The sequence below is a fragment of the Camelina sativa genome, chromosome 20, assembly GCF_030686135.1.
Source record: "Camelina sativa cultivar CO46 ecotype springtype chromosome 20, ASM3068613v1".
In the NCBI taxonomy this organism is placed as follows: domain Eukaryota; kingdom Viridiplantae; phylum Streptophyta; class Magnoliopsida; order Brassicales; family Brassicaceae; genus Camelina; species Camelina sativa.
The window spans coordinates 13,661,381-13,715,673 of record NC_141899.1 but is presented as its reverse complement, the minus strand read 5'-3'; the positions used below and the strand labels follow the sequence as shown (position 1 = coordinate 13,715,673).

At 35.9% G+C, this 54,293-nt stretch overlaps 5 protein-coding genes and 3 pseudogenes across 8 annotated transcripts; 7 read left to right on the top strand and 1 right to left on the bottom strand.

Annotated features, from left to right (window-relative positions):
* Window positions 1-5,395: 5,395 nt before the first annotated feature.
* Window positions 5,396-6,350, bottom strand: LOC109131189 (F-box protein At1g47810 pseudogene; annotated as a pseudogene).
* A 5,405-nt stretch (window positions 6,351-11,755) lies between these two features.
* Window positions 11,756-13,245, top strand: LOC104770781 (acidic endochitinase-like). Its single transcript, XM_010495238.2, has 3 exons — window positions 11,756-12,135; window positions 12,261-12,457; window positions 12,682-13,245. The coding sequence occupies exons 1-3, from the start codon at window positions 11,830-11,832 to the stop codon at window positions 13,085-13,087; spliced, it is 909 nt and encodes a 302-aa protein (XP_010493540.1). The 5' UTR covers window positions 11,756-11,829; the 3' UTR covers window positions 13,088-13,245.
* A 4,242-nt stretch (window positions 13,246-17,487) lies between these two features.
* On the top strand, window positions 17,488-20,759 carry LOC104770780 (G-type lectin S-receptor-like serine/threonine-protein kinase At5g24080). Of its 2 annotated transcripts, none has more exons than XM_019242365.2 (5): window positions 17,488-17,805; window positions 17,964-19,316; window positions 19,403-19,583; window positions 19,682-20,132; window positions 20,224-20,759. In XM_019242365.2, exons 2-5 carry the CDS (start codon window positions 18,077-18,079, stop codon window positions 20,593-20,595), a joined length of 2,244 nt encoding a protein of 747 aa, XP_019097910.1. In that variant the 5' UTR covers window positions 17,488-17,805; window positions 17,964-18,076; the 3' UTR covers window positions 20,596-20,759. The 2 variants fall into 2 exon arrangements, with proteins under 2 accessions (XP_019097910.1, XP_010493539.1); XM_010495237.2 differs by having other exon boundaries at window positions 17,953-19,316.
* Window positions 20,760-23,987: 3,228 nt separating this feature from the next.
* Window positions 23,988-26,909, top strand: LOC147918827 (uncharacterized; annotated as a pseudogene).
* Window positions 26,910-36,859: 9,950 nt separating this feature from the next.
* Window positions 36,860-39,045, top strand: LOC104770779 (putative peroxidase 61). Its single transcript, XM_010495236.2, has 4 exons — window positions 36,860-37,274; window positions 37,373-37,552; window positions 37,664-37,823; window positions 38,423-39,045. Exons 1-4 carry the CDS (start codon window positions 37,029-37,031, stop codon window positions 38,857-38,859), a joined length of 1,023 nt encoding a protein of 340 aa, XP_010493538.1. The 5' UTR covers window positions 36,860-37,028; the 3' UTR covers window positions 38,860-39,045.
* Window positions 39,046-39,700: 655 nt separating this feature from the next.
* Window positions 39,701-43,547, top strand: LOC104770777 (uncharacterized protein At3g49140). 2 transcript variants are annotated; one of them, XM_010495235.3, is made up of 10 exons: window positions 39,701-39,865; window positions 40,098-40,197; window positions 40,795-41,014; window positions 41,281-41,383; window positions 41,477-41,547; window positions 41,744-41,905; window positions 42,022-42,462; window positions 42,601-42,753; window positions 42,866-42,961; window positions 43,103-43,547. In XM_010495235.3, exons 1-10 carry the CDS (start codon window positions 39,823-39,825, stop codon window positions 43,205-43,207), a joined length of 1,494 nt encoding a protein of 497 aa, XP_010493537.1. In that variant the 5' UTR covers window positions 39,701-39,822; the 3' UTR covers window positions 43,208-43,547. The 2 variants fall into 2 exon arrangements, with proteins under 2 accessions (XP_010493537.1, XP_087361504.1); XM_087505378.1 differs by lacking the exons at window positions 39,701-39,865; window positions 40,098-40,197 and having other exon boundaries at window positions 40,875-41,014; window positions 41,267-41,383.
* A 4,215-nt stretch (window positions 43,548-47,762) lies between these two features.
* LOC104770776 (putative F-box/kelch-repeat protein At5g24040) lies at window positions 47,763-49,383 on the top strand. Its single transcript, XM_010495234.2, has 3 exons — window positions 47,763-48,217; window positions 48,295-48,769; window positions 48,874-49,383. Exons 1-3 carry the CDS (start codon window positions 47,964-47,966, stop codon window positions 49,264-49,266), a joined length of 1,122 nt encoding a protein of 373 aa, XP_010493536.1. The 5' UTR covers window positions 47,763-47,963; the 3' UTR covers window positions 49,267-49,383.
* A 639-nt stretch (window positions 49,384-50,022) lies between these two features.
* On the top strand, window positions 50,023-51,565 carry LOC104770775 (putative F-box/kelch-repeat protein At5g24040; annotated as a pseudogene). Its single transcript, XR_015592570.1, has 3 exons — window positions 50,023-50,275; window positions 50,475-50,955; window positions 51,149-51,565. The product of XR_015592570.1 is annotated as a putative F-box/kelch-repeat protein At5g24040 (transcript).
* The last annotated feature ends 2,728 nt before the right edge of the window (window positions 51,566-54,293 follow it).

Sequence of the window (54,293 nt, the reverse complement as noted above, 5' to 3'; positions counted from 1 at the left end):
CCTTCCCACCATACAGATAGGATCTCCAAATCTTAAGAGCAAAGATCACAGCTGCCATCTCCAAATCATGGGTAGGATAATTAGCTTCATGCTTCCGCAACTGCCGCGAAGCATAGGCTATAACCTTCCCCTGCTGCATAAGTACACATCCCAACCCCACTCTAGAAGCGTCTGTATACACAACATAAGGCTCGTCCTGCTCAGGCAATGCTAACACCGGCGTGGTAGTCAACATCTGCTTGAGACTTGCAAAACTTGCCTCACACTCTGGTGACCACACAAACGGGACATCCTTCCCTGTAAGCTTAGTCATCGGCTGAGCCATACTCGCAAAACCCCAAACAAACCTCCTGTAGTAACCTGCTAACCCCAGGAAACTCCGAATCTCAGTGGCACTCTGCGGCCTCGGCCACTCCCTGATGGACTGAATCTTCTCTGGATCCACTGAAACTCCCTCAGCTGAAACAATATGACCCAAGAACCCCATCTCACGCTGCCAGAAACTGCACTTACTCAGCTTAGCAAACAACTTCTGCTCCCGCAGCTTCTCCAACACTGCTCTCAAATGTACTGCATGCTCCTCAGGACTCTTAGAATATACTAGGATGTCGTCGATGAAAATGATGACTGACACGTCTAGAAACTCCTGGAACACGCTGTTCATCAATCTCATAAACGCAGCTGGCGCGGTTGTCAACCCAAACGGCATCACTACAAACTCATAGTGCCCATATCTCGTCCTGAAGGCTGTCTTCCTCACATCTGCCTCATGAATAGGAATCTGATGATAACCTGAAGCCAAGTCGATCTTGGAGAACCAAGTAGCACCCCTCAACTGATCCAACAACTCATCAATCCTCGGGAGAGGGTACTTGTTCTTCACAGTAACTCGGTTCAAACCCCGGTAGTCAATACAAAACCGAAAACTCCCATCCTTCTTCTTAACAAACAACACCGGAGCTCCCCACGGTGAACAACTAGGACGGATAAAACCCTTGCCCAACAAATCCTCCAGCTGCTTCTTCAGCTCTGCCATCTCTGCTGGAGCCATCCTGTAAGGAGCCTTGGATAACGGCATCGTCCCCGGTTCCAGCTCAATGGTAAAAGGATCCGACCGAGATGGTGGTAATCCCTGCAATGACTGGAACACATCCTCAAAGTCCTCCACAACCGGAATACCGCTAACCGTAGACTTCCCCACTGACTCTGGCATAGATATAGTAACCAGATAGGCCTCACGGCCCTTCTCGATCATCTTCCCTGCCTGAACGGCTGAGATCACGAGACTCCCCGAAGTCGGTCTAATACCCTGAAAAACCAACTTCCCTCCTGGACGCTCAAACTCCACTCTACCCCGATAGCAATCCAAATGCACCTTATACCGATGCAACCAATCCATACCAAGAATGACGTCATACAACTCCACTGGACTGATAAGCAAATCCGCTGGCCACGACTCTCCTGCGATCTGAATATCAACTCCTTCAGCTCGTCCAATAACCCTCAGGAACTTGCCTCCAGCAACTCTGACGACTCCTGAACGCTCTCCAGAATCCCCTCTGATCCCCGCACTCACGGGACACTCCGGAGTAATGAAGCTATGAGAAGCTCCAGAATCAAACATAACATGGGACTTAAACCCACCCACCAACAAGGTCCCTACACAAACCTCATGTGTTGAGAACCTAACACTTGACCACACACAAAAACAAAAATAATCTGAACTATTGAATTGACTAAGTTCGAATCTCAGAAGTTATACCTGCGATCGCTCCTGCACTAGTGCCACCGGGCTCCTGAGTCAAGTACACCTGAGTCGTCGGCTCAATCCAACCCACCGGCTGCACACCGTGCTGCACCCCTGGCTGAGCTCCAGCCTGCAACACTGCTACTGCCCTCTGCTGCAACTTGGGACAACGAGGCTTGATATGCCCCGTCTCTCTGCAGTAGTAACACACCCGAGTATCTGTCCGCGGCTCCGTCACCGCCCGCTGCTCTGTCACTGCCCGCTGCTCACCTCTCTGTGGACAGCTAGACACCTTGTGGTCCCTACTACCACACCCAAAGCGTTTCGCACCCCCGTGCCTCGATCTCTGCATAACATCAAACTTCCTCTTCTGCCCCTGCGCAGGCTTGCCGCCCTTGCTAGGTACAGAAAACGGCTGAGACTGCTGTGGCTGCACCGACGAACTGACCACAACCACCTGTGACCTCAAGTCATCCTCTATCCCAGCTGCAACCTCAACCAGCTCTGCTCTCGTAGCATAGCTCCTCACTCTGCACCGAGTCCTCAAATCATCCCGCAGAGCCAACAAAAACCTCCGCACCTGAGCCGCCTCTGGCTCCCATGTCCTGCCTGCATACCCCACAAGCCGACTGAACTCTGCATCCAGCTCCCGCACTGTACGGTCCCCCTGAGTCAAACCCAAGAACCGTGCCTCCATACGATCAAGAGCCTCCTGAGGAAAATACTTGGAGTTAAACTCCCCCACAAAATCTCCCCAAGACATACCCCTCTGCACCCTCCGTGCTGTCACCGACCTCCACCACACACGAGCATCTCCTGACAAGTAAAACACTGCCAGATCCACCCTGTACCGGTCGGGACACCTCAGCGAAAGGAAAATATCCTCCATCCGCTCTCTCCACTCATCCGCTACACTCGGATCGGTACCTCCCGAGAAATACCCTGCTCCCACATGCCGCAGCTGCTCCATCATCCGCACATACTGAGCATCCACTACCTCGGCCCCCGGCTGCACACCTGCCTGCAAACCCGCCACAGGCTGCACCGCTGGACCCTGCCCACCACCCACGGGCGGCACTGCCGGATCCTGCCCACCAACCACTGGCGGCACTACTGGATCCTGCCCACCAACCACTGGCGGCACAACTGCTGGAAGTCGCTGCAAAACCTGAGCTAGCAAGTCCATCAAGACATCCTCCCTGCCTGGAGCACCTCCCGCTGCAACCCCCACACCCGGGGTAACACCGTGACCGACACCGGGCCCATCCGCCCTGCCGTCACCCAAACCAGCCTGGTCTCCAGACACACTAGGATGAACTTGTGACTCCGCCACCTCCTCACTGGCCATGCTCTGGGTCACACTCACACTGGCCTCAGGAACCTGACCTCGTCCCCGACCCCGACCACGACCACGCCCACGACCACGCCCACGACCACGACCGCGACCAACAGCATCCTCACCCCTAACCATCTGTATCATCCAGGAACAGAAGGCTAAGCAAACAATAATTCTAATACACAAGAAACACAACTTACCGTGGAATCACAACACAGGCTCGAAGAGGATGTTCTAGGACTTCATGCCACACACAATTGACCAACCACACAATCAATCATAGCATGCAATCCTAAACATCAACAGCAAAAGCACAATGAACCCTAGTCCTAGAACCGTAAGGGCTCTGATACCAAAATGAAACAACCCTTCCCGTTTTTTTTTTTTTTTTTATACCTCATTTACTAGTGGTCCCATACCCACTAACATCCTAACAACAATCAATAACAGCGGATAACCAAATAAAACAATTCCAATAATATTCCAACATAAATAATCCAATAACATCATAATCCAAACAAAGAAATAACCAAAAGCTAACATCCTACAATGTTCCAATGACTTAATCTAGCAACCTAACATCAGCTAGACCACAATCAATCAAGCCTCTAGAACATCCTCCTCCTCATCGCCTTTGATTCCACGATCACACTTTTCCTTTACCTGCACACCACAAACAACAATTGAGATGCGTAAGTATTATCATAAATACTTAGTGAGGCCGTCCTCCCATCTACTGGGTTATACACACAAGCATATGAGACCCTCAAGTCAAGCAAGCAAACAAACACAAGCAATACAGCAAACCAGGAAAACAAGTCTCGGTTGAGACTAGTGTCGACCGATGCCACAAGAAAGTGTCGACCGATGCTGAACCAAAGGTGTCGACCGATGCTAAACAGTGTCGACCGATGCCACTCCAAATGGTGTCGACCGATGCTTCCAAGTGTCGATCGATGCCTCCTCTGCAGACACGATCTGCGCGAAACCGAACATCGAACTCTCCTTCCCAAACATCTCGAATCCGTCCCAATCTCACCCAATTGCCTCAGAAAACACTGGGAATCACAAAAGCAACGAACCTAAGCAACAAAACAACACAAACAGCAAAGAAAACACACAAACAAGAGAGATCTCATGCTTAGATCAACCATGGTCAAGCACTCACCTCAAGAACAGGAAGATTGGATTGAGAAACGTGGAAAACAACACCTCCAGAAGCTCCCCCTTCGTTTCCAGCAACAGACAACCCTCCTACAGCCTCAGATCTCTCCAAAATCTCCAAGAACAAGCCCAGAAAACTCAGAAACGTTTTCTCTCTTTTCTCTCTTTCTCTTTCTCTCAAAAGCGGCGACTACCAACAAAATAACACGACCTAGGGTCGTTTTCCCCCTTTTACACACGATTTTAGGGATTTTAATTGAACCAAACCGAACCAATCGACAATTAAAACGAACCCGACCAAACCGGAACACATGGTGTCGATCGATGCCACCAAGGGTGTCGATCGACACCCACACCAAAATTACAAAAATTGGTTCGCGGATGTTACAATGTTGGGGGTGCTAATTCCCGCACCAACAAAAAGATTAATAGAACGTACCTCCTGCATATAATAAATCCATGGACTTTAGCAATTCGAGCCTGTTCAAAGTGGTCGAGTCTCTCAGCTGAGAACGACTCCCACCAGGGTTACCCAAATTAAATTAATGGACTTTTTTTTGTTGTAGAAGGACCATCAACAAAATTATGTAATCTCGCATTATCAAAAGTTTATAATCTTTAAAATCTATTAACAAATGTAGTAAGTTGAAAACCATTTTGCGTCCAGTTGAATTAACAAAAACAAAAGAGAAACGAAATGGATAAATTAAAAAACAACTGAGAATTAAAAACGAAAACAAATTAAACCACTGTGCTTTGCGTTACGTAGATGAAATATTATGATACCATACAATAAATATAAATTTTTTAGATTCAATGATCTGAGAATTACATAGGCATGTTAAAAACGTATTTCATTAAGCTTTTTATAAATTCATATTTCTCCTCTGCTTCTTCTTAACTTGTGTTTCTTAAAGGCTGACATTAGAGTTTTCTTTTCCATGACTTTAAGGCTGACACCGCTTAGTATATTTACTTGTTGTTGTCGATCTAAGATCGTAAAGCCGTAGCTTCTCAAGCGAATATTAGCAAAGTAAACCCTGAAAACAGATGATAGAGAAAAATTGAGAGGGTTGCAGCAAGTCTTTATTAAGAGTCACCATCTGCCACTGAGAAAAATTCATATATGTATACACTTACTAAAACCTTTAAACTAAAATTACTATTCTACAAAGTTGGAAGATTACTTGCATAGGAAGTAACATGACCATGGCTACATATAGCTTAGCGATTAATTGATCATGCTTGCCGTTGATCGTCTCAACTAAATCTTGCACCCAAGCAACTTCCAAACTTTCAGACCTCAAATCAAACCCCACCAAGAATGGCTTCTTCATGGTAAAACTAGAGGAAGCACTGTAATATAAGATGCCGTCTATGCACACAGAATCATATCCAGGATAGTGAGGAGGAATGCAACACTGGACCATTCTCCAGCTTTGAGCTCCTCCCAATGTGAGGACTTGATGTTCACAAAACCGAGTAACATTGGTCAAGCACAACACTTTGTATTGGGCATCGGTTGGATCATATCCTAAAAAAGACCTGACGATCATTTCAGTGGATTTGACAGTGGGTAAGGTTATGGACTTGCCTGTGATGGGGTTAGTTACGAGTTGTTCTTCACCATATAAAAAACAGATCAACCCATGGACATAACTAGGCTTGTTGTACCGTAGTTTCTTCAAGTGACACACCGTACTTGATAGAAACTCAGGTGGTTCCTCCTCCACAACAACAACTTTATTTATTAGGTCAGCACCACCAGGCGCTTGTCTAAATCGGCCATTCCGGGCAGCCCTACGCAAAACCGGGCTCACGCTCACACGAGCAAAGTGGAGTAGAAACATGAGTTGATTTGGAGAAGAAGTACCAGTTTTCTTGATAACCCTTTATTTCGTTATTGAAAGCGAAGAGGAGGCGAGGCTGTTGGGAAGTCTGAAGCGAGTAGGATCTGATGAATTCCCGACCGCCGATGATTGTTGCCCAAAACTTCGATACGCAAAGGAACCTGGCTACATCTTTCGCAGGCAACCTCAAGAGGATCTCGAACAACACGTCCACCGGAATTGGATCCCCAGATTGCTTATTCTTTTTCGACATGCCAGCCAACTCCGTTTGGATTTTTTTTTCCATTAATGAATTTTGAAGTAAAAAGACTATTTAATATATTATTAAATAAAATTGGGTTTTGAAAGTTAGCCATTAACAAGATTTTCACATTTGTCAAATTTATACCAATTTGAGATTTTGACATGTATAAAAATTAATATTTAATAGGAGGGATTTGAGATTACAATAAAATAAAATATTTTGTTGTAAATAATATTAGTAATGTAAAAAGATAATTATCAAAAAATTTACAAAAAGTAAAAAAATTTTAAAATAATTATAAGGAGATTATATATATATATATATATATATATTTTCATAAAATTTGAAATTATAACATTATTTACTTATTTTTAATTTAAGTTATTAATTCAACAAAAAAAAATAGAAATTAGATTAAGAAAAATATACAGTTAATTATTAATTCTAAATTTTGCAAATACTCACTTCTATATAAACATAGATTGTCTCATACTTTTCATCTAACAAAATAATTTATTCAAAAATATTGCTTTCAACTTTGTTTTATTGGTAAAACTTTTTTAATAGGAAGGAGAATTTTTCTTATTTTTTAAACCAAAATTTTCTCTTACTTTCTCCTTTTTCAGATTGTAATAGGTAAGATTAATATATTGACAAAAAAATTAATATATGCTTCTTATTTTTTGAACACTGTATTTTAACATTTAATGTAGTATTTTTAGATTGTTTTATTTAATTTATTTTTTCACCTTTGAATTATTTGGAATTCATATATTATCGTGTTTATAATTTTATATTATTTCTTTATTTATGTCAAATTAATTTTCTTCTATTTTTTCAACATTGATTGGTTGGTCATAAATTCTTTTTGTGCAACCATAATTGTTACCATTCATTCAATCCAAAAATGAGATAAATAATAGAACATTATCAATCTAATAGTTAGATAAAATAGGCTAATCAAATACAAGCTTACAACACACATAGATAGATAGATTGGAAAAACATAAATTGTTGTTGATAGATCCCAAGGAGTTCAGAGACTTTGACACCCTGATTTGCGGATAGGTTTTAAAGAATTATTGGCCACCTATGTCACCAAAGTGCACCATCCGTGCTTTTTGGTTAAGAACTGGTTAGTGCCCATGTCATTTCTTTTTGATCAAAGATCCATAGAGTGAAGCTACCAGCGGATGTTGTGAAACCAGCTGAGATGTTGCCTTTGAAGTTGGTGAGTTTAGACAACTCCCAGACAACATTGAGAGGGTCTTGTACTGGGATAGGGTCCATGAAACAAAAATTTTCTGTTAACAAAGTCAAAACTTGCAAGACATGTACCTACATCAAATCTAAATTATTTTCTCGTTTTGTTTGTGCGTCATCTAAATTATAAGTAGTGTGTTTATGGGAAGACACTTAAATGTTTAATCATGATAGGACAATCTAAATTCTTATTTGAATTAATTTATTTTCTTTTCAAACTTAAGAACTTAACTTTGTTGATTTTTTAAAGAAAATAATTGATGTCTATAGTTACATACCATTCTTTCTTATAAATTATAAATCATACGAAAAACATATTCATAATTAATCTTTCATAAATAATACAAAACAATTAATACACAATGCGTACGTCAGATCACATTGACAATCATCTACAGTAGAACCTCTATAAATTAATATTCGGTAAATTAATAATCTCTATAAATTAATAAATTTCTCCGGTCCCAAGTGGAGACTAGTGTTATTTTGGACACTATTCGATAATAAAATAAAATAAAAAAAAATTTGAAACTCCTTTGTAAAAATATGGTCCCATCAATAATTTAAATTAATAATTATATAAAATTATCTAAATATATATATATATATATATCTACAAATTAATTTCTATTAGAGTTCATTTTTAATATTTTTACTATATAAAAATCTTTGAGTGCTATCTTTAAAACATGATAATTGTTATTTTCATTGTAATTGATTTTATAAAAATATTAGTTATAAAGATTAAATCTTATTTTTAATATTTTTTTACCAAATTAGGAAAGTCTCTCTATAAATTAATAATTATTAATTTATCGATAAATTAATAAAATTTCATGGTCTGAACTTTATTAATTTGTATCCTAAGAATAATCATATAATACATATATTGGGAAGAAAAATCGATAGCTGAATAGTAGTGATTAAGAATAAAAATGTCAACTATTACCTTTTTCAATTTAATTAATTTTTAAAAACGAAAATATATTATTGATTGCAAAAAAAGAAATATTCAATCAAAATAAAACATATAACATTTGATATCTAACTTATCGCTAATTATTATACTTCACCTCTTATTTTATCATAGTTCTATTTTTGTGAAATACATAAATCATCATATCATCCATATAATAATAAACAAAATTGCTATGATTTGAATTTTTTTAAAAAATATAAATTATTCTTATGAAGAAAAAGTTGTAACGAGTCAAAAATTTCAAATGAGTAGTGCTTTTTTCAAATATTAATATTTAATTTCATATATTATTTTGTTGCTTGTTTTTGTATATATTATTATTAGATACATGTGCGGCCAAGGAACGATGACGAACCATATTAAACGGAGAATTATTTATGAAATTTATTATTGTTGCATCCATTAGGACATCTCCAATGATCCTCTATTTTTGCCTCTATACTCTATTATAGAGTAATTTTTGCTCCAATGGTACTCTATTTTCACATCTATAATAGAGATTGCTATTTTTTTCTACCATCTCCAATGGTTTTTCCTATTTTTACCTCTAAAATAGACGAACTCTATAATAGAGATGACTTTTGCTCCAGTGGATACCTCTATTTTTTTCTCTAAAGAAGAATTTTGCGTAGAGATTCCTTTTTTATTTTACTATTAATACCTTTTACTTATAAAAGTTGCAAACTAACCCATTTATTTTAGTATTTGTGAAACTTTCATAAAATTATGATATTATTTAAATTTTTAACATTCATAAATATTATTTAAATATCACATTTATTAAAAGAAATACATTGCATCATATAAAATAATAAAACATAGTAGATATCTTCAGGCTCAACAAGCGCAAATTTTACAAAAACGGAACGATCAACAACAAAACCAGCAAGCTCCTCCTCCATCTACGTTGTTTGGTTCGATTAGACAAATTTTTAGGGATATTGGTGGATCCGGAAGTAATTTACCAGAATATTAAATAATTAGTCTTTGTTGTATTAAAAATAATATTATGATATGAATAAAAACTAAAATATTTAAGTTATTTATATTTAATAAGATTTTATATAAATTTTTTTATGTTGTATAACCAAATCTTAGCTTTTGCGGATTGGATTGCGAATTGAACGCTTATAGTTGTGAAACATAAGAGTAGTGCTTCTGTACCAAACCAAATCTTGAATGTTATTTTTGTTTATCTGATATGAGAATTGAATCTTACGACAAACTTTCAGTATTGTGTTGTTCAATACAAAACCTCCACTTCATTAAATTATTATTAAACTATTTAAATATATATTTTATTTATTTTGATCATAAATATAAAAGTGTTAAAAGTTCAAGGACCATTTTATAAATAAATAAGTTCAACTCTATTATAGAGGAAAAAATAGAGTTTCTCTATATATAGAAGAAAATATAGAGATCTCTATTATAGAGGTAGAAATAGAGATGGGTTGGAGTATATTTTACTCTAAAATAGAGTTAAAAAGCAAAAATAGAGGACCATTGGAGTAAAACTCACCTCTATTTATAAAAGAAAAAATAGAGTTTCTAATAGAGAAAAAATAGCAATTTCTATTATAGAGGTGAAAATAGAATACCATTGGAGCAAAAATTACTCTATAATAGAGTATAAAAGTAAAATTAGAGAACCATTGGAGATGTCTTTATAGAGATCCTCTGTTATGGAGGAAAAAATAGGGAAAACCATTAGAGATGGTCTTACGAACTTTATAATTATAATTTTTTATCCCCAATTGCTTAATACATTCGTCGCACTATTTCCATAGGCGAAAACCTATCGCCCAATACAACATTAAAAATTCAAACGTCTACGAGAAAGTGACAAGAGTTGCTACTGTCATATGTTGCCTCCAAATTTCTATTTTTGATTTTGACAAAAATGGCCCAAATATTTAGAGAGTAGAGACCAACAATCTCCCACCAAAATGTTTAGGTCAATATTTTGGTTTCGTGAACCAAAATATACATTCCACCAAAACACTGTGATGATCAACAGTTTCCCAACGTCTTAAATATATCTTAGATGAAAAGATATCTAAGTTTACAAAGGTTATTTACAGATTATAGTTTGGATTTTGATATGAGACCAGTAATTCCTAGTGTTTGTGATTTACATATATACGTTCCGCTAACATAAAATATTTCGATGTAATTAGACCACCAGTTCGTATTGTTTGTGATTTTTGTTACATTGCACATACAGTAGTATATTAATATTGTATTGAAAGTTATGCCATGTTTGTATAATATGTTAACAAAAATAAATTGACTGGTGTTTGTTTTACCAGGATGGTTATTATTTAAGCATAATTTCTATTTTAACGGAAAATCTTATATTTTTCATCCAATATTTGAATTATCCTGTTTATTTGATTACATGACTTCTTTTTTTCACCTATAACATGTATACTTCAAAATTAAAATTTTTGAATTACCTGATATATATATATATATATATATATATATTTTTGATATTATATACTGAGAATTTGTCATTCTACTTTGAAACTTATCCAGTCAAATCAATAATTGTAATGAAGACTTTTTCCGATACATTTTAATTCAAATATTAATAAATACGGTTACTCACTCATTGGAAGAGACATGATGAGAGCACCAGACTTTTTCAAAGCTGGTTGATAAAAATTGGGCCATGAAAACACTTCTTGGTCCTATCTCTAATCTTATAAGTACTAATTTATAATAGATTGTATATACGGGAAAAATGAGGATACTGTGATTCAGTAAATTATTATGGTTAAAATACTTCCGAAATAGATAAACTGAATTGTTGTGCCAAATGGCACGTAAACCAGGAGACGTGCGACAAAGTCAACACGTCAAGAGACGACAACGAGCTCAACGTGAGTTTCATGATCCACCTTCTCTTTTTTTTTTTTTTTTTTTTTTTTTTTTTTTTCTGATCCACCTTCTCTTATTACCAATTTGATCGCTGATTGTCCTTCTTATTCTTTATGACTTTATTAAACAGTTACAGTTAGTGGTCAGAGATTCAAGATGGGTGCTTAATAATTTGAGATCTGTATCTATACTAAAGTCCTAAGCAATATAATTTGACGATAAACAGACAACCAATTAAAGTCATTATAATATAAATAGATAAGATATATAAAAGAGAAAGTAAAAGCAAACAAAAGTCAGAAGCAATACCTAACAAACACATAACCACAAAGAAGACAAAACATCGTTAACGAAAAAAACATGACTAACATAAATTTTGTCAAGCATGTTATATACTTTCTCTTATTGATAAGCTGCTTTTTCACCAAACCTTCCGATGCATCCAGAGGTGGCATAGCCATCTATTGGGGCCAAAACGGCAACGAAGGTAATCTCTCAGCCACGTGTGCCACCGGCCGGTATGCTTACGTCAACGTCGCATTTCTTGTGAAATTCGGCAATGGCCAAACACCGGAGCTCAACCTCGCCGGCCACTGTAACCCTGCGGCCAACACTTGTACTCGTATTGGCTCTCAGGTCAAAGACTGTCAGTCTCGTGGCATCAAGGTTGGTTTACATATTATTTTTTTTTCCGAGATATGAAAAGAAATGGCTTTTATTTACTACTCCAAAATTTGATCCTATTCTTAAATTAGTGAAATCACATTTATTTTTATCAATTATTTTGTAAGGTTATGTTGTCACTCGGGGGCGGAATCGGAAACTACTCGATTGGCTCCAAGAAGGATGCAAAAATGGTTGCGGACTACCTTTGGAACAACTTCTTGGGAGGGAAATCATCGTCACGTCCCTTAGGTGATGCTGTTCTTGATGGTATTGATTTCAATATAGAGCTTGGCTCACCTCAACACTGGGATGATCTCGCCAGGTAAAATAATAATTAAGAAAACATTTTGAACAAATCCTTTATGACCATTATTATCGTGATTGAGAAAAAAACTATTCATTAGAAAAAAATTTCACAACAAGGGGACTAGTTTAACTATTTTAGTTCCCGGTCCAAAAGGTTTACGGTCTACGTTCAAACTTTTTGATTACCACAAAAAATAAAAAAAATAAAAGGTTTTATATGTGTTAAAATGTATTGGACAGGTCTCTCTCAAAGTTTAGCCACAAAGGAAGAAAAGTATATCTAACAGGAGCTCCTCAATGTCCATTTCCAGATAGATTAATGGGAAGTGCTCTCAACACTAAATTTTTTGACTATGTTTGGATCCAGTTCTACAACAATCCACCATGTTCATACACTTTAGATAATACACAAAACCTCTTCGATTCGTGGAACAAGTGGACCACTTCAATCACAGTCAAGAAAATTTTCTTGGGTCTTCCGGCAGCTCCTGAAGCTGCGGGAAGTGGGTATATCCCACCAGATGTACTCACTTCACAGATTCTTCCGATGTTAAAAAAGTCTGGAAAGTATGGAGGTGTGATGCTTTGGTCTAAATTCTGGGATGATAAAAGTGGATACAGTTCATCTCTATTGGCTAGTGTGTGAAAGGAATCGTAGTGACTATTATTTATCAATTTCTCTCGTGTTTACCTTTTGAAGAATTGTTGTGTTTGTGTGGTGCTAATATACTAATTTGGAATGTTTGTATCAATATACTTCATCAACATTCAAATTAATGAAACTAAGGATTTGCTTTTAGTATGCATCAAGGTTGGTTTACATGCTTTTTTCTGCTGAGATATAAAATAAATGGTTAAAAAAAAAAAAAATTCCTCCAAATTTGATCCTAGTATTTAGATAATAAAATCACATTTATTTTGATGCTTTTGTCAAATTTGTATTAAGGTTGTGTTGTCTCTTGGCGGCGGAATTGGAAACTGTACTCGATTGGGTCCAGGGAGGAAAATCATTGTCACATCTCTTAGGTGATGTTGTTCATGAACAGCTTTCCTCAATGTAGTAATTATTAAGAAAACATTTTGTTTTATGACAAGTATAATCGTGACTGAAAAAGACTATTTGTCAATGAAGATGTCCAACACCATCAACGAAGGGGGCTAATTTAATTATTTTAGTTCGGGTCCAAAAAGATTATGGGTTTCAAATGTCTTGGTTTTAAAAAACTCTAGAAAGTATGGAGGTGTGATGCTTTGGTTTAAATTTTGGGATGATAAAAATAGATACAGTTCAGCTATATTGGCTAGTGTGTGAAAAGAATTGTAATGAGTATTGTATACATATATATATATATATCGATTAATGAATCTTTAATTTATTTAACCAAAAAATCTTGTTTACAAGATGAGCTGTTTAAACTACTTGAAACCGACAAATGTTTGGTTGTCCTTGATGATATATGGAGCAGCGCAGCTTGGGAGCTTATAAAGCCAGCATTTCCACATACATCAAGTGACCATGAATCATTGTGTTTTTATGTACAAAATGTTAGAAAACAAAAGCATTTGTTTTTGTTGGTATCTGATATCTAAATATGGTAAACTTTTTGCATAAAAAACACTTTTACACAGAACAAACACTGCAATGAACTTAAACATTTAAAAAATTACTATTACTAATTGTTGGGATTCGAACTGGTCACTACAAAGTCAGAAAAATAGATTTCTACCGCCAAATTAAAAAACATTTTTAGTCAAATAATGGCCAGTAAAATACATAAACCGTTTTAAAGCCGCAAGCCCATGCTTAGTCTATTTGGTCTCATGGTCGACTTTAGGGGAGACACAACATGGAAACAAGTTAACTGTGAAACACTACATTACCATATGGCCAACAATAGTGTCTACATCGATGGAGCCATCTTCTATGGGGCATAAAAGTGAAATGGGTACATGTCTCACAAGCTTTGACTTGAAAGCATAGGAGTTTTCTTTCATAGAAGCTTCCCAATATCAGTTCTGCTCCATGTAGCGTGGGAGTTGTCAAAACTCACATTAAGAACCCGACTTTTCTTCTCTCCTTCACTTTTTCTTATTTGTCAACAAATTACATTGTATTAATTTTCTTATTTATGTTTTCACTATTTTCTTCACTTTTCTTCGCCACACGACTGGCCGGCGTTCTCGACATATCTCGATGATATCGAGATGGATAGGGAGGAGTTCACTTTTTTTTTCTTATCTTTTATTCCTAGAAATGCAAATGTAAAAGCAGATCTTTTGGCATGTTATGCACGCACATCTCCACATAATGTTCTGTATGTAAACAATTTCCCTTCTCATTGGCTCATCTGAGCTAATCTTTTGTTGACAAAAAATAAAAATAAAAATAATATGAAGTTTTCTTAATCAATTTAGTATCTATTTTAAAATTTTGTGACTCAATTAATATTTCATATTATATTAATTGTAGTTAATAGTTCATTCTATTAAATATAATACGTAATTTTAAATTATTGATGGTTTGTTTTTCCTTCTAGTGGATAAACAATATTTTAAATATATTTTTAATCAAAAACATAAATAAAGTAATATTATATATATATATATTTTTTTTGTGTTTTATGAATAGTATTACACCATATTATGTCCTTGATTTTGTCGTTTGGTTGGAGTGTATGTAATCTACACTATATTTAGTGTTTTGCTGCTACATTAATTGGAGTTGCTCTAAGATCTTTGTGGTATGATTATTTTTTCCAATTCGCTTGATCTTGGTCTAAAGACATTGGAGTTTTTCTAACTTCTAAGGTCTTTGTGATATAATTCAAGGTCAAGGCCAAGGCCAAATTCAAGGCCAATGCCACGTTAGAAATGACCCAATTAGCTTCTATTTGCTTATAAATACTTTAAACCTAGTTTTACGGTTCTAAACCTTTTCTAAGATCTTCTTCTAATTTTCAAATTGAATCTCAGTTATTTAAATCTAATATCAAAGTTTAGGTTCTAGATCTTTTATCTACAATCTCTAATCGTAATTTCACAAAGATCAATACAATAATTTTATATGATCATGATCATGAGTGAGTGGTCTAATAGATTCTTTGGGTTTTGATAAGATAATGAAATGAAATCATAAAATACAAACCATAAAATCCTCGATTTATAATTTACATAATAAAATCATAATGAAATGAAAGTAACTATAACCTCGTTTTATAATTTTTATAATAAGATCATAAAATATGAACCATAAAAGCTATAATATTTATTTTAAAATCTAAATTATCCTTTAATACCTAGTTATTGTAATATATAAACCATAGTTTATAAGAGCATATTCATTGCCAGATATGCAAGAGAGTATCCCAAAAAATTTATTATTTTAATTATATAATATATTTTAGTTGAGTTTTAAAAGATAGTCTAATAGGTAATTGACAAGTAGCAAGCTTTGTTTAGAAAGATCTCCCATTGCAAATATGTTTCTCACTTTTTCTCTTATTATATTTTTTTTTATGTTTTGTTATTGTCTCAAAATGCTGATGGAGAAGCTCTAAGAAGTAAGAACCATAACTTTAAATTTAGTTTGTATTGTTACATAATGAAATCATAAGATCCACGAACCATAATAGTTTATTTTAAAATTTCTTAAGTTTTGTCAAGCTGCTTTGTCACCAAAACCACCCAGATGCATCCAGATCACCTCTTTAACATGGACACAAATTTTAACTTAAGAATATTTGTAAAATAAAATTTATCATTAAATTATAGAAATAATCACGTCTTTCCATTTTCCATTATAGATGGGATAGTTTCATGGGATTTTTGCCAAAAATGTCATATTTTCTAAAAAAGTTTTTCCCAATGCCACATTCTCAAAACCTTAAAGAAAATGCCACAAACCAACTTTATGGTATAATGTCAAAAGACGATTTTGCCCTCCTGATAATAATGAAGCAAAGAAGCGGGAAAGTTGTGTCTCTTTCATGGTTTTGGAGGGAAAGGTACGGACGATGGACAAGATGGTGGATAAAATGATGGACAAGATACCTATGATGGACAAGATGTGTTTGATGGACAAGAAGCAGATGATAGACAAGCTGATACAGAAAATGATGGACAAGATGATTGGGAGAAAGATGAGAAGACGATGAAGAAAAAAATGACGTGGAGGATGATGGACAAAGTGATAACATGTAGGATGGTGGACCAAAAGAAGATGTGGAGGATGATGGACCAAAAGAACATGTGGATGATGAAAAAAGTGATAACATAGAGAATGGTGGACCAAAAGAGTATGTCGAGGATGGTGGACCAAAAGAGTATGTCGAGGATGGTGGACTAAAAGAGGATGATGTGGATGAGGGTGGAGGATTGAGTTTCTCGCCGGCATCTTTCTCCATATCATCTTGTCCATCATCCTCATTTTGTCCATCATTTGCATCTTGTCTATCATCCACATCTTGTCTATCATCTGTATCTTGTCTATCATCTGCATCTTGTCCATCATCGGCATCTTGTCAATCATTTCATCTTGTCTATCATCTGCATCTTGTCTATCATCAGCATCTTGTCAATCATCCACATCTTTTCTATCATCCGCATCTTATCTATCATTCGCATCTTGTCCATCATCCGTATCTTGTCTATCAACAGTATAGTGTTCATCGAAGGGCGTTTATGTTTTTTTACGTGAGAATTGTGGCATTGTGGAAAAGAAGTGAACAAAGTGGCAATTTAACTAAATTTTTTTACTGTTCATGTCATTTCTTTTAATTAATTCTAGTTTCATACTATTTAAAAGATTTATTAATTAAATCAAAAGGTACAAAACAGGTGCCGCCATATCCAATATCCCCAACATTGTCAATTATTCAGAACCGACCATTTACGAAATATTGACCTTTTGTCAAAAATTTAGCTCAACCACAAAGACACGTGCCACATTCTCATTCTTCAAGGTTCTCCCACCGAACCATCTTTCTAAATGCGTTCAAATTGTAAAGTTGGGTGATATATAAAGAATACTAAAGCATATGTTATAACGATTTTTTAGACTCTTCTCTTTTGTTACAAGATTCTCACTATGTCTTCATTTCAATTTTATTTTCCTTCTTTTAGTATCTCATTCTCATTCTTTTGCTTCTACTTAGTAAGCTCGGTAGTTCAAGTTGGTTTGGCCACCGAACAGCACATAGGTTTGGGTTCAAAGTTAAAAGCTACTGAACCGAATCGGGCATGGGTTTCCGCTAACGGTACTTTTGCGATTGGGTTCACTCGGTTTAAACCAACAGATCGGTTCTTACTCAGCATTTGGTTCGTACAACTTCCTGGTGATCCAACCATCGTTTGGTCTCCCAATAGGTACACATATATAATCCTTTAATATTTAGTTATTGCAATAATCAATATAATTAGTAGTATACATATAAATATTTGATTAAAAACGAACATTAGATTTGCCTATGATCAGAAATTTTTCACTCAAAAATCCAAATATCTAAAATATAGAAACTCCCCAGTCACAAAAGAAGCCGTGTTGGAGCTAGAAGCGACCGGGAACCTCGTACTCTCCGACCAAAACACCGTTGTATGGGCTTCAAACACCTCAAACCACGGCGTTGAAGCAGCGGTTATGTCCGAATCCGGAAACTTCCTTCTCCTTGGAACCGAAGTTACCGCCGGTCCAGCTAAATGGCAGAGCTTTTCGCAACCGTCCGACACTCTCCTCCCAAACCAACCCTTAACCGTTTCTTTAGAACTAACCTCTAACCCTTCACCATCGCGCCACGGCCATTACTCCCTGAAAATGCTGCAGCAACACACTTCGCTTAGCCTTGGCCTAACCTACAACATCAATCTTGACCCTCACGCAAACTACTCCTACTGGTCCGGACCAGAGATTTCCAATGTCACCGGAGATGTTACTGCGGTTCTTGATGATACCGGAAGCTTCAAGATCGTTTATGGAGAATCCTCAACGGGAGCAGTGTTCGTCTACAAGAACCCGGTAGACGAAAACCGGAATTATAACAATAATAGTAGCTCCGGCCGGTTATCAAAAAAATCGGTTTTGCGGAGATTGGTATTAGAGAATAACGGTAATCTCCGGTTGTACCGATGGGACAACGACCTGAACGGTTCAAGCCAATGGGTACCTGATTGGGCAGCTGTATCAAACCCGTGTGATATAGCTGGGATTTGCGGTAACGGAGTATGCAATTTGGACCGAACCAAGAAAAATGCCGAGTGTTTATGTTTGCCCGGTTCGGTTAAGCTCCCTGATCAAGACAACGCTAAACTCTGTTCAGACAACTCATCTTTGGTTCAAGAATGTGAGAGAAACATCAATCGTAACGGTACCTACAAGATCTCCACGGTCCAAGAGACCAACTACTACTTCTCGGAACGTTCTGTTATCGAGAATATCAGCGATATCAGCAATGTGAGCAGATGCGGTGAGATGTGTTTGTCAGATTGCAAGTGTGTGGCTTCAGTTTACGGTTTAGATGAAGAGAAGCCTTACTGTTGGATTCTAAAGAGTCTGAATCTTGGCGGCTTTCGAGATCCTGTCTCGACCCTTTTCGTGAAGACTAGAGCTAATGAATCTTACCCCTCAAACTCAAACCATAATGATTCTTCTAAATCGGGTAAGAGCCATGGACTAAGACAAAAGGTTCTGGTGATTCCTATAGTGTTGGGGATGCTTGTGCTTGTGGCTTTACTTGGGATGTTATTATACTATAATATAGACAGGAAGAGAACACTAAAGAGAGCGGCAAAGAACTCGCTTATCCTTTGTGACTCTCCTGTGAGTTTTACTTACCGCGATCTCCAGAACTGTACTAATAGTTTCTCCCAACTTCTTGGATCAGGTCAGAATCAAGAATCTTTATATGTATTTAAAAAAAAGTTTTAAAGTATTCGAAATCTTATATTACTGGTTTTATGATGTGGTTAGGTGGGTTTGGGACAGTATACAAAGGAACAGTAGCAAGTGAAACGCTAGTTGCGGTGAAGAGATTAGACAGAGCATTATCTCATGGCGAGAGAGAGTTCATTACTGAAGTCAATACCATTGGTTCAATGCATCACATGAACCTTGTTCGCTTGTGTGGTTACTGCTCGGAAGACTCACACCGGTAAGCTAAAAACATTAACCTTATAACATTACAAATAAATTTTACTCTGTTTTTTACGCAAAAAGATTTGAGAATCTGTTTTGGGGGGAACTCTACAGGCTTCTAGTTTATGAGTTCATGATAAATGGGTCGTTAGACAAATGGATATTCTCTTCAGGACAAACAGCCAGGCTACTTGATTGGCGTACACGTTTTGCGATAGCGGTTGCAACTGCGCAAGGGATCGCGTATTTTCATGAGCAATGTCGGAACAGGATTATCCATTGCGACATTAAACCTGAAAACATCTTGTTGGATGAGAATTTTTGTCCAAAGGTATCAGATTTTGGACTGGCCAAGATGATGGGGAGAGAGCATTCACATGTTGTTACAATGATTAGAGGTACAAGAGGGTATCTAGCACCAGAATGGGTGAGTAACCGTCCGATCACGGTGAAGGCAGATGTGTATAGCTATGGAATGCTTCTTCTTGAGATCGTAGGTGGTAGAAGAAATCTTGATATGTCCTTCGATGCTGAGGATTTCTTTTACCCTGGATGGGCCTACAAGGTAATTTTATAAAATACTTAGAAAGGGTTCCAATAGTCTAGGCGCTAGGAGCATATTTGATTAGAAACCTAACTATCTTTTGAATGTATAGGAACTAACGAACGGGACAGCTTTGAAAGCTGTGGATAGGAGGCTACAAGGAGTAGCAGAGGAAGAAGAAGTAGTTAAAGCTCTTAAAGTGGCTTTCTGGTGCATACAAGACGAAGTATCAGTGAGGCCATCGATGGGAGAGGTAGTGAAGCTTCTAGAAGGTACGTCGGACGAGATTAATTTGCCTCCGATGCCGCAGACAGTTCTAGAACTTATAGAGGAAGGATTGGAGGATGTGTATAAAGCGATGAGGAGAGAGTTTAATAATCAGCTTAGTTCTTTGACTATTAACACCATCACAACCTCTCAAAGTTATCGTTCCTCCTCTCGGTCGCATGCTACTTGTAGTTATTCTTCAATGTCTCCTAGGTAGTTATTTTTTTCCAACATTTTGTAGTTTGAGATCATTTCTCTTTTCTAGGGACTAGGGCTAATAAAAATATGTGATTTATGTTTGGAGATAACTTAGAAAGCAAGATATTAGATTGTTTTTTTTTTTTGAATTTAATATTAGATTATATTCAAAGAAAAAATAAACGTTTTACATTCCAAAAGCAAAGCCTTTTTCTCAAAACATTTCTAGAAAAAAATAGAAAAATTATGCTATGATCTTAATAGGATCTTGTCCTAAACCACATATGAATCGTGGTATCCTCTTCGTTCCGGATCGTACTCAGCCTGTTCCGAACATTTTTGTCTGTGAGCTTAACCAGCTTCTCCGCCGGCGAGGGTTGATTGCCATGACGTCTGTCATTCCTTTCTCTCCAAAGGAAATATAGGATGTTCTGAAAAGTATATCCGATGATGAATCGTGATTTCTTATCAAGCTCATTTCCACCAATCAGTGCTGCGATGTGTCGCCATTCTGCAGTATACTTATGCAAGAGCAGACCTCTAGTGAGCTTCTCCCACACCATCTATGCCAAAGAACATTGGAAAAACAGGTGATCGGCTGTTTCCATTGGGTTGTTGCAGAAAATGCAACTCGGATTAACATTTTGGTTCCAGTTTTGCATCATGTCTCTAGTTGAAAGCCTGTTCTTCATCGCCAACCAAGTTATAAAAACATATTTTGGAATGCAGAAAGGGAACCAAACTGCTTTGTAGTTAGCCATTGTTGGTCGAGCAACCCAAATGAGAGACCAAGTTTCTTTGGTCATAAATTTCATGCGATACACACTGTCTCTGCCTTTCCAAAGGGCGATGTTCCGTTCTGCAGTTCTTCTCAGTTAGATCGTTATATAAAGTATGGTTGGGATAGAAAAAGTCTCACGCGATGCATGGGTAAAAAGAGCATAATAAAATATGTTTAGTTATTTTAAAATAAATTCAGTTATAGTTAACATTAATATTGTAACTAAGATATATTAACTTTTTATTTGTCAACAACTTAAATAGATTAGCTCAAAAGAGCCAATTGGTAGGAACACTGTTTACATAAGTGATATGAAGCGGTAGGAACTAAGATATATTAACTATAAACTAAAAATCTAATGTGAAGTGATCTTAGTGCAGTGGCAGGAGGTAAGTCCATTTGTAGAAGGCACCATCACATGCGGGATTGAGTCCCGCAACCTACGAATGTAGGAATTTGGCTAATGGGCTGGCCAGTTGTGGCCCAATGGTTGACAAATAAAAAAAAAACTAAAAATCTAATAGATTTTATGAATTATTATCTAGAACTAAATTTTTAAATTAAAAATTTATAAAATAGATTAAAAGAGACAAAGTACAATATTGATACACAAAATAAGAATTTTGAACAACATTTACCAATTTCAAAACATGAACAAAAAGTAGAAACGAAAGGTGAAAAAGATACGAAATACCTTGTGTCTCTTCTAAAAGTGAGAATGTGTCATGTGCGTTAGACCTTCTTTGTAACATCCGTGAACCGGAATCTCGGTTTGGGAGTTTCATCGGTCGATGCAGATGGTGCATCGGTCGATGCAGATGGTGCATCGGTCGATGCATGTTCAATTTTGTGCGTTTTGACTTAAGTCAAACGCTGCGTTTTGGGTTAAGGAAAACCCTTAGATGCGAGTTTTGTCTCATTCGTGGGTGTTGAGCTGTTTTTGAGAGAAACGAAAAGAGAGAAACTGTTCTTGAGAGTTCCTGGTGATTTCTGGAGATATGAGGCTGTTCCTGGAGAGATCTGTAGCTGGGATCGTTGTAGGAGCTTCCTAGAAGCGTTTTCTTCCTTGTGTTAGGTTCAGATTCGTCTTGGCAAAGGTAAGTGCAGGACCATGGCTTATCTAAGCTAGAGAACTCTTTAATCTGCTTGTTTTGTGTTGTTAGACGTGTTTGATTGTTGTTATGGACGTTAGGAAGCTTTCTTGTGGCTTGGGATCGAGTTTGTGGTTACAGGAACGAAGATCCGGCGAGAAGCTTCGGGGAAAACACGATGCTCGACATTGCATCGGTCGATGCATAGCTTGCGTCGGTCGATGCAAGTGCGAGGACGGCGCGTAAAACTCTAGGGTTTTCGTGTGATGTCGAGCATGCGTCGTTCGATGCAGATTGGGTATCGGTCGATACAAGTTACACTTGCATCGGTCGATGCAATCCCTTGATGTGTCGATCGATGCATGTTTGCGTCGGTCGATGCACTGTCTTGGTTTGTCGATCGTTGTTTATTGCTTGTTGTTTGATGGTTAAAGATACTCTATTGCTTGTGTGTATAGCCCAGTAGATGGGAGGATTGCCTTACTGAGTGTTTATAAAATACTCATGCATTGCAATATGTGTTTGTGGTGCAGGTAAAAGCAAAGTGTGATCGTGGAATCAAGGCAATGAAGAGGAGGATGTTCTAGGGACTCGGTTTTATATTGTCTGGCATTGCTAGGTTGCTAGAGTTGGGTCATTAGAACATTGCTAGGTTGCTGGTTCTATGATTCCTGTTGTTTTGGATATTGATTATGTTAGAATATGGTTATATATTATTATTGGATTATTATTGAATATTGGTTGGTTATTTCCGCTGTTGAATGTGTTTGTGGTTAGGTGGCTAGTGGGTATGGGACCACTAGTTGTAGTTTATTTTATTATATTATATTTATTATTTATTATTAAAAAAAAAAAAGGGTCGATCGTTTCATTTTGGTATCAGAGCCCTTACTGTTCTAGGTTTGGGTTCACTAGGCTTTGTGCTGTAGATGTTTGGGATTTGCATGCTTTGATTGATTATGTGAGTTAGTCAATTGTATGTGGCTTGGAGTCCTAGAACATCCTCTTCGAGCCTACAATGTGATTCCACGGTGAGTTTGTGTTTTTGTGTTTTTGGGTTATGTTAAGATTGCTTGTTAGCCTTTGTTCTTGGAAGTGCAGTGGTTAAAGGTGTTTGAGTTGTTGGTCGTGGACGGGAACGTGGTCGTGGTCATGGTCGGGCGGGTCCCGAGGCCAGCGAGTGTGTGGTCAAGAGTTCCACGAGGAGGTACGTCAGAGGGTCGCAAGCGTATCAAAAGGGACCAGAGAGGGTTAGCCGGTGTGAATGCCGGGAGTGCTAGGAACCCAGGTGTGGGATTGCAGCAGGTGGAGCCCAGGTTCGAGATGATCGCTTGGCGGAGCTATTGGCGTGCTGTTGGAGCGGTTACCGAGAGGGGTACCAGTGCAGGCTCCAGTTGTGCCGCATGTGGCGGGGTGCAGCCGAGGGCTGCAGATGTTGAGGAGTTTCCATCTTATGTTAAGAGGATGAGTAGTTGTAGATGACCAGTATGAGATTATTCTCAAGAGGTATCGGGCCTAGAGAGGCGGATAGGTGGACATATGCAGTCAGGGATGGACCCACGTGTATTAGTGGGAGGTCAGCTGACCTGCCCAAATTTTGAAAAAAAAAAAATTATTTCCTAATTTTAGATTTTGTTTTACAGTTATTTGAGTCCAACCAAACAAATTTTAAAATCTGACCTCCCTTAACTTATGAAAACAAAGTCCACTAGCCCATAAGAAAGAGAAGATCAAAGCCTTTTATTTATTATAGTTAAAAACAAATCTGGCCTAATTTGTTTACCCTAATAATTTATTCTATGCTTATATACTAGGGACCCTATATACTAAACAAAGAAGTAGCATCTTTTTCAAGTCGACCAAAAAAGAACGTGATCGTCGTGCTGGTGTCCGTGACTCTGTGTGTGTTTTCAATTTTTCTGGTTCATGCCTTCAGTACATCAGATTCTTTGAACCAAGTAAGTTTATTAGATACAAAACTAGATTTTGTTTTGTAATCAATTTTTTTAAAAAAATTATATTTAGAAATAAAAAATCCAATACATAGTTTTATTTTATGTTGATAATTTTTTCCTAATTTTTTTCAGACGAAACAATGAATACTTTGAAAAACTACTATAAAAGAAAAGAACCATCTACACCTTGCAGTGAACCACCATCTACACCTCGCAATGAACCACCATCTCCGCTTCGCAGCGAATCAGATGATATTGATTTACCTTGGGATCCTGCTGATCGAAAAAGAATAACAGATTATCATCCGAATCAAAGAGATGAGGTAATTCGAAAATACTTGATTCGAGGTCCTTGTCAACCTCGTGGGCATACTTTTAAACAAATATTGATAAGAAACACATTGAGGCGATTTAACCCAGCTTGGTTTGATCAATATAGAAATTGGTTAGAGTACAGTGTGAAAAAAGAAAAAGCTTTTTGTCTGTGTTGTTACTTGTTCAGAGATAATGCTGGTAAAAACGTAAAAAGTGATGCATTTATCACAGATGGATTCTGTAGGTGGAATGATTTAAAGAGTTTTCAGGACATGTGGGAGGTGTTGATTTCACAACAATGCAGTTATGAAGTGTGAAAACTTGATGAAACAAGGTCAGTCTATTGAGCATGCTTTGCATAAACAAGACGATATTACAAAAAAATGAGTATCGAATTCGGTTGAATGCTTCTGTTGATGCTTCAAGATACTTATTGCAACAAGGATTAGCTTTCCGTGGTCATGATGAATCAGAAAATTCAGTCAATAGAGGAAACTTTGTGGAACTCTTGAAGTACACTGCTGATCAGAATGAAGTTGTGAGTAAGGTTATTTTAGATAATGCTCCTGGAAATAATCAGATGAAGTCTCCTAAGATTCAGAAAGATATTGTGCATTGTTTTGCAGAAGAGGTAGTCAAATATGTTATTGAAGAAATTAATCATGATGTTTTCGGTTTGCTGGTGGATGAATCTGCTGATGTTTCCGACAAAGAGCAAATGGCGGTAGTGTTTCGATTTGTTGATAAAGGTGGGATAGTCAAAGAGAGATTTATGAGTATCACACATGTGAGTGAGACTTCTGCAACATCTTTGAAATTTGCTATTGATGATTTGTTTGCTAAATATGGATTAAGCATAAAAAGGGTGAGAGGACAAGGGTATGACGGAGTAAGTAACATGAAGGGCGAGTTCAACGGATTAAGATCATTAATTCAGAGGGAAAACACATCAGCATATTATGTTCATTGCTTTGCTCATCAACTTCAATTAGTTGTTGTGGCAGTTGCAAAAAAACATTTCAATGTTGGCGACTTTTTTGATATGATTACTCTGTTACTGAATGTAGTGGGAGCCTCATGCAAAAGGAAAGATATGATCCGAGAGAGTTACAGAAAATAAATTATTGAAGAAATTAATAATGGTGAAATCAGTACAGGAACAGGATTGAATCAAGAGATCTCTCTTCAAAGACCAGGGTATACTCGTTGGAATTCTCACTACAGAACTCTACTGCAGGTGATTCAGTTGTTTTCTTCTATCATGAAGGTGCTTGAGTACATTGAGAATGAAGGTGCAGATGACTTGAAAAGACGTCAAGCTCATAGTCTCCTTGATTACTTTCATAGCTTTGATTTTGTGTTTTATTTGCATATGATGATACACCTTTTAGGACTCACAGATACCTTGTCAGTGGCGCTGCAAAGAAGAGATCAAGGTATTTTAAATGCTATGTCATTAGTGAAATAACCTAAGAGACAACTCCAGTTGTTTAGAGATGGTGGGTGGGATTCTCTCATGATGAAAGTTTATTTGTTTTGTGAAAAACATGAGCTTGAAAAGGTTGAGATGGAGGCAGATTTTGTAGACTCAAAAAGACGAAGAAAAAAGACAGGAGTATCAAATATGCATCATTACAAGGTCAATTGCTTATATTCTGTCTTGGATTTGCAGCTTCAAGAATTTAATGACCGCTTTAATAAGGTGAACACTGAGTTGCTTATTTGTGCTGCTTCTCTATCTCCCATCAATGCATTTACTGAGTTTGATCTCTCAAAATTGTTGAAGTTATCTAAGTTCTACCCATATGACATCAGATCAGAGGAGCTCATTTCCCTTGAGCAAGAATTATGTATCTACATTAATAATGTTCGACATGATGAAAGATTTTCTAATTTGGAGAATCTTGGAGACCTTGCTAGAATGTTGGTGGAAACACGAAAACATATGTCATATCCTTTGGTTTATAGGCTTTTGAAGTTGGTTTTGATTCTGCCTGTTGCTACTGCAACTGTTGAGAGATGTTTTTCAGCCATGAAGATCGTAAAGACATATCGACACAATTGGATTGGAGATCAAGTTTTGAATGACTGTTTAGTTTGTTTTATCGAAAAAGATATATTCAAAACTATTACAAACGAAACTGTGATGACAAGATTTCAGAACATGAAAGATCGTAGGATGCTTTTATAAATTTTTTAAACATTGTAAGATTTTTATATTTATATTAAAGATGATTTTTTTTCTTTATGTTTTGACCTGGGTTAAAAAAATTCCTGGGTCCGCCACTGTATGCAGTTGGAGCAGATATTTCTCTGTTTGGAGGTTAATCCAGTTGGAAATTAGAAGTTGAGTGGGCAGGTGTAACATTGCAATGTTATACTCGGACCACAGGAGGTACTTTGTGTCGAGAGATGTTTATAGTCATTAAAGATTATTGCTCTTGAGGGGATGGTGATTCCCCTGAATACCGATAGCTCGAGGGGCTGAGGGCTCCGAGAGTGGCAGAGGGGATGATGTTCCCCTGAGGGGATGAGTAGTTCCCCTGATACTGAGATCTTGAGGATTGTGGTCCAAGAGTGAGACGTTATAACTCGAAGACGCTGTTCTGAGAGTGAGATCGGTATGACTCAAAGGTTGCGACCTAAGAGTGGAGGAGTTGGGAGCAAGCAATTCCTAGGACGTGAGTATAAACATAACGATTGAATGTTGACCTCAAGAGATTGACGGTGGTTTAATCTCGGGTTTTGGATGTGTTGACCATTGGGACAGGGTTTTATGACCAGAGCAGTTATGAATGTTTGGCTGTGCGCCAGGATTGTGAGGCCGGTGGTGCTGGAGTCCCGGGAAGGGGAGTTACAGCAGGTTTGAGCCGGCAAAGACATGTTTGCCAGATACATAAGTTCACGAGAAGCCTTCATGGCAGGATAAACTAATCGTTGCGACGATGTTGGATGAAGTTCATTGCAGATAGACAGGGTTGCTAGATTCAAGGTTTTTGTAAGCTTGTTGGAGGGAATAATTCAAGTGGTTTGAGTAAGCGGCCTGCAAAGCATTTGAAGCGGTGAATCAGAATATGCGAACGTATGGTACTTGTTTGTTTTATTACGTTCGTATTGATGATTTGCTGTGGAGAATTGCCAAGCGGAAAGCTATCTTGGGAATAAACTAACTTGTGGAAGTTTCCCTAACTGGCAAGTTACTAGAGGTTCTTGGAGGAACAAGAGGGTTGATATTCAGGTGGCGGCGAGTTGATGTCGGCATACTTGAGTATTTGTTTAGTTGAGCTGAGTAAGTAACTAGAGGATTTATAGAGCAAGGGATTCATACGCTCTAGTGTATCACCGTGGAGAGCACCGGTTTTGTTTGTTAAAAAGAAGGACAGAAGTCTCCGCTTGTGTATCGATTAATGGGGTTTGAACCGTTACTGTGAAGAACAAGTACCCTCTTAGGATTGATGAGTTGTTGGATCAGTTGAGGGGTGCTACTTGGTTCTCTAAGGTATATCTGGCGTCTGGTTATCATCAGATACTGATAGGTGAGGCAGATGTGAGGAAGACTGCTTTCAGGACGAGGTATGGGCATTGTGAGTTTGTGGTGATGCCTTTCGGGTTGACTAACGCGCCAACAGCGTTTATGAAATTGATGAACAGTGTTTTTCAGGAGTTTCTGGATGTATCTGTCATCATTTTCATCGACGATATCCTGGTTTATTCTAAGAGTCTTGAGGAGCATGCAGTGCATTTGAGGACAGTTATAGAGAAGCTGCGGGAGCAGAATTTGTTTGCTAAGTGGAGTAAGTACAGTTTTTGGCAGCGTGAGATGGGCTTTCTGGGTCATATTGTGTCTGCAGACGGGGTTTCTGTAGATCCGGAGAAGATTCAGACTATCAGGGATTGGCCTAGACTGCAGAATGCAACTGAGATCAGGAGTTTTCCTTGGGTTGGCAGGTTACTACATGAGAGTTGTGCAGGGTTTTGTAAGCAAGGCACGTCCGATGACTAAGTTGATAGGGAAGGATGTTCCTTTTGTTTGGTGACAGGAGTGAGTGGAGGGTTTTGCAAGCCTGAAGGAGATGTTGACTACTACGCCAGTGTTGGCTTTTGCCGGAGCAGGAGATGGAGTCTCTGGCAGGAGAGATCAGTGCGTTGGGGTTGTGTGCTGTTTCACAGGAACCGTTGGGTTTGGAAGCAGTTGATAGAGCAGATCTTCTGAGTAGAGTGCGGTTGGCTCAGGAAAAAGATTTGGGGCTGGTGAATGCCTTAAAGGATGTTGATTCAGAGTATCAGGTCGCAGTTAATGGTATTATCTTGGTGCATGGTCGGGTTTGTGTGCCCAAGGATGAGGAGTTGAGGCAGGAGATTCTGAGAGAGGCTCATGCGAGCAAGTTGTCCATTCATCCAGGAGCGACTAAGATGTACCGTGACCTCAAGAGGTACTATCATTGGGTCGGGATGAAGAAGGACGTGGCTAGTTGGGTTTCGAGGTGTGATGTGTGTCAGCTAGTGAAGGCTGAGCATCAGGTTCCTGGCGGTTTACTGAAGAGTTTACCCATTCCTGAGTGGAAGTGGGATATGATCACCATGGATTTCGTGGTAGGATTGCCAGTGTCACGGACCTTGATGCTATTTGGGTCATTGTGGACCGGTTGACTAAGTCAGCACATTTTCTGGCCATTAAGAAGACTGATGGAGCAGCGGTCTTGGTTAAGAAGTATGTGAGAGAGAGAATCAGATTGCATGGAGTGCCAGCGAGCATTGTGTCTAACAGTGATTCTAAGTTCACTTCGGTGTTCTGGAAGGCATTTCAGGCAGAGATGGGCACTAAGGTGCATATGAGTACATCTTATCATCCCTAGACAGATGGACAGTCTGAGAGGACGATCCAGACGCTGGAGGATTTGCTGAGGATGTGTGTGTTGGATTGGGGTGGCCATTGGGCAGATCACCTGAACATGGTAGAGTTTGCTTACAACAACAGTTATCAGGCGAGTATCAAGATGGCTCCTTATGAGGCTTTGTATGGGAGACCATGTCGTACACCATTATGCTGGACTCAGGTGGGGGAGAGGAGCATGTTTGGTGCTAGTTTTGTTCAAGAGACCTTAGAGAAGATTCGGGTTCTCAAGCTGAACATGAAGGAGGCTCAAGATAGGCAGAGGAGTTATGCGGATAGGAGGAGGAGAGATCTTGAGTTTCAGGTAGGAGATAAAGTGTACCTCAAGATGGCCATGTTGCAGGGTCCGAACAGGTCATTGTCAGAAACTAAGTTGAGTCCGAGGTATATGGGTCCATTCAGAGTGATTGAGCGGGTTGGACCAGTAGCATATAGATTGGAGTTACCTGAGGTGATGCGTGCATTCCATAAGGTTTTCCATGTGTCTATGTTGCGGAAGTGTCTCCGTGAGGGTGAGCAGGTGTTGGCTAAGATTCCTGAGGATCTTCAGCCTAACATGACTTTGAAGGCGAGACCAGTGAGGGTTCTCGAGAGGAGGATCAAGGAACTTCGGAAGAAGAAGATTCCTTTGATGAGAGTCCTGTGGGACTGTGATGGTGTTGAGGAGCAGACTTGGGAGTCTGAGGCAAAGATGAAGGCAAGGTTCAAGAAGTGGTATGAGAAGCAAGCCGCGACTTGAGCTTGTTTAGCCGGGTCCCATCTGTAATCCGTGGCTGGAGCGGGAATGGAGTATTCCAGCCCATCTCTCTTGTTACTCGGTCGCTTGGGGTGGTTGGTTGTGCGACTCAGTAACAAGATGAGATGGTGTTCGGGGTACAAAGTTTCCGTGAGGCGGGGTTTTGGAGGAAAGTTTCCTGAAATAGAAGTTTCCAAAAGTGGAAAGTTTCGAAAAATGGAAAGTGCTAAATATGGAAAGTTTTACGGGAGTTAGAATTTGTCCATTTTAGCGGTGGAGAGCCTTGGAGTGATTTGTGTGTGGCCTTAGTGGCGGACTTTTGAGTCAGTGTGCCGTGTGCGGTGGTCTTTGTGACGGGCTTTTTAGCCAGAGAGTGTCTTTGTGACGGTCCTCTTTAGGACATTTGTTTAGCCTTGGTGGCGGTCCTCTTTAGGACATTTGTTTGGCCTTGGTGGCGGTCCTCTTTAGGACATTTGTTGGCCTTTGTGGCGGGCTGTTTAGCCAGAGTGTCTTTGTGACGGTCCTTCGGGACAGATGGTCTTTGTGACGGTCCTTCGGGACAGATGGTCTTTGTGACGGTCCTTCGGGACAGATGGTCTTTGTGACGCGCTTTTTAGCCAGAGTGTCTTTGTGACGGTCCTCTTTAGGACATTTGTTTGGCCTTGGTGGCGGTCCTCTTTAGGACATTTGTTTGGCCTTGGTGGCGGTCCTCTTTAGGACATTTGTTTGGCCTTTGTGGCAGCCCTTGTGGCATGTATACGATCCTTGTGTGGTCATGTGGTATTCCAGTGAGGGGATATGTGCTTGGTAGGACATTGAGATGTTTTACGCGAGCCACGGGAAGGAAACCTGGATAGGGATAGGACTCAGACGTGTTCAGAATCGTTTGCTCACGACTCTTAGGGGACTTAGGTTCTCCTAGTACTGCCATATTCAGAGACTTTGTGACTTGGGAATATGGTTGGTATATCGACTTCGGATGACAATCCGGGGGCGCGCTGTAGGGTGGCAACCCGAGAGACGAGTTGGATTTTCTTTATATATTATGGCATGCGGGTCTAGGCCCGATGAGGAGCCAACGTTATGGCATGCAGACTTAGGTCTGATGAGGAGCCAATAAAAACTCAAGGTTTAGGCCTATGAGTAAAGGAAAGTCCAAAAGTCAAGAGCAAATGACGCTTGGAGCGTGAGTCTATCGCCTAGAGGTGACCTTCTGTAGATCAGTCGGAGGAGTGCAGGCCGTGGAGACGGTTGCGCGGGAGTCCTTGGCTGATGGTTGTTCAAGATTCGAAGACGAATCTAGTTTGGTGGGGGAGAATTGTAACATCCGTGAACCGGAATCCCGGTTTGGGAGTTGCATCGGTCGATGCAGATGGTGCATCGGTCGATGCATGTTCAATTCTGTGCGTTTTGACTTAAGTCAAACGCTGCGTTTTGGGTTAAGGAAAACCCTTAGATGCGAGTTTTGTCTCATTCGTGGGTGTTGAGCCGTTTTTGAGAGAAACGAAAAGAGAGAAACTGTTCTTGAGAGTTCGTGGTGATTTCTGGAGATTTGAGGCTGTTCCTGGAGAGATCTGTAGCTGGGATCGTTGTAGGAGCTTCCTAGAAGCGTTTTATTCCTTGTGTTAGGTTTAGATTCGTCTTGGCAAAGGTAAGTGCAGAACCATGGCTTATCTAAGCTAGAGAACTCTTTAATCTGCTTGTTTTGTGTTGTTAGACGTGTTAGATTGTTGTTATGGACGTTAGGAAGCTTTTTTGTGGCTTGGGATCGAGTTTGTGGTTACAGGAACGAAGATCCGACGAGAAGCTTCGGGGAAAACACGATGCTCGACATTGCATCGGTCGATGCATAGCTTGCGTCGGTCGATGCAAGTGCGAGGACGGCGCGTAAAACTCTAGGGTTTTCGTGTGATGTCGAGCATGCGTCGGTCGATGCAGATTGGGTATCGGTCGATACAAGTTACACTTGCATCGGTCGATGCAGCTTCTGTGTCGGTCGATGCAATCCCTTGATGTGTCGATCGATGCATGTTTGCGTCGGTCGATGCACTGTCTTGGTTTGTCGATCGTTGTTTATTGCTTGTTGTTTGATGGTTAAAGATACTCTATTGCTTGTGTGTATAGCCCAGTAGATGGGAGGATTGCCTTACTGAGTGTTTATAAAATACTCATGCATTGCAATATGTGTTTGTGGTGCAGGTAAAGGCAAAGTGTGATCGTGGAATCAAGGCAATGAAGAGGAGGATGTTCTAGTGACTCGGTTTTATGTTGTCTGGCATTGCTAGATTGCTAGAGTTGGGTCATTAGAACATTGCTAGGTTGCTGGTTCTATGATTCCTGTTGTTTTGGATATTGATTATGTTGGAATATGGTTATATTTTATTATTGGATTATTATTGAATATTGGTTGGTTATTTCCGCTGTTGAATGTGTTTGTGGTTAGGTGGCTAGTGGATATGGGACCACTAGTTGTAGTTTATTTTATTATATTATATTTATTATTTATTATTTAAAAAAAAAGGGTCCGTCGTTTCATTCTTCATCTAGCTTTTTTACATATGCTCCAAAATTTTGACTCTACTTATTTATTTCAAAACCTACAAAAGTCAAATAAAAGAGAAAAAAAATATTTTAGTTAAATAAAAAGTAATATTACTAAATTTAAAAATTTATGTGAGAGGTAGAATATGATGTTTGATGTTTTATGTCTGATGTCTCATCGGGCTGTCAGAAGTTCGTACTTCTCTGTTACAACTCAATAATGGGCCGATCTTACCACTGTCTGCTCTGCCCACAGTGTAAGCTTTTAGAATCTTTAGTTCCTTTGCAAAGTTGAAATTTTAAAACTTTTAAAAATTTGTAACCTTTTTTTTTGAGTGAAAAGATTGATCAGTGGAGGAAACTTATAACAGCATGTCAAAGAGTGATAACTGGGGAGATGTCTTCAGTTGTTCTCAATATTCCATGGTTGCTTTGTTTCTGTCTAGAAAAAATCAATGCTGCTATGGATACTGTTGCGGAGCAGACATTTATACAGTCACTGGCTGAGACTTTAAAAAGTGTAAAGCTGGTTTACGACCCTATTTTTAATTGTTAAATTGACATGTGTCGCGATCACATGAGTTACTAACTTTGAAAACCAAGGTTTATATAATAACATAATATTGAATATGCTATCAAATCATTCACCGATTGGAAAACTAAAAAAAAATTAAATTAATTTTTACCAAAAAAAAACTTAAAAAAATTACATTAATTTTTTATTTTGATTATCTTATTTTTCTTACATTATGTTAATCACTAATTTTACACATTAAACTTTTTCATACTTTAATCACTTTTCTGTATAAAATTTATTTTTAATATATGATCAGAATAAAAATAATAATTGCAATTAAATTGCAAATATTTTCCTTATTAATTGCATATATTTTTCTTTTAAAATTAGTAATTTAATAGATAACTTTCTTATTAGAATTAGTCATATAATATATTACTTTTAGTTTTATATACTTTCAAAAATATTAATTGTAATCTTTTTATTTTTAGCATTTTTTAATTTTTTATAATTATTAAATAAATTTTATTTTCACATATGTCAAATATTATCGAAATATTTGACACATGTCGCGATTATATGAATTACTAATTTTGAAATCTATGGTTTATATAATATATATATATATATATATATATATATATATATATATATATATATATATATATATATATTAGGATTTATCAATCCTTCACTTTCTGTCCAGCGTTTTGTGTTTTTAATTGATTAAAATACATCGATGGTATGAAATTGAGGACTAGTCATGTGGAGTACATTAATTAAAGAATGTAACGATCGGTCTAATGTACTCTACTCAAATACTTGTAGGTAACATTTTGATATATAGCCTGACCAGAGTTGGCTCTGATAAAATTTACAAACAAAAACAAAATAAACAAAATCGGGCACTAAGCAGCGTTGGCTCCTACATTAAAAGCCGTATATATTGACTTTAGATTTTTGGGTTCATAGAAGAACTAATAAATGAAAATAGTAAACAATGGCAATAAAATGGTACTAGTGACTTTTAAACAGTTATAAAAATTCAGAAGTCCCATGCTTAGCGAAGGCAAAAGATTACTCTTATCTTAATCATCGGATCTTGCTCTAGCAGTATCTATCCCGGTCAAAACGGACTTGGGACGGTCAAATCCTATTTCATTTTTAAATCAACGACTTCGACGAGAACGTTTCTAACGTTGGACGTCTCGAAAGTCGAAAGATAGTACAATAGCTTACTCAAAATCAATTTACTATTGGGCTACTATCTACTTTGAGTTTTATTAATTTACAAACACTAAATAATATGTTGACAAAAAGAAAAACACTAAATAATATAATTTATAAATAAATTAACGAATTTCATAAGTTTATACAGTTATTACTTATTAATTTATAATATTGATAGACTCATATATTTAAATAGATTTTTAAAAATCTAATTATCATATTGAACTGTGTTAAATATTACACTGATCTAACTTGGGAATTTATCAAAAATTAATTGATAGAGGTTTTATTACTATGGGTACATTTTGTTATTCCTTTCTCACACTATGGCCAATTTTTTTTTTTTAATTGTCTATGGCCAAATTTCTTACATAATTTTAAATATGATTGTATATGATATATTCTAGTAATGAGTTACTAACGAGTGAATTTTAAAACATTTTCTTTAATAATTAACCAGCATATTCTTGTAATTTCTCTTCTAATTTTTTATAGACGTGTTTTTTATATAAAGTGGGCGTAATTAACTAGCTAATACCGTAATACGGTAGGCAAAAAAAGGCAGCCAACTAGAACATAACTTGTTGTAAACAAAGTTGAGGAAAAATTGGAAAGGAAGAAAGAACAATTGTTATTGAAAAGAAAGGTTCAAGAGGTGAATTTATTTAGCACACAAGTTTGTAAATGAGGTTTGAATAATTTAACCATGTTGATGAAAGTTGGAATAAATAGACCATATATGTTGATATAGAAAATACAACAAAAAGTAACGTACATAGTAAAATTATCATTTTACACATATTCATTAGAAATAACGTACATAGTAAAATTTAACATTAAACCCAAAAAAAAACGGTTATTTGACGCTTAAGAAAGGACAAGTTTTCAGCAATGTGTTGGCGTATGCTGTTATTCAGTCCTTACTCTTACAGCTAGATTTTGGTATCAGGTTTGTGTTTTCTCGCATGTACACGTATATACAATCATGTAAATAGCTATATATTGAAGTTTACTTATACATCTATCCATAACAAAAGCAAGCGACATGTTTTATTATGAATATTCATCGCCGACCAATTTGGCTGACGAGACGCGATTTGCAAGTTTTGAAACAAAGGATAACCAGTAGCCTAATCGTTACAGTAATTTATGCAAGACTTAATACTTTCGAAATAACTTTTGTTTTATAAAGTTGGTAATCGTTATGACCTATGGAATATGGGGGAAAACGGCCAACTCCCCCATGAACTTAATTGCTTTATCGTATTCCTACACAAAACTTTCATGTGTGCTTAAACCTATATGAACTAATATATAATTTGAAATTACTACATAAACTATATAAATACGGCCGTTAATTAAACCGTTAGTGTAGCTGACTGGAATGCCACGTAGGTGAACTAAATGACTGCGTAGGAATATGATTTTGTAGGTTTTGGCCGTATTTATATAGTTTATGTAGTAAATTCAAATTATATATTAGTTCATGTAGTTTTAAGCACACTTAAAAGTTTTGTGTAGGAATATGATAAAGCAACTAAGTTCATGGGGGAATTGGCCGTTTTCCCTGGAATATGGTCACTATGATATGTATTGTCGATTAAAAGTTAATATAGGTCTTAGAGAAAAAAGTGATTCCATTCGGACTTAGAAACGATTTGAGGTTGAAGAACTTGTCTCCCTTTGAATTGGGATATATCTTATATAGATCATTTTGTAAGTCAAATGGGTAAAGAAATAACCAACTAGGGCATATTTAATCATATATCTACACGTAACTTTATCTCATTTTTCAAATAATTTCTAACTGTAAATGAAGACAAAAAATATTTTAATGGAAATTTCTAAATACATAAATTTGAATAGTGTGGTAACTTTGAAAACCCTCCATATTACTCAGATTAGTATTATTGAAATGATAAGAGAGGTATATGTGATTATAATATTTTACGTGTGAACTCAAAGTTTTTGGTATACCAATTAGCAAGCAACCCACATAATTAGCCGGAGAAAAAAAATAGGACTAATCATAATATTGAACGTGGAAGGACATCGTTTCATGTGAATCCGCGTTTGTCCTACACGCGCTTCCTTGTTCTGTACATCAAACCGAACAAAGTCAGAACGTAAAATAGTTTTGTATATCGACATTACCGCTTCACTCACGTGGACTTGCCACCCTAGTCAAACCTTATATATAACCCACCTGATCGATTACTAATCTATATCTCTTAATTCATTACATTCATTTTTTTTCCTCTTGGCTATTTCTTTTCTCTTAAACACGAGCAAGAAGAATCTAGCTACTTTGATCTTTTAATCAAGAAACGAGAAAAAAGAAAATTAGGGTTTTTTGTGGTGGAAGATTTTTTCGTTTTTTATATTAAAAACGATGCATTTTGTGAAAATTTTCCCACTATTGGCCCTCGTAGTCATAAACTTAGCCGGAACGGCGACAGTAGAGGCTGCGACGGGAATGAACCCTCCGATGAAGCTGGTTTGGCATTATTACAAAGTTACTAACTCTTGTGATGATGCGGAGACTTATATTAGACACCAAGTCGAAAAGTTTTACAAGAGTGATAATAGCATTGCACCCAAGCTACTTCGTCTGCTCTACTCTGATTGTATGGTTAATGTAAGTAAACAACAACAAGAACATCATCAACATTACATTCATTTTCTTATTTTTTACAGCCTATATACGTTATTAATCTACGTAACATGTGTGTGTAGGGATGTGATGCTTCCGTTCTTTTGCAAGGACCAAACTCAGAAAGGACAGCTCCGCAAAATCGAGGGCTTGGAGGTTTTGTAATAATCGATAAAATAAAACAAGTCCTTGAATCACGTTGTCCTGGTGTTGTTTCTTGCGCTGATATACTCAACCTTGCCACTAGAGATGCTGTTCACATGGTACATATATACGCATACGCGCATCTTCTTATTAAAGGAGAAGTACTATTGATTGATTAAATATTGTTGGAATTTTTCTGATTGGTGTTTTTTTTTTGATGATGATTATAGGCTGGAGCACCGTCTTACCCTGTGTTTACCGGGAGAAGGGACGGTGGGAGACTAAATGCAGACGCCGTGGATCTTCCGTCACCGTCCATCTTAGTCGACGAGTCATTGGCATACTTCAAATCTAAAGGTCTTGACGTTTTGGATATGACTACCCTTCTAGGTATTTCATCGTCTTCTTTTTCTCTCTTTCCCTTTAAACACAAGCATCTTCTATCGTTTATTCCAGTTAGGAAAACGTACTCGCAAAGCAATACAAATTCACGTTTGTATTTACATATAGTGTTTACTTTTTCCAAATGATTAGCATAAGCATTTTAATCACAAACGTATATAGACATCAAATGAACTGTTTTGGGTTTGACATTTATCCCATTTGTAATTTGCAAAAAATAATATCTGAAAAATTATTTGACAATTTAAAAATATGACATTTGAAACAATGATTGTATTAACGTTGAAAAAACTAAGATTGTAATTCAATGCTCTAGCTATGTTTGGCAGAGAGGAAATCTTAATTACGGCCACTACTATAAAGATTACAAATATTTTGTACTAATTCTCATTGTAAACAACACTTAACTACTACACAATAAAAATTTACAAGACGGTTTCACATTCTGGAATTTAAGAATATCCTAATAGTAATCTACCTAGTAATGAAGAAATAAAGATATAATATACAACCAAAGTGGATTTAACTAGCTTTAATTTCTCGTAGATGATTTGTAACAACCTCTAATATATTGTGTAATGGAACAGGAGCACACTCAATGGGGAAGACACACTGCAGTCATATAGTGAACAGACTATATAACTTCAAGAGCACAGGGAAACCAGATCCGAGCATGAACACTACATTGGTATCCCAACTTCGATATCTTTGTCCTCCAAGAACACAAAAGGGCCAAACCGATCCACTCGTTTACCTAAACCCAGACTCAGGCTCGAGCAACAGATTCAGCAACTCCTACTACTCTCGTGTTTTGTCTCATAACGCTGTTTTGGGAGTAGACCAAGAGCTGCTCAACAACGATGACTCGAAGGAGATCACGCAAGAGTTCGCTTCAGGTTTCGAAGATTTCAGAAAGTCATTTGCTTTGGCAATGTCGAGGATGGGATCTATCAATGTATTAACCGGAACAGCTGGAGAGATTCGCCGAGACTGCAAAGTTACCAACGCTAACTACGGAGCTTAAACTATATAATTATATCTTATTTAATTTATTATTATGTGTGTGTGTTTGTTATAAAATTATAAATATAAGTTATTCTGATTGGTTGTCCAAAAAAAAAAAAAATATATTCTGATAAATTTATCATCAATAAGGATGGAAGATAAATAAGATAAATTGTTGAATCTTGCAAGAATGTAACAATGTTTTTAATCAAACTGATTTGGAAGAGACATTAACAACATGAAAGCGCATGTTTTTCTTCATTTGATATTAGCAACCTTCAAACTTCTCTTAAGCTAAGCTTTGCATTTTTTTTCTTCTCCAAGTTTACTCTTAAAATAGTACCTCCAATTTATATGAAAGAAATTTATTTCAAAAAGATAGTATTTTTTAAAGGTTTTCTATGCGGAATTTATTAGTATTATTGATGAATTGTAAATCTGAAGAAAAATAATTGAATATCATTGGTTTAGAGTTATTAAAAATTGTAAATCATAAAAAAAAGAATGCAATTATAAATTTATAATCAAATTTTAATATGTGTGAAAAGCCTAAAAGATGTAGATTAATTAGGAACATAATAGTATTTGTTTGGAAATGAATATTGTAACGTGTAAAAAGTCTGTAGATCCTTTAACAAGTAAAAGAAGATAATTGTGTAGGTGAGTTATATAGTTTTGAAAATCCATATAAAATAATATAAAACCAAATGGATTGAAAATATTAAAAATACACCCATATATCAGGTTATTTTCACATTTTGAAGAGAAAAAAACAGTTGTCTTTTTAAAAAGAAAATTGTTTTAAGGCAACAAAACAAATTTGCAAGATATACAAACCAAAAACGCTGCGTTTCAAAGATAACATTTTTTAAACACGTCATCATCACAAATAAGAGATATTTGATAGCAGTCTTCTTCGTAGGCTTCGCTTCGCCTTGGAGGCGCTCTCTCCTCAGCTTTTTCGAGTCTCTCTCTCTCGCTCATGGCCGTACCCGGAGGATTCTTCTCTTCCACGGCGCTTCTCCGTAATCACTCTCTTACTGACATTCACCATTTTTTTTTTTTAATTTCGACTTACAACATCTCTATCTAGGCCTTGTTCGCGTTTGTTATTGCTAATTGATATTCTCATGTACTTTTTTGATTTGGAGCTTTCTTCTTTGCATTCCATTTTTTTTTTTTTACTTTTCAGCATAATTCTTTGATTCTCTCCTCAAAAAATTTCATGAATTGAGTTGAAAAAATACTACTTGGCAGGGCATTGTCCTGTATCGAAAACAGAGGAGGGAGGAGGAAGCTGCTTCCATGTCGCGCCTCGCCGAGTTTTTCATCCTCACCGCCTCAACACTAATTCTGGGTACTCTCTATTGCCCTTTCTTCTCCATAACCCATTAATTCTGTTAAGTAAAGTTGAGATTTTTTTTTTTTGCTTTTTAAAGTAATTTCGTTGGATTAAGTTTTGTTGCTTTTGTGTGAGTTTGATATTACTAGAAAGATGTTAGACTCTAGCTTTTTTTTTGGAAAGCTTTATTTGTGTAACTCCTGCATGATAGTTCAGTTTTGGTTATATGTTTCTAGACTCTATAGTCAATGTTTTTCATGAACCTTGAGACTTGTATTCACCATTTATTGTTCTCATACGGGAGCTCCTGAACTATATAAAAGCCGTCTACTTGGTCCAAAGTTGTTCTCTTTCTTAGTTTGTTAGTTTATTAGAAACTATAAGTTGAGATCATATTTTTTATCTGTCACTTGAGCTAGGGAATATAACTAAATGTGTTTCCGTAGTACCTTCATCTGTAGTAAAGGCTATAAAGAACCAACTATGAGTTTCATCTATCAGGGTAATCTTGTAAGATGTCAATATTTTTGTGGGAGAGACATTGCACTTTTATTTTTCATTTTTATATGAATCTTCACTTATACATACCAAATTTTTAATGCATAATACCAGGAGTGGATTTCTCAACTGTAACCGTGACTATTTTACAAGAACATATTTGCGGAAGAATAGGACTCAAGCCATAGCAGAGTATTTGGGTTCAACTTCAGATCCTAAGAAGCCAACTGGGAAGTCAAGTTATCATCCTTCAGAAGATATCAGAGCATATGTGCCAGAGAATCCTGCAGATTCTAGGCTTTCCCCTCCTGTAACTGCTAGAACCATCATTGAGGTATTATTATATGGCATCTTTCGCTCAACATTCCATTTGATTAGTTTTCACTTTTCAGGTAAAACAATCCTAGGACTGATGTCTTAACCTAAGTTACAGTTTTATGTTTGTGTGAAGAGTTCTGGTTGTTACCTTATTGTGGTTTCTTCAGTATTCATCTATCAGAACTTTAGAATGCAACCACCATTACCAGTGTGACTTTGCTTGTTTGATTTTTTAAACCTGGTTTTACGGATCTGACATTTCCCGTAGTGTGTCTTGTTTAGGTGAACAAAAAAGGAACCTTGATGCTTTCAGGATTACTTGGTATAGGAGTTCATGAGAATATTCTCTGGCCTGATATACCTTATGTAACAGATCAGCATGGAAGTAAGAAAAAAATAGTCTTGGTCTTTACTTTATATTTATTCGATTGGCTTATAACTGTCAACCATTGAATTGAATCACCCTTATTCTCTGCAGATATATACTTTCAAGTAAAAGAAAATGAGGACATAATGCAGTCTGTTGTTTCTTCTGATAACAATTATGTGGTATGTTGTGTCTTCCAAGCATATTATGCATATCCCGTTATAGTCATCTAGGTTTGTGCCGCTGTTTTATATTCCTTTTATGCATGTCAATGTGTTTTACTGTATTTAAATTTTTAAATGACTCTGCTGAACGGTGTAGTCTTTGCAGCTTGCACTATTGTTTTCTCTCTTTTAATAGTTTACTTATGCGATGCAGCAAGTAATAGTAGGTTTTGATACGATGGAAATGATCAAGGATATGGAGCTGAGCAGTCCATCTGGTATTGGTTTCGGGATTGAAGAAATCGATGATGGTGAAAGTGAAGTAGAGTATGAAACCAAGGGGGATGAGGATAAAAGAGAAGACAAAGATGATGAGGTTTGAAAATTTTATTTCAACCTTTCGTGCTCAATTATTGAAGAACTTCATATGGAAAAAAAATATGTGGGATGCGTAGCATACTTCAGTAGTCATAGTGTGATCTTTTACTTCAGGAATGGGTTGCTGTTTTAGAAGATGGAGATGAAGACGATGATTATGTTTCGGATTCTGATGAATCACTTGGAGACTGGGCAAACTTGGAAACAATGCGGTATTGTCACCCTACGTATTTTGCCAGGAGGATGGCCGAGGTTGCTTCAAATGATCCTGAAAATTGGATGGAGCAGCCGTCAGCTGGCCTTGCTATCCAGGGACTATTGAGTCGTGTTGTTGTGGAGGATTACTCGGATATCCAGAAACATATCTCTGATTGCAAGGCTACATGTACTGACAAAAACAAGGATGTAGAAAACTCAGGAGAGAAATTTGAAGGCATTAGTAGGCCAAGTGGAGATGAGTCTGAGATATTGCAGGTTGAAAATTCGAAAAATGCCATATCGTATTACAAGCTGGAGATAATAAGAATCCAGCTCATTACGGCACAGGGGCATCAGGTTTACACTAAAGCTCTTCTCCCTCTTTCCCCTTGTGTTATTTTGGTAATTATGAGATCAAAGTCAAACAAAAGTAAACACCAAAGTTAGTCCATGTTTTCATGCTTGGTTGTTTTCTTTTTTTTTGCTTTTGAACAGACTGAAGTAAAAGTGGGAGACGTCAGGAAAGCACAACCTGATGCTATTGCTCGTGCATCAGATGGTATCGTCTCTCAGTTAGAAGAAAATGGTGATAAACTAACTGACGCCCTCAGATCTCTGTGTTGGAGGCATAAAGGGCTTCAAGCAGAGGTAAGAAAACAAGAACTTTAAATTTTATACTGGAATTTGAAACAGAAGCTGTGTAGCTTGCACGACTAAATTGCTACGATCATGAGTAAATCCTTGTGATATCACAATGCAGGAAGTGAAGCTCATTGGGATAGATTCACTTGGTTTCGACCTCAGGATTTGCTCAGGAATGCAAATTGAGACATTACGGTTTGCATTCTCGATAAGGGTATGTCGAATTTTTCCTTATCTTTTTAGACTGTTTAGTGGTCAATGTTACATATGATTATCACAACAAACCTGTTTAACTGACATAACAATAGCAGTTAGATCAATGTGGCCTGAGAAGTGAGAAATCTCTCTATTGCAGGCAACATCAGTACACAACGCTGAGGGACAGTTGAGAGATTTATTATTCGCATCGACACCTTCCAAACCGCAGAAACCAAAACAAACGAGTGAAAAGGAATCTTGATGATGTACCTACAAGAAACATATTCAACTGCAAGTTTCTGTGTATTAATGGGAAGTGTCCCCTCACTAGTCAGACATGAACTAACAACTCATGTAACGGCTTATTCTTGATGCTGTATCGTTGGGTTATGTTTATGCTTTGGGGGGGTTTCTCGTAATCAAAATATATGGAAAAAAAAGTAAAAAATTAGAATACATACCTCAATCTTAATAGGTAATTTGAACTCTATACTAAATCTTTTAAGTCTTTGAAATGTACCCTTATGGGCTGAACTAAATGACTATTTTGTCCTTAGTTACAAATTAAATTAAACTAAATACAATATAATTAAATTAATTTATTTGAAAATTTTATTTTTAAAAATAATATGTAAACTAGATATTCGGAATTTTCTGTATTGTTTTTTAAAAATTATGAATTAATTTATTATATATAATATTAATCAATAACTAAAAAATTAAATTAAGATAAAATAAATAACATATACCCTTAATTAATAATTAATTAAACATTAAAAATTAAACATAAAATAATTAAACTCATCATTGTTAGAAAATTATTTTTAAAAATAACTGTTTATATTTTAGATATTGAAATTTTTTTGATAATGATGAATGTAGTTTATTATGGAAAATATTAATCAATAAAAAAAATTAAAAAAGTTTTTTTTGATAATGATCATGAAGTAGTTTATTATGGAAAATAAATTAAAATTTTTAAAATTAAAATTACGGAAAATATTTTAGATATTAAAATTTTTTTTTGATAATGACGATGAAGTAGTTTAAAAAATAAATTAAATTTTTTTTGATAATGATGAAATAGTTTATTATGGAAAAAATTAATCAATAAAGAAAATTAAAAAAAGAAAATTAAAGAAAATTAATCAATAGATAATATTATTTTTCATTTAATAAAAAAGTTTTGAAAAATAATTATATATTTTAATTTATTTTGAAAATTGTTAACTTTAATAAAATAATAATAAATTGTGAGATTTTAGAAAATAAATCAACAGTTCAAAAAAATCGACTATGTAACAAATCAATTAATAAAAAAATAAATCGACTTTTTAATATAAGTCAACAAAGAAAAAAACATAAATCAGCAGGAATAAAATATAAGTCGACAGTTAAAAAAGTCAATCATATTAATAAGTCAACTTAAAATAAAATAAGTCTACTAAGACCAAACAAATCAACGGGAAAAAATATAAATCAACAAACAAAACAAATAAGTCAACATCATCAAAAGTCAACTTTGTAAAAAAACAATCAAACAAAAAAAAAAGTCGACAATTTTATAATAAATCGATGGAAAAATAAATAAGTCGACAAAAATTAAACTTAAGTCAACCATTCAAAATATCTTCCTTATTAATAAATCAATGTAGAATATAATAAGTCAACAATAAATAAACAAATCAACAGAAAACAAATATAAATCGATGAACAAAAAAATAAGTCAACAGTTAAAAAAATCGACTATGTTATAAATCCACTAGCCATAACATAAGTCAACTGTTCTAATATAAGTCGATGACACAGATAATTAAGTCAACAGAAGTAAAAAAACAAAACGATTGTTCAAAAAATCGACATTATAAAGAAATCAACCTTGATTAAAATAAGTCTAAAACATTTATATATATATATTATAAATTGTATAATCTTGAATTATTTATTTTTAAAGAAAATTAAATCTAAATAATATCAACAAAATATTTAAATTCTTTTTCTTTAACCAAAATTTTAAGATAAAAAATTTATTCATGTAATCATTATTTAAAATACAATAAATAATTTTCGTTATAATTTTAAATTATTAAATAATTAATTCCGAATTTAACAATTTTAAAAAGTAATTTATTTTTAAAGTTGATTTATTTTTAAATATAAGTTAAGTTTTTATTGTTTTTATTTAATTGTTAAAATTATTTAGTAATAAAGGTATTTCTGTCCATTTTCATTCCAAAATGTGTAGTTTTCAAATAACTATAAGATTAAGTGTAATTTTCAAATTTCTTTTCAAATATAGTATAGTTTTCAAATTGTCATATAGCACACGTCATCACTATTAAGAGATAAATTTATTGCCTTTTAGCTTTTCTATTGTGTGAGTTTTGTATAACCAAAATGTTAGACTTTATGTTTTCCAAATATTTGTTTGCATGAGCGTACATCATTTTGGTAGTAGTATGATTTCATGAATGTTGAGATTTAGCAAGAAACTGAAAAAAGGTATTGTATTTTTTTTTTTTGAATTGAATGTAACATAATTCAAACAAAAAAAACTGTTTTACAATGACTGTTTCCAGTTTCTGAGTTTTCTAATCAAGGCCGAACAAGTGAAAAACAAGAGTTACAGCATTGTATTTTAAATTACTGAACAATGTTTAGATGATCAGTTCATTAATTTAATTTGTGTATTCAATTTAACTTAGTATAGAGAAATCCCTCAAATGCAAGTGCCTACGTTTATTTTTAACTAGAATTTGTACCCGCGCACGCGCGGGATTTTAATTTTAAATATTTCTTATCAATAGAAATTGTTAAGCTCAAATATAATCTTTCCAACTTTTGAGTATAAATTTATATAAATACTAAACTTACTTTACTCAGTGATATACAACATATATATTTTTGACAATTTGTTAGAAACACCCTTTTTGGCATATCCATTTTCAAAAATGTCCATTATTTTATACATTTTCATTTTTGCCCTTTTTTACACAATTACACCATGTTAAATTAATTTTTAGAATTTTTTTTTAGGTTTGGGTTCCCAATTTACATTTAGGGTATAGTTTTTAAGGGATAGGGTTTAGTATTTGGGGTTTAGGATTTATAATTTTGTCATTTTATATATTGAAAAGGGGTATTTTTGAAAATAGACATCATGAAATGGTATTTTTGAAAAGTGACATAGAAAAAGGGGTATTTTTAAAAATCCCCCTATATTTTTGAAGATAATATTTATTTGTTATATTTATTTGCGATTTTACGTGGGATTTTAGTTAAAATTTATATCAGTAAGAATCATTAAATATGAATATAATTTGAAGATTAAAAGATAAATATATATAAGTGCCGTACTTATTTTACTAATCTATATATAACATATATTGTCTACTGTCGCAATAATATTGTCGACAATCTTGTGACCTTTTATCTTTAAAAGAATTCATTCCATATTCATATCTCATGAAAACATAATTTTAAAAGTTCTAACGTCAATGTCGATCATTGACCTAATTATAGAGACAATTTCAACATATCGATATCCTACATTAAATGCGAATATACAAAGTTTCAGGAACAATTTTAGTGTTATGTCGCTACAATGAGGTTGTCCAAATGCATCATCTGCCATAATAGAATTTCCGACTAAGTCAAGAATGCTTAAATGATGAAATGTTTAAACCCCATAATGAATATCTATTCACTAATCCAAGTTACATATTTTTCTACAATCTCATATGTTATTTGCAGATGTTAATTTTGTGATGCAACCCCAGCTTCGTCTTCTAAAAAAAACATAATGTACTTTAAATATGTTGTTTTTGCCAATGTTTTGGGTTAAAAGCATTTGATAATATATATATATATATATATGTTATATTTGTTATATATGTTTTGTATCATGTTATAAAATTGTAGCTCCAGTTGATAATATATGTTATGAGATATGCTACACAAATCACATGCCACTTTTTGTAACGCCTTACATATCATTTTTTCTATATTTCCTGACCATTGATTTTGTTTTTTTAGATAGATTATCTTTTCAAAATTCTTTTTCATATGTTTTCCAAAAAAAAGTGTGCCTCTTACAATGTCTTTGTTTTAGATCAAAACTTTTAATTTAAGTTAAGTTAAGTAATTAATATTTTCTATCTTATAAGTAAAATTTAATAATAAATCTTTATGGTATATGTTTCTTAGAAACTAATGTTTCACTTCAATTTTATTTACATGTTTAGATTTTTTTTTTGTCAACCATTGGGCCACAACTGGCCGGCCCATTAGCCAAATTCCTACATTCATAAGAACCGGGACTCGATCTCGGGTGTGATGGTGTCTTCTGCAAATGGACTTACCTCCTGCACATGTTTAGATTTCTATAAATACAATTACATAACTTGTTTTTTTACTCCACCATGCATTAAATTCTTACTTACATTCTAAAACTCATTAACCCATTCTAAATTTTGGAATATAATCATTTTTGGTTATAATTTTAATAATAACATTATTACTAAAACAAATTTATAGTATTATTTTTAATATTTTAAAATTTTCATTTATTTTACTTAATTCATTTTTAGATAATTATTAATTTTATTATTTACTAAAATATTATATTATTATTTAAACTATTTTAAATTTAATTAATTTTAGTTAATTCATTTTTTCTTTATTTTTTACTATTATTAATTATAAATAGTAAATATGAAATGAATGAATATTAAAAATAATATTTTTTATGCAGGAGAAGTGAGCAAAGTTAACTTTATATGTATAGATATAGAGACATCAAAATAATCAAATATCATGAACATGATCACTCTTTCATCAGGGAATAACCATCTGGGAGATGCATCGTAATATATAAGTGCCTCCAAGTAAGAAAGTCAACGCATTTCCTCAACCAAGAGAACAACAGAAAAAGTCAACACGTTTTAGTTTTAGGCTTTTAGCTCCAACATTATTCTCAGCAGACCACGTCTATAATCATTCATAGAAAAAAGATTAAAATGGGAAAATGGTCGGAGTTGCCACAGGAGATTCTCCACTTGATCTCCGTGAAAATCGACAATCCCTTTGACCTGATCCACTTTCGATCAGTTTGTTCCTTTTGGCGATCCTCTAGTCTCCTCAAATTCAGACACATGACATCACTTAGATGTCCTCTTCCCCTTGATTCTGGCGGTTGTGGTGATGATTGTTATATCTTGAGCAGCCGTGTTTACCTTCTTAAGTCTCCTTATCTTGACTGTCCTCGATATTGGTAAGAAAATATAGTCTTTTTGAATTTATTCTTGAATCTTGATGATAGATATAGATGAGAGAATTTGATCATGCCAGGTTGTTTAAGCTACAAGAAAAAGAGAATGGAGAAGTAGTTCTACATAGTTTGTTCTTACGAAGAAACTCCTCTGCGTATAGATGCTTGTATCCAAGTCTTTCACTTGATTTGCTTAATTGTCAAATCGTTGAGCTAGCGCAAGAACATGTGGCTTGTTACAGCGAATGGTTTGAACTATTCGAATGCGTTTCAAAATGTGAAGAACGTATAGGCTTTATGGGATTAAGCAGAGAGAACAAGGGATTTACGATTCTAGGGAAACTCTCATTCAATGGTCTCGCCATGTATAGGTCAGTCGATAAGCGTTGGACCGAGCTTGAGATAACACCCGAATCATTTTTTGAAGGGATAGTTCCGTTTAAAGGTAACTTTTACGCTATAGATCGCACTGGAAGAACAATAGTGGTAGAGCCAACTCTAGAAGTGAATACATTTCAGCGGTCCAGACCTTGTGATAAGACAAGGAAACGTTGGGTAAGGACACTAACATTTTTAATCCACACGCTCTAATGTCACCATTTAACACTTTTACATAAATTGGTTTCATGTTCATTCGGTATATATATGTCTCCAAACAGCTTGTAATGTCAGGGGACAAACTCATACTCGTAGAGATGTGTACAAAGAGCAAATATGATTTTCACATACCAAACATCCGTGAGAAAAAGATATGGTTCGAAATATCAGAGTTAAACGAGGAGGGAAACGATTGGGATCAAGTGGAAGATATGGATGGTCGCATCTTGTTCTTAGAGCACTATTGCACCTTCTCATGCTTGGCTACTGAGATTCCGGGCTTTAGAGCTAACTCTATAATCTTCATGGACTTGTGGGGAGGATCTAACTCGTATGAATATGAAAGCATTCTCGTGTTTGAATTCAATGAGCAAGGCGTAAGATCTTTAAGAGATATACCAGAGTATATTGAGCTGTTTCCATCTCCCCCTGGTTGGGTAATCTCCAACGAATGATCTTATCTTGATCAGTTTATTCTATGTAACTAAAATTTTTTGGTTGTGCTGTAAACAAAGGGTTACCTTGTAATTGCACTTCGATCTATTATTAGTAAAAATTTCCCATTGTATTTATATTATCTGGTCTTCGACCGTTGGTTGAGTTTGAGTCTAATGATGTAGTAGATAACAAAAACAAAATTAGTCAAAATGGTGAAAGTTGAAAAACAATTACGTAAGTAGTTAAGTATAATATATTTGATTTAATCTAATTATTATGATGATACTGAACTACCCACAACGTATTCGACTCCTTCGAGAATTAATACATAAACTTTCATGAGTTTTTAGAAAAGTTTGACATTACCTTATTCAAATTAACACGCTATCACAAAATGTTAAATTAGACTAACAATTAATTTAATCAAGTGAACGCAAAGTTGGAGAGTTATTCGTCTGATAAAATAAATGAGATTTTTTTTTTGGGTGAAAACGGATTAGTTTATAATTTAAAATTGTTTTGTTCTGTTTATGAGGGCAGTGGACACCTAGAGACACAGATGGAGAGATGAATCCCATGGGAACAAGAAGAATAAGTCCAACTTGTTAATAAGTTTACCCTAGATACAGCTTGGACTGCACGGCAAGCAAGAAAGTCAACAGATCCTCATCAACACAAGAAAACAATTAAGAAAATTAGAGTATAAAGATACATCTTCATCTGCTCAGATCTAACTGAATTGCTATTTCCAAGTCAATATATTAGAAGTTGAAATGGGAAACTGGTCGGAGTTGCCACCGAGATCATTCACATAATCTTTGTAAGAGTTGACAACCCGTTCGATCTGATCCATTTCCGATCGGTATGTTCATGGTGGCGTTCCTCTAGTCTTCCCACATTCCGACCGATTCCATCACTTAGATGTCCTCTTCCCCCAGATGTCGGCGGCTGCGGAGATGACTGCCATATCTTGAGGAGTCGTGTTTATCTAATCAAGTCTCTTTCTCACGTGCCTCACCGGTTTTGGTAATTACATCCCTCTATAAACAGTTTTGATCCAAAACCATAAATTGGTTGTTCTTTTTAATTGTTGAAATGATTCTTGAAAATGAGTGTGTTAAAAATTCCACATCATTCACAATTGCAACCTAATATTGTATTAATTAGTTATATGAAAGTTCAAGTTGCAAAATTTAATGAAAATAAATTGCAATGTTCCTCGCAGGTTGTTTAAGCTGCAAGAAGAAGGGAATGGAGAACTTGCTTTGCAAAGCTTGTTCAGTAGACAAACCTCCTCTGAGTGGGGATGTTCATATCCAAGTCTGTCACTTGACTTGCTCAACTCTCAAGTCATTGAGCTAGCTCAAGAACATGTCGCTCGTTACACCTATTGGTGCGACCTATTCGATGATGGTTTTCCGGCTATATATGAAGAACGTGTCGGCTTTGTGCAGTTAGATTCAGAGAACAAGGAGTTTATGATTTTGGGAAGGCTCTCATTTCAAGGCCTTGCTATGTATAGGTCGTTTGAGGAGCGTTGGACCAAGATCAAGACAACACCAGATATATATCCAGAAGCGTTAGTGTCGTTTAAGGGACATTTTTATTCGATAGAACCAACCGGAGTAATGAAAGTGGTAAAGCCATCTCTAGAAGTCAATTCGTTTCAGAGGTCGAGACCTTGCGATAAGACAAGGAGACGTTGGGTAAAGGCGAAACACAACTTTTTAAATATATTTTAATTTTCCATCTAGTTACAACTTTCTTTATTAATAAGCCAAAACTCGAAATACTATCATTTTTTTCTTTTTTTGTTTTGGATCAAATAATATCATTTTTTTTCTTTTTGGTTCACATAATCACCTTTTAAAAACTCTTCTTATTGTTTTCTATATCCAGCTTGTCAAGTCCGGTAACAAACTTCTACTAGTAGAGATCTGCACCGAGACCCGAAAAGAGTATTACACACCAAGACTCCAAAACGAAAAGGGATGGTTCGAGATCTCGGAGTTAGACGAAGAGCGAAACGATTGGATTCAAGTGGAAGATGTGGGTGGTTGCATCTTGTTCTTGGACTACTTTTGCTCCTTCTCTTGTCTGCCTACTCAGATTCCGGGTTTCAGACCCAACTCGATCATCTTCGTAAATGTTTTTGGAGGTTATGGACATAAACATTTTCAGGTGTATGAATTTGGTAAACAAGGGTTTAGATCTCTTGGAGATATCTCCGACTATGTTCAGCTTTTCCCATCTCCCCCATGGATAATTTCCAACGGATGATTGATCATTATAATAAAAACGAACACGTTTGCGTCATCGTCACATTTCAACCCCAAAAACTTTCATATCTTATAAAGCATACGTAAGACAGTTAAAGTTATACGAAATCATTTAAACAACTTGAATTATGCATGTATGGATGCATGCAAGCAATTTATGTGATACATATCGAATTATCGATCGATAACATTAGTATATTACCCATTCTTTCGGAATTTATGTAGCAGACAAATTTATTACATGTGGTAGGGGTTTTATATGGACCAGCTACTAGAAGATGCCAGCTTTTATTTACGATAAGAACTCCAAAGTTTAAATTGACAATCAAAGAAACATCTATCAAATCATATTGCTGCTCCAAAATTACTAAAATTTTATTCACTTTTTCACTAAATTTTGTCCCTTTCACAAGTTGGTAGGAAAAGAAAATAAGTTTTTCTGTCTCCCTTTAAATTCATTTTTCTAGTTTTGTCTGCTTGCATCATCCATCCATCCAAAAAATATTTTACATAAAAATGCGACATCCAAAAATAAATAAATGAAATAAAATGATACAGCTAAATAATCGAGAAAAAGGATTCAGCGTGTAAAGTGACCTTAGTGCAGTGGCAGGAGGTAAATCCATTTGTAGAAGGCACCATCACACCAGGAATCGAGTCCCGCTCTCTACGAATGTAAGGATTTGGCTAATGGACCGGCCAGTTATGGCCCAATGGTTAAAAAAAAAAAATGATTCAGCGTAAAATAGATTAAAAAATCACCGGAAACTAAAAAAATCAGTTGATGGTAGTTCGATTGAAGATGATACAAATACAAGTTGAGAAAAATCCTAGGTTTCTTGTTTAGTTGTATTACTCTGGCATAAGCAAAAACAAAAAAAAGCGATCTTGTCTGTATTATAAGATTACTTAGTCTAAGATAAACTCGAAATTATAATATGGTTCAAGTCCTCTTCATCTAACTCAATGATGTAATGATTATATTTAGTTATTTAAGCTATTAAGTTGTCCTATTATCGAGGATATTTCTTTTAGAATTATCGTAAATGTTTCTCCTCAAACACGTAAATAATTGATAATTCTAGAATATATAATCAATGTTTTCATTAAGTTTCGATAAGTTTCACAATTCACATCAACCAATTAGACCAACCTATAGATGATAAATTACTTTAATAGGAAATACTTAAATTATACAAAACGTTTGCTCGTTAAGTTCTTGGGCATTTATCAATCTGCTGTATAGTCAAACCTTAGTTTTGTCCGCTCTAAAGACAAAACTCATGTACAGCGCATATAGATAGGAACCAAAATTATTATATTTTATGATTAACTAAAATATAGAACTAGACATTTATAAAAACAATTCGGTGACAGCTAAAATTCCTAATTCAAACAATCAACCAAAAATACGTACCTAACGACAGTACGACGTCGACACAATCTATGCGGAGGGTTTTGTAAGCCAACTTGGTTTCTTCATCTTTCCAACTTCATTGTACAATTTTCAAAAAAAAAAAAAAAAAAAAAATGTCGGGTTAGTCGTATTATATATATGTTGTACTGAAAAACAATTTTGTATTCTCCCACCCATAATTTGGCTATACACACCTAAATATGAATATAAGTTTAGCCAACCAAAATAATTAAAAAATATTAAAATTTAACCAAAAATAATTTTTCTTGAAAGATAATAAGTTAGTAGGAAGAATGAATTAATGTACAATTATTGGATAAGAGTTACATTTGAGTTAAATGGAGTTACATGTCTTTAATTATAAATAAATATTTTAATTTTTTATAATCTAAAATAAAAGGAATACCAAGTGGCTGAATCAAAATTCACATGATTTGGTTGTTTGTTGATATAAACTCAACACTTACTGAAACAACCGACCATTTTTTTTTTTAATAAATAAATAATAAATAATAATATAATAAATAACTACAACTAGTGGTCCCATACCCACTAGCCACCTAACCACATTCACAATCCAACAGCGGAACAACATACCAATAAATATCCAACAAAACAATATCCAATAACCAAATAAGTAATATCCAGCATTAATCCCAAACAGCATAAATCAAACAACCAGCAATCCTAACAATGCTCTAAGACTCAATTCTAGCAACCTAACAATGCCAGATAACCATACAATCAAGTCCCTAGAACATCCTCCTCTTCATTGCCTTTGATTCCACGATCACACTTTGCCTTTACCTGCACCACAAACACAAATTGAGATGCATGAGTATTTGATAAACACTCAGTGAGGCAATCCTCCCATCTACTGGGCTATACACACAAGCAATAAGATCTCTACATGCCACAAACAACAATCAATAAAACAAACCAGGCAATATACATAGCATGCAACATCCATCGTAACTGAACAAGGGGTGTCGACCGACACCAGATGGTGTCGATCGACACTGACTATCTGGTGTCGACCGACACCAAACTGGTGTCGACCGACACCCTGCCCGACACTCCCGAAAACCCTTGTTTGTGTCGACCGACACCTCCACATGGCATCGATCGACACTCGCCAAAGTCCCGAGCCGTCCTCGCGTTGGTGTCGACCGACACCCCAACTGGTGTCGACCAACACCGATGCCGAGCAGCGATTTCCCTCGATCAGAAACTCCGAATCTCGCCTCCAATCTTCTCCAATCCGCTCCTTGCACTCCCAGAAGCCAAACCCAGCCCAGACAGCAACGAAATATCATAGAGAACTCAAAGAAACAACCACATAAGCTCC

What these genes read in the sequence shown, in the direction of transcription:
- LOC104770781 (XM_010495238.2), top strand. Translation starts at nt 11,830, where the DNA reads ATGACTAACATAAATTTTGTCAAGCATGTTATATACTTTCTCTTATTG. An exon ending in GTCAGTCTCGTGGCATCAAG is followed by an intron (nt 12,136 to 12,260) that starts GTTGGTTTACAT and finishes TTATTTTGTAAG; the next exon opens with GTTATGTTGTCACTCGGGGG. An exon ending in CACTGGGATGATCTCGCCAG is followed by an intron (nt 12,458 to 12,681) that starts GTAAAATAATAA and finishes TGTATTGGACAG; the next exon opens with GTCTCTCTCAAAGTTTAGCC.
- LOC104770779 (XM_010495236.2), top strand. Translation starts at nt 37,029, where the DNA reads ATGCATTTTGTGAAAATTTTCCCACTATTGGCCCTCGTAGTCATAAAC. An exon ending in ACTCTGATTGTATGGTTAAT is followed by an intron (nt 37,275 to 37,372) that starts GTAAGTAAACAA and finishes ATGTGTGTGTAG; the next exon opens with GGATGTGATGCTTCCGTTCT. An exon ending in GGATATGACTACCCTTCTAG is followed by an intron (nt 37,824 to 38,422) that starts GTATTTCATCGT and finishes GTAATGGAACAG; the next exon opens with GAGCACACTCAATGGGGAAG.
- LOC104770777 (XM_010495235.3), top strand. Translation starts at nt 39,823, where the DNA reads ATGGCCGTACCCGGAGGATTCTTCTCTTCCACGGCGCTTCTCC. An exon ending in GAGAAGACAAAGATGATGAG is followed by an intron (nt 41,906 to 42,021) that starts GTTTGAAAATTT and finishes CTTTTACTTCAG; the next exon opens with GAATGGGTTGCTGTTTTAGA. An exon ending in GGTTTGCATTCTCGATAAGG is followed by an intron (nt 42,962 to 43,102) that starts GTATGTCGAATT and finishes TCTCTATTGCAG; the next exon opens with GCAACATCAGTACACAACGC.
- LOC104770780 (XM_010495237.2), top strand. Translation starts at nt 17,528, where the DNA reads ATGTCTTCATTTCAATTTTATTTTCCTTCTTTTAGTATCTCATTCTCA. An exon ending in CTCCCAACTTCTTGGATCAG is followed by an intron (nt 19,317 to 19,402) that starts GTCAGAATCAAG and finishes TGATGTGGTTAG; the next exon opens with GTGGGTTTGGGACAGTATAC. An exon ending in TGCTCGGAAGACTCACACCG is followed by an intron (nt 19,584 to 19,681) that starts GTAAGCTAAAAA and finishes GGAACTCTACAG; the next exon opens with GCTTCTAGTTTATGAGTTCA.
- LOC104770776 (XM_010495234.2), top strand. Translation starts at nt 47,964, where the DNA reads ATGGGAAAATGGTCGGAGTTGCCACAGGAGATTCTCCACTTGATCTCC. An exon ending in CTTGACTGTCCTCGATATTG is followed by an intron (nt 48,218 to 48,294) that starts GTAAGAAAATAT and finishes TGATCATGCCAG; the next exon opens with GTTGTTTAAGCTACAAGAAA. An exon ending in ATAAGACAAGGAAACGTTGG is followed by an intron (nt 48,770 to 48,873) that starts GTAAGGACACTA and finishes GTCTCCAAACAG; the next exon opens with CTTGTAATGTCAGGGGACAA.